The following is a 72,089-nucleotide window of genomic DNA, read 5'->3' on the forward strand; positions in this document are numbered from 1 at the left end:
GCATTGTTTTTTCAGGTTCAAATATCTCTGATTTACTTTTACCCATTTATGATATGGACATTCTTTCTAGCCCTACTGCTACTTTCTGCCAGTACCAACCGACACTCTCCGGGCTCTCGCTCGCAAACGAATTCGGCAAAACTCAAGAGCGTTCATTGAATTGGCAGCGTTTGTCTAGGGTGAGGTAGACTATCTTATGGTTGGATAACATCTCCCTCGCATTATCAATGTACTCCAGTACACCGTTTCTTCTTTCTTTCGGAGAACGAGTTTCCTCATTTCAGTCTATCCATATCAATACCCCCTTTTGAGAAATTCCTTGCGCCGCGTCTATACCCTCCTTTTCAACTAATGAGGAAGGAAACGACGCTTGCTATTCTTACAGCGTTTAATATAGAATAGTTGATACATCTTATGCCCCATTTATCCGTTTTCTATCTACCTACCTATCTAAGTTTAATAATTATCTCTCATCGTCTATTATCTCTCATTTCTCAGACTCGTTCATAACTCTATTAACTTCAGAAAATATCCAACATTGTCACGAATAGTACATGCACAGGGTTCCTTTAGGTTCTACATAACGGTAAGTAGTACTAGCTTCCTTTAAACATTTAAAAATTCTAATTTAGAAGCAAATTTCTTTCCTTTGTGTTTATGATTGATTTTTTTAAAAACTTAAATCCATTAGGACTAAAATTAGAATATACTGTACGCATTTAAAAAGTAACATAATCAATAGATAGCAACACTTTATTATTTCTTTCACTTATTCAGATCTTGTCGCTTGATTTCCCAGGCAATCAGTTCATTGTTTCTTAAAGTCATCTGCAGGGAAATAGACCCGTTGACTTAAATCTTCCTGTTCTTCACATGCTAGGCAGAATTACAATAAATTCAAATTAATTTGAAAGAAGGTTATCCTAGACAAACCTAATAATAACTTTATTCCATTCGCTTCTTGTTGTATATATGTACATCTTCTGCACTTCTGTTCATCAAAATAATAGAATCGTAGTTTGACCCTGCAGAGATGTGAACTCATGTCTCCAAGGAGGACCTAATTCTGCCATTGAGACCAAAGGATAGAAGCAATGTAGAGACAACGAGGTTGTATAAAAGGATATGTTAAAATATGGTAGAAAATTTAAAACGTAATTAATATCATTACTTGACCTGACTTAGATTGTGTTAGAAGAAAATGCTAGTTTTATGTACGAATGTGTAAATTGCCATGATTAAAGATGGATCTAATTTCTGTTTCTAGGATCATGTACTTTGAAGTTTTAACAGAAGAGACTAAATCATTTCTTCTAAAAGAACACGGTGAAGATCCAGATAGGATGAAGGAGGATGTTGAACACATAAAAGAATGGTTGAAGAAACAACCCCATATGCCGAAAAATATTGGTATGCACTTTAAGTTTCAATTATTTGTAATTTGCTAGGTAAAATATTGCTGAATATTGATCGGTTTATTACAGTTCTTAGATTGTTAGAAATTAAATGTATATTGGTGTTACTATTGTGCAATTCTGACATTATCATGAACAGATCTCTCGTGAACGGACTATACTATTTTCTTCATATTTCGCCAACATTTTATTAAAATTCTGCAACACTGTTAAGTACATTTTTTTTGTCAAAGTCATGTAAAAATGAAGTCGTCTAGAGGTTTGCAGTGACATATTTTGTACAATTTTCGAATATCAATATAGAAATTTATAATTTACCATATAACACGTTCTATTTTTCCACAAAAATCAGAGACGATACATTTAAAAATAACTGCTTTATATACAGTTGCACTGTTTTGAATAGATCATAAATAACTAATAATAACAGACATTGTTGCTATTCAATAAATATATATATTTTTCTTAATGTACTTCTTTTGAGGAAAAAGCACGCCACTGTCCTGTTCTTGGAATTTAGTTTCCTTGCTTGTAAGTTTTCAAAGTTATCGCTAAGAATTTCAAGCTATCGCATGCCGAAAGCGTAGGTGAACCAGCGATGTGCAACTAGCAACATCCCGCCAAAAATGATCGGTTTTGCAGCCACGATCTGTTTTGGCCCCACTTTCGTCTTGATACTTACATCACCTGCGACGAAATGCTAATGAACCTCAAAATATGTTAAATCGTCTATATCCGTGGTTTCTTTATACCTAGGCATTAAGGTGAGCTTAAAAATACCCGAGGGTAGGCGGGAACCATCATCCTTATGATTACCAGACGCGTGTTCTTTCGACTTCACCACGGAGGCGATGAACGAAACTTCGCATGTAGAGGAATAAATCGTTGAATCTTTTTAGGCAACAGAGAAAACGCGCAAATCGGCCTTCAACATTGGGGCGACGGGTAAGTCCGTTCCCATATATATAAAGCTATGTTCAAAATATTTATGAAGTTGAAAAACAATGCTGTGGAGGATGAGGGAAGCAGAGTTGTCTTCAACATTGGGAGGCGGGCAGATTTGAGGCTTATTCTGGGAGAACATGAATTTCATCTTAGCTTTTCTTGTGGCACTCATACACAAATTATCACATTTCTCCAATTGAAAACACATTTCAAATCGGATTTTTGTTGGGACACTCCCCTAGTTCCATTGGAGGGAACATGTCCTCATCTTTGCCCCGTATTTGCGTCAGTGAAACAGAGTGCTCATTTAACCGTGTATATTGGCTGATAACAGATTGGGATAAGATAAAACGCATTCGCAATGAAATTTTATCATAAAATTACGCGCATCTATATACTTTATTTCATAGTACTCCCATATTCAGTTTCCAATGATCGGCGACAGTAACCATTCAAATTCATAAAATTATACGCACTCATTTCAAGATTTTTTTATTTCATGATATAAAGACAGGGGTTACTGTTGACCTCCGGAGCTCACTTTACAAACAAATCATCTGGAAAAAATAATATATAATAATAACCGGATGAACATGACTGGCGATAGTTTGAGCTTGTCTTTTGGATATTCATAGTAATGACTCGATTTTGTGCGGCCAAAATGAAGTCCTAGCTGGAGGGGCGAACTGGCCCGGGCGGGGGGCTGGGATTAAAGCCTGGAAACTTTGAACCAATAATAATAATAATAATAATAATAATAATAATAATAATAATAATAATAATAATAATAATAATAATAATGATATTTTTTGATTTTTTAACATATATTTATGAGAGAGTACCCTTGGGTACGGCCTGGGCCACATGTGCCCTTATAATTTGTTTTATAGTATGTATGGCTATGCTATTCTAAAAAGAAGTTCATCAAGGCAGGACTTAAATATGATAGAAGTTCAATGACCTATTTTTAAAGGCTAAATCCGAAAGGGAAGGACTGTTATAACGTCAGGTATATTCAATATTTATTAGGTATATTGAATGGAACCGTACGAAGTTGCTCAATACCTAATTACGAGGCCCTGAAGAGTAACTGGAGCCCTTTCCAAATTTCCTAAGGTAGAAGTCCCTAGAGACTATATCAATTAAGGATATTATTTGCCTGTTTTTCCTGTGTCTCTTCAGATTTTGTCACACCAGCTAATTATTTTGAGCTATCTTGACAGGAAACTAATTACAGGAATTTGAAAGGAAAGGAAAGAAAAGGGGACTAAAGGTACCACACATCCGCGTGGTTTCAACGAACAGAGCCTGTGGTCGGGGGTCTAATCCCAAACAAATGTCGGATTTACTAGAGTATCGAACATTTGGCAAGAATGTTCTTTAAACCTCAGTCTTCATGCTAGGGACACATGAGACAGAATTCTGGGGTAGGTCCTCTGAATCCTTACCCTTTATGATCCGTACTTGGAGCAATGTAATTTTGCACTTGAATTGGACTTCTCTGTTCGCATGTATTGCGTACTAATTAAAATTGAACGCTTCTCTGAGGTTTTGTGAATTATTTCAATGTCAAACTATCTGAATACTAATGCAGTATGTGTCGTTATGTCAAGGCCGATACGTTAAACCAAATAATACACTAACAAGTCAAGAGAAATCAAAGAATTTACATTTTTATCCGAGTTACTTATTTCTCTTACATTGTATGTAGTTATATTATTGTTTTGTATTTCAATAATTATGAAATTGCATACGTAGTATATCGTACACCATATTTTCGGCATTTACGATATTTAGAGTGTATACGACATTAAGCGTATACTAAATTTTATTGCTTCAAATTAGTATTGTTTATTGCGTATTTTAAACCCCTTTGAATCACAGTCTCAAACATCCCAAATCCCATATTTATATAGGTTCGGATTCAGGGTTTCATGAGGGAGGTTCAAACATACATTTGAATTAAAGTTGATTTTTTACTGACTTTTTTAGGCATCTGTTGTGTGAATGAGGAAATGACAACGGAGCAGCAGCGCCACTGCCTCACAGGGAACCCTAAATTGGCGGGACGACATCAATTCTGTACCAGTTTCCAGGTGACCCTCCTATTGTTTGCCCGGAACATTAGGAGTAACCTAACCCTAGACCTCTAGTCTGCTACGGGACTACGCCTATCCTATCTCCTGACTTAGCCTGCTATGGGGCTGTTTGGGAATCCTAACCACAGTCCCTTAGCCTGCTACGGGGCTCTGTTGGCTTCTTAACCCTCCTCTGCTACGGAGCATTGGGTCCCTATCTCCCCTCTGCTTAGCCTGTTGCGGGGCTCTGTAGAGTTAGTGTCTGCGACCTTACAGTCAAAGACTACGTATAACTAAATTTCTGTAGTAGACAGATTATTTTAACAGTATTTTGTAAAAATACTTTTATTGTGAAACTTTTATAATAAAAGTCGGTATTGTGAGTCGATTCGGGACACTTTTTTTATTAACGCTTTACCTATACATATATGAGACAAAGTTTGACATGGTCGAGGCTTTGAGCGGTTCGGTTCTGATCTGAATACTTCCCTACCGAACAGTATTTTTTTTAACTGGAAGTGAACTCTTTACTCATAGGTATGTGATTTTGTTATTTGTGAAATTACTGACTCGGATTTGACTATTTTAGTGCATGGGCCATACTAGATCAGGAAAGAACACTTTTCCGGAGGACAGTACAAATATGAATCAGAATTCACGCCCTTCTTTCAATATGCCACACCTCACTAAATATTCGGGACACCTTACGGAGGACTCCAATAGATTTTATATGATCTTTGATCATCTTGCGTTATTGCATTCTTGGAATGCAGAGGAAAAGAAAACTATTACCCATTTATTTTCAGGATATGGCTCTCGATTTAGTATTAAAGTTAAAAGCCCAAACCCAGTTGGATTTACTTAATTACGAACAATTAAAAGCTAAATTAGTTGACTTGAGTAGATCAAAATTACCTGTCTATAGGACTGAGTTTGAAATGTTTCAAGTCCAACAGGGCGAAAATGAGCCAATTGATACATATTTTCTAAGCAGATTGAGTGTTATAGGACAAGTTCCCAGTCAGGCCATCGAGAAACAGAAAAAATATTTATCATTAGCATTAACAACTTTTACAAAAGATCGCGTTAAAAACGTTCACATTTCAAGGATTACAAACACAGTTACCTAACTTGGAAAATTCGCATGACCTAATGAACAAACGTAATTAGGTAGAGTTACAACAGGTAATATATTCGCTTTGCGATCAAAATTCACCAGTCAGCAGTTTAAAATCATGGGCAGTTGCTGTTGCTTCTTTCCCTACATCATCAACTAACTTATCCATTATGTCATCCAAAACCTAATTGGAATCACTACCAACAACCACCCCAGTATTTCCTGTTCCTTCAGTACTGCAGCTGCAAGGTGCATCACAAAACCAATTACCACCAAATCCTCCCCCCAAGTTGGTAATCCGAATCTCCCTCCATAACTCCCACGCATAGCATATCTGGTACTTCTAGCGCGAATAGACATCACTAAATTAGCCAATCAAATGACCGAACTATCTCTTCTAGTAGCTTAATGTGCTATTAGGAATTCACAATTTAGACACGGCGATCGTAATAATTACAGGTCGAGAAATACAAATAATGGCATTCAAAACCATCATAAAAATGGAAAGAAATTTTAAAAAATAATAATAGTAATCCTAGACCAGAAACAGTCACAGTTTGCGTTACGTGCTATAGAAAAGACCATTCTTCCAAAAGACAAATCTTCTCAAGATCATGTTCTGAGAACCGAAAGTCAGGAAGTAAATGAGCAAATAAAGACGCAAGAACTAGCAGTAAACAATGGTTAACGACATCGTTTTATAGTGTGGCTCCAGTATCCGATAGAAAAGAAAACATTAAGTTGTTAAATCAAGAACATAAATTGATTATTAATATAACAATTAAGAAAGAAAAATATCCTGTAATCATTGACACTGTTAGCTCTTCGAACCTACGGCCGAAAAATTGGCTTCCTCCAAAAACAAAATTGATTACTTTTAGCACCAATCCATCGTAATCCATCGTAAATTTGCATTATATAGCTTTAATTAAATTAAGGATTGGTTCAACAACTTTTTCTCACTGTTTTCGAATTTTAGAGCACGGAGACTTTTTGCCTTTATTTGGAGAGACATTCAATATCGTTTCAAGGCCAAAATTGATTTGCAAAATAATACATTATCAGTTACAAGAAACCTCGAACACCGCCTATCCAATTGAAGTTGACGCTCCAGAAATATTATTTGCAAGCGCAATTCATATAATAAAACAGCACAAATCGGCTGATGTATTTACTACTCGAAAGATTACTATACCACACAGGTCGCACTTCTTTTTGCCCATTAATGTCAAGAATCGGAAAAAATGGATTCTGAGTATTTTATTATCTCTCCATTGGAGAATTTACTGGAGAAGCACGGGTTACAGACTTTGCCAACTATAGTACCTAAGAATAATTTCACGCTATTAATATCAAATCCAACTAATAGGCCATTACCACTAGTAAAAACACACCAATAGCATTGGTTGAAGATAACATTCAAGAAATAGATATACAGGGTGATTACCAATCAGACGAACAAAATGATGACACATTCTATAAAACTGAACAGGAACTTTAGGATAGGCTGGACAAGACCGAATCACGTTTTGATATTAAGTTATTCGACATAAACGCGTATTTAACGAATGAACAAAAAAGCTGTACATGATCTACTTTTTAAATACAAGGATGTATTTTCATATATACCAACAGGCATGGGCTAGTTTCGTGGATATGTACATAAAATAAGGATATATAAAGGAGCCTCTTTCCATCAGAAGTCACCTCACATTCCTTTGGCAGTGAGACCTCAAATTGATTTCCCAATTAAACAACTTTTAGTAATCTAATATTATTAGACGAGTGACAGTTCCTTCTCCTCACCACTTCTCATAGTTAGGAAACCAAACACCTCAGAATTCTTCCTAGTTTTGAATATACAAGCGTGCAATAAGTTTACAAAGTATTTGAGCATTCCTTTCCAGTCCACAGAAGACATTTTGCATGTACTCAGAGGCAAATCTTGAATCTCGACTATCGATATAAAGTCCTATTTTGAGCTATTATTGCATGCTGAAGTTAAAAAAGCATACTTTCGAACTTAATCATAGTAGGAAGGCGTATAAATTTCAACGCTGTGTCATGGGGAATACCACCTTAGTGGTCGCCTTAACTATTGCAGTACGCATACTTTTAGAGAGTTTGCCACCTCGTATAACTGCCTTTGCGGATGACCTCGTGATAGGAAGTTGCAAACAGTAACTATCGGACTTGGAATTGTTCTTCAAAAGACTACGAAAACACGATTCCACAGCAAGCCCGAACAACACTCACCTATTATACTCAGAACTGAATGTCTTAGGAATCACAGTTAGTGGCAAGGAGAGCGAACTTTCACCCAAAATTGCCAATAAAATACGAAATTTTAAGAAACAAAACTCTAAAAGGACCTTCAAGAGTTTTCTATGACTGTGTTCTTATTTGAGAGTACATATAAAAAAATCACGGAAAAAGTGAAACCATTTAAAATTCTTTTGGACAAGAATACAAAATTTAAATGGACAACATAGAATGACGAGCTATTTGAGAAACTTAAGATGGATATTATTCCGGCCCCATCTTTGTTTTATTTCGATCTATCATTGGAAATTCGTTCGTAATCTGACGCATCCTCAACCTCGGCAGGTGGAATTTAGAACTATGTTACAACCCTAAAGCTAGTCAGGAACGTGTTGTTTCCTTCTGTGTCGTCGTTTTACCAAAAGCAAATCTAAGGCCTCGACATGGCAGAAAGAACTATACGCATTGATATATGTCCTTCAAAAGTTTTGATATTTCCTACTGAATAGAAAATTTAAGGTATTTATAGACTCTAAATGCTTGGCTTCACTCAACACTCAACCTGACGAAGTCGGAAAATTTATTCGCTACAAGATATTCTTAGCGGATTATAATTTTGAAATTCACCACATTAAAAGGCAACAGCATCAAGCAGATATTTTTGGTCGCCTAGAAAACAAGCAAGACATACGGCGGGACAAAAGTCAAGATGTTGATAACTTCTTGGACACAGAGGACGCTAAAGTCTTTGCTTCTCACTCACTGGAGCACACCTTCCAAATTGATAAATTTCATGACGGTGCCCAATTTGTCGGAGGAACTAAGGAAGGACACTTCATTTTCATACATCACTGTTTTGGAAAGTAAGCAACGTATTAAATTGTCTAAATTCCGTGTGGCGAAATATTTTTCTCTTAAAAACGGACTGTTATATAGAACTCAGAAGCATCCTCAATTAGGATTGCTATATTTACTTAGTACCAAAATCTTTGCAAGGCAAATTGTTTGATGCTATCCATAACAACCTAATGGCAAAACATTTCGGATATACTAAGACTTACTAGCCAGCACTCAGCTATCTTAGCATGAAAGCTTACATAGGAAACAGAATAAGGACATACAATTTGTGTCAAAAACTCAAGAAATTGCCAGCCAATCCGGCGGGAATTGCTCCATCATCCACCTAGGCCTATTGCAACTGCCTGGCAATACGATTCAATTGAAACAATACCAGTCGGACAAGGGAATTTCAAATTCATACGAGTCGCAATTGAAATGGCCACTTGATTTTGTGTGACCAAGATTGTAGATAACATTACAGTCGAAGAAACTGAACAATTTCCTATATATGAAATTATTCCTTAATACGGAACGTTTTCGTACATGTATTTGGATAGACACCCTGTATATAATGCTAAGAAGCTGCAGAACCTAGCAAAGTTCTAAAACTTTGAATTTAAATTTTTTCCAGCATATGATCACAAAACTCTAAATGTAGTGGAAACATTCCTTAGAATCATACAGAACGCTCTTAAATTTTTATACAGTAAAATCGAAATCATTGGCCAAAACTAATCCCATATATAACATTTACTAATCCCATTGATACATTCGTACAGACTGGAACTAAATATTCAAGTTTTTCCCTTATTTATCTTATTTTATTTTATTTATTGAACAAATTCCCAGATACAGCATAACTTTGCCATTTTACACAGGGACATGCTAACAAAAGAAAGAAAAAAACAAGACAACAATAACAACAATATAGAAAAAAGAGTGTAAAAGTAAACCTTTTTCATCAAAGCTCGTTTAATTGCTCTTTCAAACACTGGGTAGCTCGAAAAAATGTCCACATCAGTTGTTACTTGATTATAACAGTTTGGTATTCTATAAAAAAGAGACCTCTGTATAACTGCCAACCTAGGACGGAGAAGATGGAATAGGTGGGTATTCCGGGTAATGCGGAAAGGGACACGTAAGGATAGTTCCGGAAGTAATATTTCCGATCTTAAGCTTCCATTAACTATTTTATGTAGATATTTCAGGTCAGAGATAATTCTGCGTACTTCAGGAGTCTGAATATTAAGATGTCGCAAGAGCTCCTTCTTAGATAATATTCGAAGTACAGGAACACGAAAACGGACTATAGCGATGAAGAAATTGAGAACAGAATCAAGTCTGGAGAGATGTGTAGGTGCTGCCATGGCCCATATGGGAGAGCAGTATTCGATCTTGGGCTCTATTAAAGTTTATAAAAAGTTGCTGAATACGAACCTAAGACCATTTCTGATACTGCGATAGCATTCACTCCGACGTTACGCGTCGACAAAGAACAGTTCAATAAAATACGTGCAATTGTTCAGGAAAATCTAACTGCCAGTTATAACAAACAGAATAAATATTATGACCTTAAACATAAACAGACTAATTTTGATGAGGGCCGGAAAGTACTTGTATTTTCTACCCAATCGTTAGATTGGAATACCAGAAAGTTTCTCGACTAGATTCGTCGGAACTTTACAAATTATCCAAATAGTAAATCCAAATATTTATAGGGTTAGATTTCCCGACTCATATCGTCAACCCATACAGCATATTTCTGTAGACAGAATTAAACCGTATTAGGAATATATAGACGACACTCAGCACGAGGATAAATAGCTGTTTTCCTACACGAGCAAAGATATCTATTTAAAAAATGTATATAGTAACCAAGGCAGAGCGCAAGATATAAAATAGGATCTGGAATATTTCATCTTTTAAATATTCCTCTTCTTTCAATTGGCAGTATGAAAAGAATAAGGAGAGAACATAAACGCATCTAAATTAATTCATTCCATTATCAAACACATTGAATAAAATAAAAGCATTTTAATCATTCTCACTTCTTAAATGAAAAAGGTAAAAGTACTCACTTTGAAAGAGGAAACACGAAGACAAACATTCAAACAGATAAAAACACTTTTCATTCGATAGAAACATTTCTTCTCTCTTTTACAAAAAGTTGACTCATTATTCTGCAACTGAACAAAAGAATGTTGAAATTGCATTTCCGCATTTAAAAGGCAACTGATCTTTACAAGGACAATTTACCTATAATTCTACTACTCCTCGATATTTTTTTCTTTTTCCACTGTGAACTAATATTGTCACCGACCTTATGCAACATAAACATTATACAGGATGTTCCAAAAGTCATGATCACTGTTCATTATACAGAATGTCCAGGAATTCAGGACCATCATTATCATCATCATTGGCATTTAAAATTGGATTATTTTATTGAAATACATGTTTATTTCAAATATATTAGAACTTTTACACCTTATACAGAGTGACCAAGAAATCACGCCCTTTGCATTAGAACTTTCCAATATAAATGATCTTTATATTTCTGGGACAATCGCAACGTTTTAATATTCGTAACTCTTATTGTTTTATTCATACTATATCTCCGCCTTCCTCGGTACCAAAAGCATCTAAAACACCACGTTTAGATATAACTCCTTCAATTCCCTGGAGACATTTAACATCATTCACACGACTAAAGAGAGTCCGATTTTAAAGACTCCAACACTTCTCACTATAAATGAACTAATATACGTATATTAACGCCAAAGATAAAAACAGCCGTACCTCGACGGAAATGAAGTGACATAAAATGCACCGATCCTGCCTGTGATTAGGGAATAACTGGAACCGCTTTCTTCCACTACCTTAATTGTGCTCCGAAAAGTGAAAATGTTCAGCATTGGCAGTGTTATTAATGCTTTTAGTGATATTTGTATAATCCCTCAGTGCTACCAACCCTCACAAGTTGAAAAATAACCCATCGGCTTATTTTTTAAATAAACTAGGAGTTGTAATGTCCCACGTGATGTAGTGAATAAACAATTCCACACGCCAGTGTTTACAGACACCACCACTTGGTTTGGCAAGAGGATTCCACACCAGACGGATGTATAATCACTTGCAGACGACGGGCTTCTGGCCCGTCCTACGGAACAGAAGACGACAACGGAGCAGCAGCGCCACCGCCACCCACGGAACCCTATAAATTGGCTGGTCGGCGTCAATTCTGTACCAGTTTTCTGACCATCCTACTGTTTGCCACGGAACATTAGGAGTAACCTAACCCCAGGCCCCTAGTCTACTACGGGACTAAGCCTATCCTATCTACTGGCTTAGCCTGCTACGGGGCTAGTTTGGGAATCCTAACCACAGGTGTTTAGCCTGCTACGGCGTCCTGTTGGACACTTAACCCTCCTCTGCTTGCTACAGAGCATTGGCCCCTATTTCCCCTCTGCTTAGCCTGCTACGGGGCTCTGTAGAGATCCTGCCTGCGACCTTAGGGTCAAAGACTACATATAACTAACCTTCTATAGTAGAGAGATTATTTTAACAGTAGTTTGTGAAAATACTTTTATAGTGAATCTTTTATAATAAAAGCCGTTAATGGGAGTCGATTCCGGAAACTTTTTATTGACGCTTTACCTATACCTATATGGGACAAAGTTTTACAATACGATTAATTTATTCTTTAGATCAGAAATTTCTCTAATCATTGAGTTTAAATGTTGATGATAGGAATTTGAAACTTACTCCTTTCGAATTTATATGGAAAGTGACAAATTAGAAAATGTCGTTCTCTTAACATTTTCCTAGAATGAATATCATTAGTACAAATGTTATTAAATCAAAACTATTTTAGTTTTCCTTGGGTTTTAAGAGCAAATATCTGTGTTTCCGGTTGTTTACAGTAAGGAACTGTGACCAAATTAAAAGACCTCAATGTTTTCCCGTCAAAATGCGACGTTTCTTTCGCCTCCTCCCTGGCGAAATCAGAAGAACACCAACCTAGTCATTATAACATTTGTAACTCGCTTTCACCCCGGGGTACTTCTTTTAGTATTTTTAACTCACTTTAATATAAACAAATAACACATTCAGGCATATTTTGGGGGACTAATCTTGTGGTTAATTTCCTTTCGTTTCGTCTCGTCTCAACCGCTGATGGTATAAGTTTCAAAGCGGAGCCGAAGTGGGGCCACGGCGGATCGTAGCTACGAAGACTCCAATTTATGTGCCAGCAGCCTATTGCTGGTCCATCGACGATTTCGGCTTGGGGTAGCATGGGTTTCAGGTAGTATACATTATAAGTTCTGTTTTTCTACATTTCACAAAAGCAAAACTTCCATACTAAATAACGTAATAAACATAAAATATGTTTAAAAAGTTCATTTGAGTGAGCGGAGCACACATTGCGTCTTCGCGGGACAACGGTTAGAGATTTTGATTTCCCCAATATCGAGTACACTGGATAAAATATTGCCCTCGACAATCTGCAATACATAGTGATTGCTCGTGAAAGAATAGAATAATACAGAAATACCCAAAGATATATATTTAAACTACAGTTGCACATAACAATTTACCCTCGATGATCAAGCAGGGCGTTAAACTTCCTGGTATCTAAATGCTGCAACAACATACACTAATTCATTTTCAACAATTTACTTTGACAATTTAAATTTAAATGCTCTTGGCTATTCGTTCTACTTAATATTTTCCATTCTTTTATGACCGAAGAGTTTTGCAACTTTGGAACCGTAAAAGTATGCAATTTGCTGAAATCATTTCACATCAAGTTTTCCTTCCTTTCACATCCTGGTGGTTTTGGGTTTGATTATAGGATTGGATAATTAAAGAAAACTTTACTAATCGTAATATTGATACTTCCAAAGTAACATAACATGGAAAATATTCAATTCCTGTTTAATTTAGTATTGAGAAAACTTTCTTTAGAGAACTCGCAATAGAAAAGTGTACTACGAAAATGACGTCAGCCGTATCAACCTTGATTCGTACCGTCTGTGACTGTAATGTGTTTTGCGAAGAACTGATGCATAGGTTCGCCATTTCGTTAGTATGGGTCAAACATACGAATGATCAAACCAAACGTTTCCTATCAATAGCTTATAAGTTTATACTACGAGTACTTCTTCTGCTGCTAAAAATGTTAATGTTTAAAGCAATTCACCACCGCAATATTGAGAATAATATATGGTGCTCATTGGACAACACGATCCGAACCATAGAGAGTCATCTTAGAATGAAGAGCTGCTTCCTTAGTCACCTACTTTAGAACTTTATGCATAAGCAAGTTGCCCAGGACTACCAACAGCTGTAAGTGCTGAGCGAAGTTATAGTAAGTTGAGTTGCATCTGTCCAGGTGTTCTGACAACTGCATATTATCTGGATCTCTAGTAATGGTATTACTGTATTTAAGGAGGAGATATTTTTGCTGATGGCTGTACAAGAGTGTTCAATAATTATTGCCCGCGGCATAGAAAGTAATATATTTCTCCAAAATATCAATCATTAACGAAGATTTGCTCTTTCACCTATGGAAAAGATGTTACACCTTATAAGAAAACTTCTTCAATTTCATTTTCTTCTTTATGCAATACCCTTCTGCAACGCTGTTTTTTTATACGTAATTTATTATCTAGCTTCCAAAATTATGTTTCAGATTTTCCTAGTTGTCCTTGTTAAATATTCCTTCAGATGTTAATTCGTTCTTAGCTATGTTCATATCACAATCTTCTAAAATAATTATGTAGGCTGATAAAGGCACACTTTCCTCAGCTTGAAACGCTTTTCATCCAAATGCGCATTTGTTCAGAATCCGTATTATTTCAAAAGTTAAGACCTATGTTTATTTTAGTTTTCATTAGAAAATAGTGAAAATGTCAAATACTTCTCTTACAATAAAGTATCTTTCTTGATCGAAGTTCAAACATATAGAAAAGAAAAAGTAAATTAAATTCACCGTTTACTATTTAATATTCTTTAATAACTACGTTATTAATATCTTTTAAGATATTACAACTGCAACCGATTCCTAAATTCTGCATTTCAAATTATCTTGAATGATTACAATAATGGTAAAAGTGGTCCTTCCAAATAAAAACTTTAATGCTCGTTCTTCTACAGATTTCCTCTCTGTCTCTTTTACAAACACACACACACACACATTGATTTAAACAAATAATCCTACTTAGGGAATAATAAACACTCTAAGTTGGCTTTATTACTTTTCTATTTGAAAGTATTATCTTGGTTTGAAATTGCTTCATGATTCATTGTGAAAGTCTGTTGGTGACACTACTTACCGAATATAAAGTTCTGCATTTCATAAGTGTTTTTTGGCTGAGAATGTTGATAGTGATATTAATTCAGTTCCTTTTCCCTTATTTTCAATTTTCGTAGGTGAAAGGTATTGCAGTTACGGTATCATTGTCTACTGTAGTTTTTGTATCATAGTGGTAGTCTAAGAAAAAGCAAAGCTAAATGGCGGATTCGAAGATTTACCGTCACAAAATTAGGTACCGATCTCGAAAATTTACTGATATCATTGCAACACAAAGTAAGTAATTGCTTACTAATTTAATCTAGAGTTCAACTATGTAATCAAAATACTTTTATTTTTCTTTAAATATTGAGACAAATTCATTATCATTTAAGGTTTTGAATTTCACATGTCTTGGTAATTTTATGAATCCGTGTATCTAACCTTTTAAAGGAACTCATTTTCATGTAATATGTTTTCTTTACGACAGATGTTGTTATAATCCAGTGTTTCTTGAGGCAGTGCAAGTATAGCTTGCAGAAGACAAAAGACAAACTGGATGGTAACTTTATGTATCGAACACTCCTTCCCGATTTTTATCAAGAAAGAGATCCACTATCAAAAGCAATTACTTTAGCAAGTGAATATCAGTAAGTATTTTCATATGTAAAATGTGTCAAAATACTAACTAACTAACTCTATGGCCTATGGAACCCGGAGGTTCAATGCCGCGTTCACATAAGCTCTCCACTGACTTCTATCCTTATCTAATGGGATCAATTTCTACTTTGTATTCCTATCCCTGCGAGATCCATCTTAATATTGTCCTCCAATCTGCGTCTAGGTCTTCCTAATGGTCGTTTTCCGATGGGTCTCCAGTCAAGACTTTGAAAGCGTCTCTACTTTCGTCCATTCTAGCTACATGGCCTGCTCACCTAAGCCTCCTACACTTGACGACCCTAAAAATGTTGGGTAAACCGTATAAATTATGTAGTTCCTCGTTATGAAGTTTCCGCCATTCCCCATTCCCGTTCCTCTTGGGTCCGAATATTCGTCTCAGGATCTTGTTCTCAAACACTTTCAGTCTATGTTCTTCCCTCAGAGTAAGCGACCATGTTTCGCAACCATACAGAACAATAGACATTATTATCATTTTATATATGTTAAGCTTAAAATTCTTCGACAGAATTCGCGAGAACAAGAGATTTTGAACCGAATAGTAACACGCATTCCGTGCTTTTAGTCAACATATAATTTCTTCGTGAATGTGAGTTTCTTCTGTTAATATTGATCCTAAATATTTGAAAGTATCTACTTTATCAAAAGTATTATTTAATATTTTAACGCATCCATCCGTATTTGCACCTCCATGTAATTAGTTTTCTCTGCATTTACTTCTAAACCCATGCCCTGCAAGTGTTTAATAAGATCTCTGCATTCCGTTTTATTGTTCTCCTATCACCACCTATTAAATTTACGTCATCAGCATATGCCATAACCTGGTGAATACCGTTCAACTCTAGGCCCTTGTTTGCTATCTTTAATTTTCCTTATAGCGTATGCCAGCGCAAAGTTAAATAATAATGGCGACAACGCATCTCCTTGTTTCAGGCCATTCTCGACGTGAAAGCTCGTGGACAAAAATTTTCCTACCCGGACATTACTCTGGGATTCATTTAAACATATCTTAATTAATCTAATTAGCTTTCTCGGTATTCTAAGTTATATAAGAGCGTTGTATAATGTTTCTCTCCTAACCGAGTCGTACGCCTTTCTAAAATCAATAAATAATTGGTGTACCGGGGTATTGTATTCCCACTTTTTTTCGAGTATTTGGCGAATGGTAAATATTTGGTCGATAGTTGATCGATTTCGTCTAAATCCGCACTGATAATCTCCAATAATTTCATCTGCGTATGGGGTGAATCTTGCTAATAGAATATTTGAAAGGATTTTATAGGATGGTGACAGAAGAGAAATGCCTCGATAATTATTACAGTCAGTTTTGTCGCCTTTCTTGTGAATTGGAACAATGATTGATTCTTTCCACTTGATTCTTCCTTGTTCCGTATAAGGAGTATGAGTTTGTGTATCTTGTTCCACAATTTTTCGCCTCCAGCTAAAATTGCCTCAGCCGGAATTTCATCTACATCCGGAGATCGGAGATTTGTGTTTCTTTAACTTCTTTATAGCGGTTTCCATTTCTATTCGGTTGGGTTCTGGAATATACAGTTCTGCGGTGTGTATCTCCTTTTATCCACGCACATTAGTTTTTGGCTGCGTGTTAAGCAAATCGTCAAAGAAATCTTTCCATCTATGTAAGAGGCTATCCGTACCAGTGAGAACTGTTCCGTAAGTTTTCTTTGATATATAAGCACGAGGTTGATAGCCTTTCTTAAACTCGCTGATCAACTTATACATGTCCCGAATATTTTTATTTTTACTATTATCTTCGAGTTGCTTAATTTTGGCTTTCAAAAAATCGCGTTTCTTTGTTCTAAAACGTTTGGAAGTTTCCCGCCTGATATCTGCGAAATTTTGTGTAGTTATTTCATTCGGGTTTTGTAGCCAGCGTAATTTTGTCTGTTTTCTCTTCTCTGCTAGATTAATGCATTCCTGGTCGAACCACGGTTTGTTCTTACGTATTTCCGCAAGTCCTAATTTTTCTATTGCTGAAATTTTAATGCTGTCTCTAATTTCAATCAATGTATCCTCAACACTTGTGCACTCCGTGTCTTCTAAAACCGAGGATCTATTCTAAACTTCAATCTGATTTTCCTCTCTTACCTGGCTCTCTTCTAATTTCTTTAAATTAAATCTCTGGGTTTTCGGAAATTGAATATTACCTTTATTGAACGACAATCTCTCTCGTATTATCGCTACTACCAGGTATCTGTATCACAATGAGCCCCTCTAAACGACCGGACATCAATTATGCTAGATTGCCTTCTTCTATGTACTACAACGCGATCAATTTGATTATGTGTTATTCCGTCTGGTGATGTCCAAGTGTATTTATGAACGTCGCAATGTGGGGATTTTGTACTCTTCACGATTAGGTTTTTGGATGTTGCAAAGTTCACGAGTCTAACACCGTTGTCATTACTTTTCTTATGCAGACTTTCATCCTTTTATATCGTCACCCTTATCTTCAGTTGGAGCATGTACATTTAGAACAATAATATCACACCACCGTCCCTTAAGAGTAATAAAAGAAAGTCTGTCAGTAACAAATTCAACCCTTTTTATTGCTGGTAATATAGATTTATGAACGAAAAACCGTGTTCCTAACTGGTGACTTTTGTTTCCTTCCCCGTAAAAGAACGTAAATTTTCCGGAATACGCAGATCCATTTCCTTTCCACCTAACTTCCTGAATTCCTACTTGTCCATTCTGTACTTCTCTAACTCACTCGTTACGGATTTTAACGCGCCTGCCCTATAAATACTTCTAATATTCCATGTTCCAAATCTCATGTCATTTTCTTTTTCTGAGGTCATGCTAAGATACCAGTCCTTGTCCGAGGCTTTTGTGAATGTTTCTGAACAAGTGCCTTTTCTTTATAGGATGAGGTTGTTAGCCTTACCCAGACCCCCAAACTGGAGAACCACTCCTAGTCGTCTGTCCGCGACTATTTATTCAGTATATTCGCAGCTAACCTCTATATCTAGAGGCCTTCTCCTCGATCCCCAACCTGAGGACGCGCCATTAATAAATGTTACTAGAAAGTTATCTAGATGATTAGTCCATATTTAATGGTGAAAAAATAGCGAAAAGTGTCCACAACGAACAATGTACTCTGAAACGTAGGTACATATTCTATATTATATATCACGTATCTAATAGAAAGACATACATAAAGAATTACGATGCCAATTTTTCCATTAATTACAATGTTGGATTCTAAAAGACATACAATTTGGGTGTTTGTATAGGTCACACTGTTCATTGCACGTTTAAAAATATGTAATTTTCCATTCTGTCTTTAAACAACAGTTTCTGAAAACAAAAAATAATTAGTTTTCACCTTCAAGTTCTATAATTTGTAAGACGATGACTTTATTCTGAGTGCGAGTTGTTTTCTGTCACAGCAATATCTTCACGAAAATGTTTCTAAGCCAATGTTCTTGGTCCATGCTCTTTTTCTAGCGCAGAGTCAGGGACAGATATGTATTATTTTCTACTTCACGATATTTCCCTTCTTTTTCTGATATGACTTTTGACACAATTAATGTCATGAAACCTTGTTTTATAACTGGAAAGTAATAAAAAATATTAACTATTTTATTTACTTATGGAGGAATATATAATTTTAGATTTCTGCAAAGAAAACATAGTATGTATATTATTGCTGCAAACAGCCTTTCCATTTTGTTCTAGATTACTACATCTGTGGCGGTGGTTTCTCTCTTATTGACATAGTCCAATCTCTAGCTTTAACTTCGATCACTTCTTAACTGTTTCTTTGCATATTCGTGTTCTTATTTACTATTTACAGAGTACTGTTTCCGAGTTCTGAATTTGTTTCATGGATTTCGTGTGCTCTGCGGAATATTTTCTTTTCCGATTATTCCATAGTATAATTCGACTTGTGGTAGATTATAGTTTGATTCCTTATTCATTAGCTCGTTATTCCCTTTTAAAACAACTTCCTTCTGTTCATCGGTGGAGATAACGTAGCTACGGTAACTTCCCGTTCAAGCTATGTCACTTTCTTTCATGTACAAATGCAACAACCACATTTAGCCTTTCCTGTTGAGAATTCTGAGAAAGTTTACGGCAAACTAATAATATTAGTCACGATTTGGAAAATAACACGATTGTTAATTTAGTTATCTACTTTTACTTTAACTAGGTAGATTAGTTTCTAAAGTTTAGTGGTACATTTGTTGTAACGAATATTTATATTGCTTCATTATTATTACTCTCTTTAAGTATTATATAATTTTTATATGTTGTTCTGAATTTTTCTTGATATTTGTTTACGTATTTTTACGATTTGTTGTTTTATTCTATTTTACTTCTAGCTTCTATGTATTTGACTTTTTGAGAAATTTAATTATTCACATTATTTTATTTATTTTACGAGAGGCAAGTTTTGGCCATAGTGATTTCCTGAAGATGACATACTCTTTATATTAAAGACCCATATTAAACAGCTTAATCAATTAAGCAATCAATGATTTTTAAGAATTTATCAATTCATTACGTCTATAGTATATTATTTAGTTCGAATATCATCTTGTAAATGCTGCTTACTGAATATATACAGTAAAAAAATGGCTATGTTAACTCAAGACAATGTCTCTGTATCATCTGAATTGTATTAAATTTTGACACATGTTTGGTAATACTTTAACTTTACCGCACTTTGGTTAAAATGGTAGTTGGTAAACAAACTACTTGATATGATAAATGAGGGGTTCGGGCGTAAAACATGGTAACCCACCGACCGAGTGAAATTGAGTTCTGAACTGTAATTACCTTGTCTTGGGTGAACGCGTAAGACTGTAATTTCAAATGATTGAAAATTTCGTCGGTAGATGTTGTAGGTGACTAAATAAAGCATGGGAAACCACAACGTGTTTCAAGTAAAACATGGTAAGCCACAATCAATATGGTGGAAATAGAGGACAATATGCCGGCATCCACATAATATGGAAGTCGATTTGGTGATGTCTAGTGTTGTTGACGATAGCGATGAAGACCCTGATTACATTTCCGAAAATTCTACAAGTTGTAGCAAGAAGAACAGGAAATATCATGATCATAAGGTACGAAAACGCTACCCTATGTGCAAGCAGTTACACATTGATGGGATATCAAGTTTTACGTCAAAATGGGCTTTGCTTCTGTTAAATAATTAAATTACACTTGTTATCATCAGTCTGATTTCCGTGTTGATATATTCTAAGTATATAGAATGTTTCTAGTGAAAGGAAAATACATCGTTATTTTTTTTATCGAGCTGTATTTCTCTTGTAGTGGGATTGTGCTTTACCATGTTTCATATGCAATGAATATGTAATGACTTAAAATGCACTTTGTAGTTTTGTACATACAAAGTTATAGATTTCAGTCTGTGTCGCAAATTTTCCCAGTCGTCGGCCACAAAATATGGCTAGCGATAGAGATTTTGCATGTATAGAAAACTGTTCAAACGTCACTACCAAAATGTGTATAGCCTAAGCAATGGTTGAGTTGAATTGATTTTGAGTTTAACGCCCCTTTCAGCAGCGAGGCTATATGAGATGGGACCTATTGATTAACATGGAATCCGAACCACATGATCTCACGAAGCCAGGTCTCTTCCCAACCATTGAATTGAACTGATCAAGAAACTCATTTATTGTCACTGAAATGACAACGAAACACTTCTTTCAAACATCTCACCTAAAACAAGCCATATAAAAGAAGAGCCACACGGACAGAGGTAAATGTCTCCAAAGGTTCACGTTTTGTCATTCGGAACCGTACGTACTCTTCGTTAGTTACTTGTGCAATCCCGATGTTGGGGAAAGACTAAATCTACGGAAGAAAGAAAGAAACTGGTGGATTTACAGGAACTTCTCCCCAACAAAAATACATCACACGGAGACCTATTGGAACACAAAGTTACATACCATATAGGATTACTTCCAGTGTACAGTGATTTCTACAAACATCTAAAATTATCACAAATAATTAATACTTGTTATATTGATGCCTCGAAGTGATTTTGTACCTTAACGGACTTCCTCAACTGTAAGTAGTAATATTATTCAAGTAGTATACTTGTGTGGTACACGTTTGTTCATTTCTGTAAAACCTGATAAGCCACGTTTTACACTCACATTAAAGGCAAGAAGGGATTTACATTTTTTTCATTGTAAATAATATTAAGTTTAAATGTCATAACTTGAAAGGAGATATACTCAATGTTGTTTCATGTTTGTATTATTTTATTTTTATGTTTACTTTTCAATACAGATTTTTACAAAAATTAAAATGCGATTTTCTCGAAATCTCACTTTTGTGGGTTATCAAGTTTTACGCCCGAACCCCTCAAATAATAATTTTAGTAAGACATATTAGACCTTATGCAGAGTCGTTTTCACGTAAGGTTAGTACCATACTAAGGGTTTGACTATGGCATGATTATCAGAAGTATATTTAAAATCTCTGACTAGAACGTAGTAGTTGACTCGGTGAATAACATGCGACTAATTAATTTAGCGCAAAAAGGACAATGGTTTAATCACAATAAACTTATATTATCTGCATGGAAAGGGAATTAATTACTTGTCTTTCTTACTTTCATTTCATAGGCTAAATTAAATATGAAGCAGTTACTAAACTGAGTTCTCTACAATAGAAGAATTGTTTCTGTTATTAAATTTGTCAAAGATGAATAGAAAAAATCCAGTTTTCTCAGCAGCAAATTATCTTCACTTACAATTACAACATATTCGTTCTATTGTCGCTAATATTAATTGACTTCTCCATATTACGCCATAAACATATCCCTCAGAAACACTCTTGGGACGTAACGTAACGCAAGTAATGCGTTACTTTTTAAGTAACGTTTCCTAGTAACGCGTTACTTTTTTCAAAGTAACTGTAACGGTAACAAGTTACAAATTTTTAAGGAACGTACCTTGTTTACGTTAGTTTTTTCGTGTTACATTTCGAATGTATATATATTTTTTCGGAAACAAATGTTTCTTTTCTGTAAGTGAATTTCTCAGAATGGAACATGAAATACGTATGTCTGTGACCGACATTCAGTCACCGACATACAAAGAAACATAAGATCATAGTGCCACTTGCTGTTTTTGGAAGATGAGCCTCAGGAAAATAACATGTACTGGTTGCAAGCACCTGGAAGATTTTGTCGTAGATTTTGACAGCTTCAAATCAATACATTCAGTGAGTGAACTACGAATGGTACCGGTAGTCTCTTTTACTTTGATTGGTGTTGTTATTATAAAGATGGAGAACGAAAATACTTTTGGTTCGATCATTTGAAAGAATACTTTTTCTTAAAAGCTGAAGAAGATGGTGGATAGAATTTAAAATTAAAGTGGTGTCCCGGCGGGAAATATTTATCAACAACTAGGATGCCATAATTAAAGACATATAGTAAGGAGTTAGTATGAATAAACTGTGTTCTGATGAGCAGGCCTGCTTCATTGATGTAATGTTGATGGTGTGTATATTAGAGTTGTATATTAGAGTTCTTTTAGATCAGTTTGCGTATCCTAAAGTCCCGTTGATTATAGAGTTTGGAACAACTAGCTTTTAAAAGCGATTGATTTTAGAGTTACTGGCAAGTTTTGATTCACCCCCAGTTAATGTGTCCTCATTTTATTAATTGTAGTGCAATGCTCCTTATGTTCTGTATTTTTAATTTTATAACAACATTGTAGTAATAATTAATTTAGCAGAATAATAATAAGCAACCATTTTTCTAACGCATAGGGATGAGCATGAGTCAAGATAAAACTCGACTCGAATTCAAGTCGAGTTTCGAGTAGAGTCAAAGGTAATATTCTCGAGTCGAGTTCCGAGCCGATTCAGCTTTTGGCGCCGAGTTTCGAATCGAGTCGAGTTTGATAAATGGCTCGCTCGTTTTAACTCGTTTTGAAATCATAACCTGATTACACTGGAAAAAGAAACCCATGAGAAATGTAAGCTAAGTAGTAATATGGAATACTTTTAGTGTTTCTCACGAGAGGGGACATTGCTCGCACTTCGTCTCGTCTAGATAGCGAGATCACAGGAGATTTTTTATAAAAAGCTCAGCTCGTTTCGACTCAACTGAGCCGATGGCTCGAGCCGGCTTTCTTGGCGTGAACTATCGGCTCGAGTTAGCTTGGTTGGAACGAGCTATCTGCTCCGTTCGGCTCAACTGAACCGAGGGCTCTAGCCGACTCGGTTGAGTGAACTGTTGGCTCGACTCACTTCTCAGTTTGGGTCGATAGTGAATGAGCTGTGAGCCGAGCTGCTCGAGTCGTTGAGAATTCTAAACCCGAGCCGAGCAGTTTTGAAGATATTTGGCCAGTGCCTTATAACTTTTAACAATGTTTAGCTCAAGCCCGAATACTCAACCTAGACTCTCAACCCAAATTCAGAAGCTCGTGACCGATGTCCTTGCCTCCTGAAGATTTCTTGACGACCGAGATCGACAGTCAACTAGTTTTTCAGTATCCAAATACAAACCGCCTGTCTTTCATGTTTATACACTGTGTTGTTATAATAATAATAATAATAATAATAATAATAATAATAATAATAATAATAATAATAATAATAATAATAATAATAAAAGGTTGTAGTAGTAGTAGTGTCATTGATAATAATTATATTGTCTATGTAATATACTTGAAGAGAGTACTCGAAACTACACAACGGATTTCGACCCGAATCGAAACTCGACCCGAATTCGAGTCGAGTTGTAGGAAATTTTTCGAGCCAAGTTCTCGGGTCGAGTTCTGTTTTTAGTCGAATCAAGTTTCAAAGAAAACTTGCTCGAACTCGCTCGTGCCCATTCCTAAGAGTAACGCAGTATGGCATTTTAGTCAATGATATATGAAAATGTTCATATAGCTGTCAAGTAAAAATTTGTCCTTGCATTTTGATAAAGTGATTAAGTGAATAATAATAATAATAATAATAATAATAATAATAATAATAATAATAATAATAATAATAATAGCGGTAGTAATAGTAATACTGAAAATTGAAGTAGTAAGATTTTTTCACATATTCAAATTTCGGATTTAAAAGTAACGCGTTACTTTCTAAGTAAAGTAACAGTTACCTTTTTGGAGCAAGTAACGTTAGTAACGCGTTACATTTTAAGAGAAAGTAAAGTAACTTGTAACGCGTTACATTTCTACAAGTAACTTACCCAACTCTGCTCAGAAATGAATGAGTTAATTATAATTAGATTTCGTAACTCTTTATAAGATGTTGTGATGTGAAATAACAAAGAAAACATTTTGAAATTCATATTTCATATTTTTGTTTAATACATATGCACCTCTAGGCTTCTATAGTTGCCAGCAAATGTATTAAGGTTACATTAGTAAATTATATCCAAATCAACTTATTAGCTGAACTCCAAGCAGATTTTGAATACCAAAAAAGTGTATCATCCTTAGCAAACAGCTAATACGACATTAACTAATCGCGTGAATAAAAGTTTATTAGCAAATCTCTATGAATACCGTTCGATGATTCTTATCGAAGATCATAATATATTAGACAAAGAAAGGGAACATAGTAAAAATAAGGAAAAAGTAAATGTAGAATTGTTAAGAATTCAGACGCTCACCAAACCATTTTCATGAATGATTAAAGGTTACACAGTACAATACAGTACAGTACTTGGTATTAACTGTCAAAAATGTCGCAATTAAACATTGCTCATAGAAGAAAATGGAGCCTATTAGAAATTCTGAGTTTGTATTACTAGACATTTATGATACTTTTGGAAGGCAATATGCAGGCTTAAAATTACAGTATAGTTGTATTTAATTGATACACAAGATTTTGAAGTGGATGTGTTCAATTACCAAGTTCTTAGTAAAGGCAAATTTTCGCTGTTCACTAACGAAGACTACACAGTGAAAATGGTTGTGTTAATTCAACTTATTTAACACAGGGCAGTGGTTCCAGCGTGACTACTACTATGCGGTGTTAATTCAACACAGACCCAACGGTGTTGACAATTAACACAGGGGATGTGTCACATTTTAAACACAAAATCGGTGTTGAGCGGTGTTAAATTCGGATCTGTGTTAGTATTTTCGGTGTTGATTCGACACCATGTCAGAGTTGGTAGTGTGGGGAAAAGTGTTGAGTGTTACATGTGGCGGTGTTACACAAACACGAAGAAAGTAACAGAATATGTAGTGTGCTAAATATTTTGTGTTAATATTACATCATGTCAAGTATCAATATAACACAGTTCTTGTGTTATTTCAACATCATTTTCGTATTATTTCAACACACAATCTGTATCATAATTCAAGGTCAAAGTCGTATAAGTAACACCGTTTTGGTGTTAATTCAAGACTCCTTGTGTTAAAATTCAAGGTCGGACCACCAGATTAACACCGTTTTTGGTGTTTGCTCGACTTCACTTCTGTGTTACTATGACACCTATTTCGGTGTTGAAATAACTCCGTGTGCGGTGTTGATGTAACAATTTTTCTTGTTCGAAAAGCTTGTAGTGTGCATGTTATGATTAGTGAAGATTCTAATTTTAAAATAATAGAGTAAACCACAGAATATTTCATTTAGAAAAGATTCATAACCTTTTCTGTCGTCCTCTCAAACATTTATTGTCAAGTATTTCTTAATGGTGCGAAACTCAACCCTCACCAATATCTTGTTCAAGAATGATAGAAACGCTTATTTATATCCTTATAGTGTGTTTGTCTCTCAATCGTGTTTCTGCTTCTTTTTTGCCATTTTTGAAATACAGTCCCTGCTGTTGACTTGTGAGCTCTACTGCAGTGTAAAAGTGACACAATAATACGGTGTTGTTTCTCGCTGTTGACATATTTCTTCAGAAACATTATGTAAAACAATTGAAAACACACGCAGGCTTTACACGTTGAAATTTTGCTAATACCTGGATTTGCTTAAGTATTTCTTTCTACTGTGTTTGTCTGTCGCTTCAATACATAAACCTTTATAATTAGATGCCTAATATATTTGGGAATCAGGCAGAAATACACACCGAGGATTCTACGCTTGTGTTAATTTAACACACAGGCTGTGTGTCATTTCATCTACCAGCATTTGACACACAACTCCAAATGGAGATTGAGTTGTTCTAACTATCTGTTTGTGTTATATTTTACAATCGAAATAACACAACAATTTTTTACAGTGTACAGTATTAATGTTAATGGCTTGCGTTCATCGCAGTAGAAGCAAAATGTTGGAATTGAATGAAATCATAACAATATTTTCTTTTTGCCAAGAACATTGTCCGCATCATCCTTATAATTAATGTCTTTTTTTTACTGTTGATCTGAGCAGATATACTACGCAGTGTTGAATCATCGCCAGATCATTTTTCGTCAGTGTTGAAGGTGACAAGTTACGTCTGAATTCAAGCAGAATCTAACCCGAAAATGACATCTGAATTTTTCGCTGGTTTCCCTATTTTTTCTTTAATGTTATTGAATTTATTATTTTTCTTTGTGGATTATCCATACAATTATACATAATTCAGTTGAATATAACTTACAAATCATAATGGTATATACTAATATTCTTTCAGGGAAACAACTTAATATTAAACCCAAGAAAATTAATTACTTGTTTTTTTCAGTAAAACGGAATTAATATTATAATATTCTATATTTGATTCACTGTATTTTGTTTCTTCAAACAGATGTTTCTTCCTTCTTCCTAAACTGACACCAGATGGTTACCGTGTGGTGTTAATGAACTTCGCAATCGATCCTACAATATTTGATGAGAGCATAATGGTGAAAAGAATAACGACAGCCTACGATTATGTCTACAAAGAAGATACTTTAAGAAAGGGACTATATTTTGTTCTGGATGCAGCGGAACTTTCTTTTGGTCACTACATGAAAATGCCAATCACAAGAATTATTAAATATGCGGAATGTGCTTTGGTATGTATAATTTGTATCTTTCTTATTATACTAATAAATAAGAACTACTGTACGTAGATTTCATTAATACTACTTACGAACGAAGTCAGTGTATATATATATATATATATATATATATATATATATATATATATATATATATATATATATATATATATACTTGCAAACTAACAAATTGCAGTTTAGAACTAAATTCGGATTTTAATATTTTCATTCATTACTAAAATTAGCACATAACTTACGATTCTGGCCATAGATTTTAAAATACAATTGGCTCCTATATAAAACACAATTCTACTGATCGAAATGCGACATGTGTAAATCAGTTGATTGTGGATCGCAGTATTAAGTTCGAAATTCCAGTATTGCACTGATGGATAACTTTTCTTGAGTTTTAATGTATAGTATGATATCGAAAGCAAAATGGTCGTTTATCAGAATTGCAGTTTAAATATATCGTGAACAAGTAGTATCCCGTTGGTAATGAGCACGATGGAAACCGAAACTTGGATATCTGTGTTTCAGCAATCCACCAAGAAGCCCCTTTGCAGAAGGAATTTGAGTCAGCCCTTAGTGATAGGACGATGAAGGCGTTACAGTGAGAATTCAATTACGTACTACATGACTCTTCTAGTAGTAAATGACAGTTGATCAGAGTTAGGTACAAGATTTTCCGTATCTCTTACCCGACTTCGCCTTCCAGTTGTTCTTGTGACACAATATTTCCAGTTTTATCGCGCTTCACTGTAGTTTCTTTTTTCAATCGAAGGAGAATTATAATAGTACAGTGTGTTTCAAATCAGACCAAACACGTTTGGGAGGTGATTTCTGATGCTAAGATAAGACAGAAAGTGTAGATCAATTTCAGTGTAGAAATACTTTCTTTTGGAGCTATGGTCGTCCAAAACATTGCCAAAAACTGTAGAAACAGTCACAACTAGAGACGAAATGTCGGATCAAAATCACATAAGACAGTTATTATTTTCAGTCTTAGATTTCATTGCTCCACAAATGGATATTGTTCACTGGGGGCGCTAGTGTGATTCCCAAAGAAACCGGAGAATTCCTAAGGTCATATCTCAAGAGTTAAATGAAGAAAAAAAGCAACAACAAGCACCATAGTTTTACGAATAAGTATTTTAGAAAGTGGCTTAGATTAGAAAACACTGTTAGAATAAGGAAAGAGCACAGTATAAACTATTAGGAAAAGAACAGAAAGAGGACGAAGTATTTAATGTTAGGCTACTGGAGATTGATAACATTTGAAAGAATTATTGTAAGAAGAGAGTGGGATGGAACGAATAAAACGTCACAAACCCTACTAGGTTTGGAACTGAAACAGATTTTCCTTGCATCAGATTTCAACGATTTATCACTGCGTTAAATTTATCTAATTTTGGAGGAAATACTATGACTTCGATAGATATATCATAGGAGTTATCAATGTATGTGATAAATTGATGTTGAACTAATACCGAATGCATATGGAATTCGTGGAGTGTTTTCGCCCAGAAGCAACTAGCATGTTCTTCTATTACAATTGTTCTAAACTACTGGGTTGTTACTCTCCAGTTAATGCAAAGGGAGTATGGATAAGTTACAGTGAAGAGAGATTTTAGTAATGTTATTAGTATTATGTTATGGTTATAATGATATATATAATAACCGTATACATCAAATGCAAAATCAAATACTATCAAATCAGATACGTAAGCAAGATCTGAAATTATTTTGTCGGGTAATTTCCATTTGCCAATTGATTTTTCTGTATGATGTGGGAATTTTAAATGTTCAGTATTAGGTTCATAATATTCAAACATTTTGCTTTCATGAAGATGAAGAATTTTCAAATTTAAAGTTTGAACCAAAAGTTTTCCAAAGAAAGAATTTAAAACTATAAATAGTATTTAAACCAAAATTTGAAACTAAATTTGTAAACAAATGAAATCAAACAAGAATTTCCAAAAAATTCAAACAAAAATTTCTAAAACAAAATATTCAAATTAAGATTTTCAAACAAGAACTTTCTGGACCAAAATGATTAACCTCACAATTTACAAACCAAATTTTTCAAATTAACAATTCAAAAGAAAAACGGAAAGAAAAATTTCCAAACCAAAATTTTAAATTTTTTAAATTTTGAAACAATGTTTTTAAACAAAAATATTTGAAACAAAGTTCAGAACCTTTTGAGAATAAAGAACAAAATTAAGAACAAGGTCAATATATATATATATATATATATATATATATATATATATATATATATATATATTGATACCAAGAACCTTTAACTCCATTGACTATTTATTACCTCTCGATAAGCTATCATATGTTGAATTGTCATTATCATATATTAAATCGTTTGAAAGTTATTTTATTATTTAAAAGTTTTAAAGTAAAAATTAACAATGAAACATGTAATAAAAATGTTTCAGGTTGAGAGGAAATCTGACATTTTTACGGACAAATTAGTAAAATGGTTAACAGCGAATAGATTAATTATAAATCATGATAAATCGATTCTCTTACATTTTCATTTTCCAGGAAAACCTCGTGTATCACCTAGAATAAAAATATCTTCTAACTTTCACTAATATTTAGGTGTAATCATAAGTGACGATCTTTCATGGTCTGCTCATATCTCAACTTTAAACAAGAAACTAAGTATCGTGTGTTTTGCCTTATACAAACTTGAAGGTATTGTGTCGCGAGAAGCACTCCTTAACTTTTACTACGCCAAGTTTAATTTATTAATTAACTTCGGCATAGTACATGAGGATCTGTTAAAAATAGTTTAAACACTTTCAGATTGCTAAAAGAAAGCGACTAGAATAATTTTTGGATTACCCACAAAATCGACATGTAAAAAGGTTTTTATAGAAGCGAAAATTTTTACACTCTCCGGCTTATACATCTATAAATCTATTCTTTTTACTGTGAAAAACAAGCGTCTTTTTTATCTTTAACAAAAATGTTCCCAAGCCATAATACAAAGCAAGGTAGTGACATAGTTGTAATGCATCAAAATATGCTAATATAAACAAAATCGTGTACATGAATTGTGTTAGATTGTATGATGAACTTGCTCTGTACTTGAGAAATATGACCAACGTTTCCATTCTTGGTAAGGCGTTATATAAGCTACTCAATGAAAAGTGCTATTACACCACTAAAGAATATTTAAATGATTCATTAAGTGAAGAGTTGGTAACAGATACTAGTGCGTACATGCCTGGTGTGGTACAAACAGTTATCTAATTACGTTGTAAATTGTAATGTTTTTATAATTAATATATCCTATTATGTGATTTTGTATTTTAGAAAGATGCATGATGTACACCTCTGGTACTTAAAAATATAGTGTTTTTTTTTCTGAAAACAGTAATGCTTGCATGAGAATTTCTCATGCTTTGTAAGCTAATGAAGCAGGCAAGTAAGTGAAATGAAATGAAACGATAGCTGTTAAAATCTTCATCCTCATCTCAATATTCATTAATGATCTGCACAAAAAATCAACCATTCAAAAAAATTACTGTATGAGGATTCCATAATAAACTAACGGATATAATTTTTAGGAAAATGTACAACAATAACTGAAGAAACTATAACTTATTACAAATCAATTGCTAAGAAACTAAATTTATGACATTTACTGACCGAACTCAATACTCCCTGTGTTATGAGCATTTGTAGAGTAGATAAGGTAAAAATAATAATAAAAAACAAATTCAATATCTAGGTATTGTATATCACAGATAACTGAAATTCGGTAGCAATTTATATGATAGAGTAAAACAGACAAAAAATCATAGGGTTTATATTCAATGAATTATCTGAGTTTTTAAAATTGTGCTTCATATTTAACACTCCTTGGATTTAAGTAGAATTTGGTTCAGTTATATACGATAATATCTGTAGCACATTATTAGACTGAATATAAGCGGAACAGAAATGTCCTGTTAGACTCATATGTTAAAAAATGAATAAACGAAACATTTCTACAGATATAATTGTCATTATTGTCTAGGCTATTGAGGTTTGGAATTCTATTTTTTTAAAAAATCATTAATAGTTTGTATTTTCGAATCTTATTAGACAGGTAGTACTGTAGCGATTATTGCATTATTTTTGATGCAATTTAACTGGCTGATCTTGGGAAATTCTTGTTCTTAATTTTAAGAAGGCTTCAGAAGTTTTCTTAATCATATAATTCTGAATTTCGTTTAATTCTTGTTTGAAAATTTTGTTTCAAAATTTGAAATTTAAAAATTTTGGTTTGGAAATTTTTAGTTCCATTTTGTCTTTTGAATCGTTAATTTGAAAATTTTGATTTGAAAAGTAGTAGATTAAACATTTTGGTCCGAAAAGTTCTTGTTTGAAAATTTTAATTTTAATATTTATTTTGAGATTTCTTTATTTTTTTAGAAAGTCTTGTTTGAAGTTTCTTTTTTAAAATATTATCTTCAAATTTTGGTTTCAATATTATTTCTAAAAGGTAGTTGAAAAACTTTTGGTTGAAACTTTAAATTTGAAAATTCTTCTTGTCAATGAAAACAAAATATTTGAATATAATGAACATAATAGTTCAACATTTGAAATGTCAAGTGTCATGTGTCATGTCACGTGTTGCTTACGTATCTGATTTGACTTTTTTTTTACCAATGGAATCAAATAAGATGGAGTAACTACATTTTCAAGTTGTATGTATTTGTGTCCTAGAGAACTTACGAACTTTTTCATAATACCATATTTTAAAAAAATATGATGATATGTACTTCTCCTGAAATTTGAAAGAGTGAACCGGCGCCTTGTGCCTAAATTGACACATGTATTCATATTAGTAAAGTATTATCGGAGTGGATAAATTAGTTCAACAACCTGCCATATAGTACGACGTATTTCTTATGTTTATATATACAGACTGTTCCATAATTCGTGTTATTTTCTACAGCACTGGGACAAGATGAAGTTTTCACATTATTAATGTAAAATTTGGCACTCTTATTGAGAAATATCTGAATTTTTCGAATATCTAAAGGAAATAGGAGAAAATTGCTGTTTAGCTCCCCTTTTGGAGGTGTAAACACAAAAGTTCATTTTCCTTATGGGAAATTCAATGTTAAATTTTGGAAGCAGTTTTCTCCAATAATTATTCGTAAAGATTTTGGGGTAAATGAATTGTGTTTCTTACAAAATGCAAAAACACTCATTCACAAAACTAGTAAAGCCGTCTCAAACATTATTTTGGGAAAGCCCCCCTTTTGGGGGCAAGGGGCGTAAAAAGGTGGTGGGTGATGTTACCAAAATCCCAAAATTTATTTTCTGAGTGCCAGTAGCCGTTAGGTTAATCACGAATGTTACAGAATTAATGTTCCTATGCTCCTTACATGTAAGAGCGACTGATAATGGGGCTACAGCCCCCTTTCAAAAATAAGAAAATCACCATAAATATCCTTAGTAGGGACATACGAGAAGAAGGTATTTTTTGTTAATTAATGTGAAATTTGGCGTCATTGTAGCACAAGAGTATGCGTTTTCGAAATCTGGAATGCTATTTTGGTAACGCACCGCGTTAGGGGGACACAGGGGGCGAAGCATTAGATGATTGATCTTTATAAAAATTCAAAATTTTGTTCCGGAAATGCCAGTGAGCGTCAGATTTTTCACAAATGTAACAGAATTAATACTCTAATGCTCCTTGCATGGCCAGTGACTTATGTGGGGCTTTATCCCCCTTTCAAAAATAAAAATCAACATTAATATCCCTAGTAGGGACATACGAAAAAAGATATTTCTTGTCAATTAATGTGAAATTTGGCGTCGTAGCAGAAAAAAGTATGCCTTTTTCATATCTGAAATGTTATTTTGGTAACCATCGCCTTAGGGGGGCACAGGGGGCGAAGCATCAGATGATTCACCTATATAAAAATTCAAAATTTTGTTCCGGAAATGCCCGTGAGCGTCAGATTATTCACAAATGTCCCAGAATTAATATTCTAATGCTCCTTGTATGGTGACTTACGTAGGGCTATAGCCCCCTTTCAAAAATTAAAAAAATCACCATAAATATCCTTAGTATTGACATAGGGGAAGGATGATTTTTTCTCAATTAACGTGAAACTCGGCGTTGGGTTAGCAAAAAGTTATGTGTTTACCAAATCTGGAATATTATTTTGGTAATGTACCGCCTTAGGGGGCCACAGGGGGTGAAGCATAAGTTATTGGATCTTTATAAAAATTTCAAATTTTATTTTGGAAAATCCAGTGTGTGTCAGATTGATCCTAAATAATGCAAAATTAAAATCCGATGCTCCTTGCATGTGCCAGTGTCTGATATTAAGCTACAGCTCCCTTTCAACAATTACATCAAACATTTATAATAAATATCCTTAGCAGGGACATACGGAAGAAGCTATATTTGGTCAATTAATGTGAAAGTAGGCGTTGTGCTAGTAAAAATCTGGAATGTTATTTTGGCAATAGGAGGCACAGGGCACGGAGGGTAATTTGGTATCTTTGGGGTCATAGGGGGAGGACTGATAGAAATTCCAAATTTTATTTTGGGAGTGCTCATGAGTTAAATTAGTTGCAAGATGCACAGAATTAATACTCCATACTGCTTTTATGTACCAATGACTAATATGTTACTACAGCTATCTTTGAAAAGCATCATAAATTCAATATGATTATTCTTACGGAGAGGCCTACTGGCAGAAACATTTTTTTTTTTTTTTTTACAATGTGAAATTTAGAAAATAATGTTTGTGACAATTAGATATTACCCATATGTGGATTTCTTTTAGGGGCGTGGACTCAGAATTTCTTTTGCCTAATGGGAGTGTCACATGGGTAGATTTGCATTTTTAGTTAGAAAATACAATAACGCTCTTTCGCTTGTACCTATGATGGTGCATGCGTCTGGAATTTTATTACGGCCATTCCTCCTTATTGGGCAACATAAAACAAAGAATTGTTCAGAGCGTAGTCATCCAGATATATTGGAGAAGGTGTTCACAGTGGCTCTAGTAAATCGCATTATTTCATTCATGTCTTGCTCGTTCAGGAGGGCAGGCTGAATAAAAGTAAGTTCATTTTATCTGTCTTACACTTAGATTAATGAAATCTTTAAACAATTTAGTTAATGACAACTGAGCCAAAAGAAAAGTTTTCTTTTTTTTTTTTTTATTTAGAAAGGGATAATATGCTTTCTTGGGTTTATGGTACAGCCTGACTCAACCTGATCCTTATTCCTCGCGAGACATTTGTTTTTACTACAACCATGTGTCCATAGTATACGATTTCCTGACGTGCTTACATGTGCAGTGTACGAGTAAGCTACTGCATGGAAAGTGGGATCATACGCTATTGTGGAAGAAGTAGGGAAAAGATACTCTTTTTCTATGAATAAAGAAAACAATATTTTAATTTTTAAAATATTACTTCTCATTAAGATCTTTTCGTTCGTGGTACCTGCGGCATTTTCCATTTTGTCATTTTGTGTTCTATTTCGAGCTGGTTTGCTTAAGTTTGCAGAAAATATGCTGGTGACTTTATGTGTGATTTTATGCTATAAGAAGAGTCCAATTTGGTTTTTAAAAACGCAAAATTCTTTGATTATATTCCAGTGATAAAAAAAAAAGCGAAGCTATAACCTCTATCTGTTACACTGACAGACGATATTCATTTACACTAGATTCGATTTTTTTTAAAAAATAAAAACATTCTTCTACAATAATGACAAATTGCACATTAATTGTAAAGCATATTTACCTCCTTCCCATACGTCCCTGCTAAGGATATTTACCGTAAATTATGTGATTTTTGGAAAGGTGGCTGTAGCCCAATATCATCACTAGCACATGCAAGGAGCATCGGAATATTAATTTTGTATTATTTGTGATTAATCTAACGCTCACTGGAATTTCCAACATAAAATTTGAAATTTTTATAAAGATCCAATAACTTATGCTTCACCCCCTGTGCCCCCCTAAGGCGGTACATTACCAAAATAATATTCCAGATTTGGTAAACACGTAACTTTTTGCTAACCCAACGCCGAGTTTCACATTAATTGAGAAAAAATCATTCTTCCCGTATGTCAATACTAAGGATATTTATGGTGATTTTTTTTAATTTTTGAAAGGGAGCTATAGCCCCACATAAGTCACTGGCCACGCAAGGAGTATTGGAATATTAATTCTGTGACATTTGTGAATAATCTGTCGCTCACTGGCATTTCCGGAACAAAATTTTGAATTTTCATAAAAATCCATCATCAGATGCTTCGCCTCCTGTGCCCCCCTAAGGCGGTGGTTAAAAAAACATTCTAGATATGAAAAACGCATACTTTTTTGCTACAGCGTCGCAAAATTTCAAATTAATTGAGAAAAAATCATCCTTCCCCTATGTCAATACTAAGGATATTTATGGTGATTTTTTAATTTTTGAAAGGGAACCATAGCCCCACATAAGTCACTGGCCATACAAGGAGCATTATAATATTAATTCTGGGACATTTGTGAATAATCTGACGCTCACGGGCATTTCCGGAACAAAATTTTGAATTTTTATATAGGTGAATCATCTGATGCTTCGCCCCCTGTGCCCCCCTAAGGCGATGGTTACCAAAATAACATTCCAGATATGAAAAACGCATACTTTTTTTGCTACAGCGTCGCAAAATTTCAAATTAATTGAGAAAAAATCATTCTTCCCCTATGCCAATACTAAGGATATTTATGGTAATTTTTTTAATTTTTTAAAGGAGGCTATAGCCCCACATAAGTCACTGGCCATGCAAGAAGCATTAGAATATTAATTCTGTTACATTTGTGAAAAATCTGACGCTCACTGGCATTTCCAGAACAAAATTTTGAATTGTTATAAAGATCAATCATCTAATGCTTCGCCCCCTGTGTCCCCCTAACGCGGTGCGTTATCAAAATAGCATTCCAGATTTCAAAAACGCATACTCTTGTGCTACAATGACGCCAAATTTCACATTAATTAACAAAAAATACCTTCTTCTCGTATGTCCCTACTAAGGATATTTATGGTGATTTTCTTATTTTTGAAAGGGGGCTGTAGCCCCATTATCAGTCGCTCTTACATGTAAGGAGCATAGGAACATTAATTCTGTAACATTCGTGATTAACCTAACGGCTACTGGCACTCAGAAAATAAATTTTGGGATTTTGGTAACATCACCCACCACCTTTTTACGCCCCTTGCCCCCCAAAAGGGGGCTTTCCCAAAATAATGTTTGAGACGGCTTTACTAGTTTTGTGAATGAGTGTTTTTGCATTTTGTAAGAAAAACAATTCATTTACCCCAAAATCTTTACGAATAATTATTGGAGAAAACTGCTTCCAAAATTTAACATTGAATCTCCCATAAGGAAAATGAACTTTTGTGTTTACACCTCCAAAAGGGGGGCTAAACAGCAATTTTCTCCTATTTCCTTTAGATATTCGAAAAATTCAGATATTTCTCAATAAGAGTGCCAAATTTTACATTAATAGTGTGAAAACTTCATCTTGTCCCAGTGCTGTAGAAAATAACACGAATTATGGAACAGTCTGTATATATATATATATATATATATATATATATATATATATATATATATATATATTGCAATTTTTAACTATAAAAGGAAAAAGCAAAAACAAAAATTACAGTGGTATATATTTAGGTTTTAGAGAACATTTACTAATTTTTGTTTCTGGACAATTTCCAAATCTAAATGATTTTCGAATGTAACAAGAAGTGAGAAAATATTATTTTCAGTTTCCAAAGTGATACAACAACGGTAAAGAGATAATAAAAGACCTATATTCTTTTTAATAGGTTTCATAATATCATTTCCTATAGGACACTAGCAGTACTGAAGTCATTTGGTTGTAGTTTTTTCTCATTGACTGAGGCACGTCACATCAACTGATCACGTATTATCATGCCATAGAGACCAACGCCTCTTCATTTTGGCTGGATGCTTTGGCCCATCCCTAAATTTTCGAAGGGATAAATAGGATCTACCTCTTAATGTCGGATTGCCTTAAACATAAATGTCGGAGATTTGTAACTTACTTTATACTCTTTCATGAGGTTATATTACCCTATATAGTTGTGTGATTCTCTTTCTTAAAATATGTATATATTCATAAAATACATCTTAAATTTTGGAAGGGTCACAGAGGACCTCTCTTAATGTTGGGAATTACAATCAAGAAAAAGTGGCTAATCTTTCTCTAGAAAAGTATATACGACTGTGGATTCATATAGTTCATCTTTTCCCTTTTATGAGTATAAAATCGTCCAAAACTCAACCTTTGTTGCATTTTCATCTACGTTATCCACTTTGATGAGGGTTTATCATGTAATGTGGTTACATAGTTGAGTATAGGAGTTCATTCTCTTTTACAAGACATGGATATATTAAGGTACTCCTATAAACATAGTTATAAAGGTGGATTTTTTTCATTTGATTCAAAACGAAAGCCATTTACATATGTCTTTTTGTTCATGTTCTATGAAGATTAATATTTAAATCTTAAGTGGTCGTAAATATTAATAATTTCTGGTTTTAGTAAAGGGAGAAAAATCAGGAGATTTGATTCAATAATCAACTTGTCGCTGTCGATTACTGTTTTCGCTCTACGGCAACCAACGTTCAGACCAGAAACAGTTGATTTCTAATATTTCCGGTTCAATAGTGCATTTAAGAGGATACAAAATCCGTTATTGAGTTCCTGAATCGGTTCCAGTAAACCTCTTCTATATTTCAGTTATTTTCATTTGATTCAATGCTAAAACCTGAATTACTAATACAGTTTTAGTACTTTCGGTTTTACTAAAGTATTGTGAATAGAGGTGGTGCATTTCAGTAAAACGCTGATACAACTGAAAGAAAAACTGCCACTATCCTTTTCGGCTTATATTCTATTGCAATCAATATTGAAACAAGGGAGGACATACTTCTAACATTTTCGGTATTAATAAACAATTCATGATGTAGTAGGTATTTATTTCTGAGACTCTGAATCGATATCATAAAATGGATGGTCGCTTTCTCCAACCATTTTCGCTTTATCGAAATCTATACTAAAAGTAGTATTAAATTTTTGAAACATGTAATACAGTATTGCGTATATGAATGGCTCATTTTGGGAGACGCACAATCGATATCTGAAAACCACTTTTCACTATTTGTTAATGTTATTGTTCTATAGCAGTCTACGTTAAAACCGGAAATACTGGTAAACTGTCACCACTTACGATTTAAGTAGAATGATACGAGTGTCGAAATTATGTTTTCTTGAGGTTCTGCATGATTTCAAAATTATGTTTTTGATATTTACTAACGTTTTTATCCTATGACTATCTACTTTGATATCGGAAGTACTAGTAAATTTCCATCCGTCCTGATTTTCATAAAATGTTATAAATGAAGATGTCATTTTTAATATATTTTTTTTTTAAATAAAAAAGCACATTTCACTATCTACTACCGTTTGTGCTCTATGACAAAGAATGTCGAAACAAAAATATTGGTAAATATTTACTTGTCGTCAAGTTTTAGTGGAGTAAAATACGTGGAAGTTCTGTATTTTCTCCACACGTTGATTTTTAAATAAAACATTTGTATCCTTGTATTGTCAACTGTGTTCTATGATGGTGAACGTCAGAACACTAATCGGTAGATTGCCGCCACTTTCCACTTAAGTAACCTATTAAATGAGATGATAGGACACATTCTTGCTATCCTTAATCAAATCTGGGAAAGGGAAACAAGACTTGTTACTATCTGTTATTGTTTCTTCTGAAAGACACTCAACATTGCAACCGGAAATTTTAAGAATTCTACATTATCTCTTACCGGAATCTCTTACATTAGGTTTTACCAGTATATTGCTGGTTTGAACTTAATAGAGGGTTAACAAATGGAATAGGATCAAATTCTTAGAAGCTAACTCGATTCAGGAAAGAAAGGTTTCCCATATCTTCAACATCGTATCTATAAGGAGACCAATAGTAACACAAGATCCACTTCCGGTTTTGGTAGATTATTGTCGATGGGTATTTATTATTTTGATATACAATATCAATTATTGAAAAAGCACATATCGCTGTTTATACTGTTTTGGTTCTTTTGCGGCCGATGTTGAAACTGAAAATTATTGATTACTACTACTTCCCATTATAATAAAGGATTGGTGGAGGATGTAGAACAAATTCTTTCAATGTTGACTCGATTTTGGAAAACGTTTTTCGGCATATTTTACTTTCTTTGCTTTAGTTCTTCTTGACAGACTAACGGACGGCTTACCCTTCTATGAGACTTCCGATAGTTAAGTAGATCATAATTTAGAAGTCTACAAACTGACACTCTTCATCATCTAAAAGCACAATAATATGTTTCTGCACTATCTGTGGTACTAAATTTTATGCAGAAGCAAACATGCCGTGACTGGCAAATTGTCGGTAGTGACTTCACGGAAGCTATACAACATATGCTATGTTTTCCTATGTCTTGACCCTCTGTGGATATAAATACAACATAATTTGTTTTTTCTATGTCTTGACCCTCCCTGTATATACTGTCTCCATTGTAACAAGATATATGATCAACATACAGCACGTTCTAGCACTACATGTCCACGGTGCAGTCTTGTTCAGAAAAACACCCTTCACAATTTTCATTTTAAAAGACTATATTCTTGCAACTGTAGGAAACCAGAATGGTTTGGTTTGAAGGAAAGGTTCGATTGTCGAAAGAAGATACATGATTAATGAGTGTAATTCTATTTATGAAAAAGAATAAAAAAAGTTTTCTCATAGAGATAGGTGACCAGGTGTTCTTCTAAGAGGCAGTACTTTTTTGCTAATATCATTCTCGTCAAGCAAGGCCAATACTACAATTCATTTTGTAATTGTTATTCTCTAAGGAATTGTATGAAGTTTTGTGTTCTATTTGTCAAGACAAAGTGTTTCTGTGGCGTTTACATATCAAACATTGTGATTCCTAACATTCCAAGCTTGTGTATGACAACAGTCATCCATATTTTGAAGACTGTGTTGTTCCACTGGCAGCGGTTATTCCGTACATTATTGTAGAATATCCCTTACACTTAGATTTCTGTAAATGTCTAGAATTGTTTAACAATATTTGTTAAAATTTTAATAATGCCCCGTTCTTAGTGACTGTATTCTTCCTTTCATTCAAGCAATTTAAATACTTTATAATCTTATAGGATTTCATATTTTGCCTCTTAGGTTTCACTGATAATATTTTTTAATCATTTTTAATATTATGTGATTTTGAATTTAATTATTTTTAAAGGAATTTCATATCCCCTGTTTTAATTTTTGTTGATTGTCAATTGACATAATTTTTCAGCGGAAGTTAATTTTAATTGGTTCATTTTAGTCTGATTTAGTTTATTTAATAAGAGATATGTGTCTCTTATTCGGCTTACCGTGAATAGGACATATAGGATCGTATAATTGTCAATGCATTATTCAATCATTTAATTTGTTAAAAAGACGTAAATATTACAGGGTATTCCTTGGCACGAAACATTTTCACTTTAAAAGTACATCAGCCAAGTTAATCACATAACTCTTAAGGGGTGGGTTTTCTTGCTATGTATATAACAAACCATTTATTTTATCAATCCCCTACATTATGAGTAAATATATGTTGTGACAATTATTTGAGCCTTCGATTTCTTATAATTGAGAGCCGTGGTCGAAATAGTTGATAAATCACAAAAAACAAATTGGTTAATAGGACTATTAAAGTTTTATATTACTGTGTAAAATTGCGTACTGAGACACTCTGATCGAATTTTCTCGTTTAATTTGACTTCATTCATCAATTTTAATCTCAGTAAGTAACACAAAGTTTGAATTATTTGAATGACGCATTTTATGTATGTACAAGACTGTAGTGAGAGTTGTGAAATTTTTTACTACGCATGTCAATTTTTTAAGGTTCTCTATTTAATCTAAATTCAATAAGATTTGTCAGTATATAACTTGTAGTATTTTAGTATTTCATATAATCTAATGATTTCCTTATAATTTTCGTTAGATTGGATATCCAGAAAGGTTCAAACATTTCATTATCTTCAACACCAATCCTTATGCGTTGAAAGTGATCAAAATGTTTCTGATGTTCTTTCCTGAAGAACATAAAGATAAGGTAAGTCCAACTGAAATGTTCATGATAATTTTCTGTTCAATTTTATTATAGTTGCCATACATCATAGTTTTGTATAACTATGAATAGCTAATTATAATTATGTCAACATATATCTCATACAGATAAAGGAATATTCGAATCAATATAAAGAATAATGTTGCCTGGAATGTTTTAGTTTTCTTTCAAGTGGTAATATTAAAAAGTAATATAACAATTAAAATTTTGTGGTGTCTGTTCTTGAACAGTTAGAGGCAATCAAAACACCTTCTATTGTTCTATAAAATATTTAGCAAATAAAGGAAATTAGAAGAAACGTGATTTGTTTTAGTTGTTTAAAATAGTTTTGGGAACTATGCTTTACATTTATTTATTTCAAAAACATAATTTGTACCTGTAAATTGCTGTAAATTATTCATAGGATCATATATATATATAGCAGAGTGTCCCAGGAGGAAGGGGCAATGTTTTGGGAAATAGTAGTAAGGGTGATTCTAAGCAAAAAAAAAAAAAAACATGAACATTGGTCCTGATCTCAACGGTTTGTGAGCTTCAGGTTGTGAACCATTTTGGACTTTATGCTGCCTATTGTTCACCCTGTTGTTTTGTATAGACTTGAAATATAGCGGATTTGAAAGACCATGGAATAGCCTTTCCAACGGTGAGCACCATATGGCAGTGTTATCTTTGGAAGGGAAACTACTGGGAGAAATTTGGGAAAGTTAATGTTATTTAAAGAATGTGAATGGCAACACTGATTTCAAAATATCCCTTAATAACTTCTCTTCTGCAGACAGCACTGCCAGATGTTGAATACCATTGGAAAGGCCATTCCATCACCTTTCAAGTGCGTTATGTCCCACCTCTGTAGAATAACTACATGGTGAGCAATATGCAACATAAAATTAAAATCGATTCACAACCTGTGAGTCTCAAGCCGTTGAGATTAATACCCAAGTTCATATGAACTTTTTTTTTTACTTAGAATTACCCATATTACCATTTTCCGAACTATTGCTCCTTCCTCTGGGATACCCTGATGATAGTATGATTAACTTTGAGCAATATACATATGGGTTAAGGTGGTTGAATTCGGGTAACAATTTGGTAGGATAAAAAAAAAAAAAAACATGCTGAAATTGGTGCTTCGTGGCGTCCTACTAGTAAGAAATAAGAGAATTGTGCATTTAAGTACTGTCTAGAGAGAACAACGTTATTTGAAAAGCAGGATTTTATGTCAATTACCGCCTCATATGGAGTACATATTGTATACGCATTCTCAACTGTTACCTGTAGTAGTATAGTGATACAGATTGGAAACAACGTCAGATCGGAGCTCTATCCAATTACAAACTAAAATGTATTAAAACTAATTCATTCTAGATTCGTTTGTAGATTACAAAGTTAGCTTGTGTTTTCAATTACTACTACAGTGTAGAATAAGGAGTAAATATTCTCAAATTCTTACATGCTAAAGCAACTGGCAGCATGAACTCTCATACCAAATTAGACTTCATGTGTACAGAAAGTATTTCTGTTCGAGACTGTTTGGTTTGTAGTAATGCTCTTTGTCGAGAATAATGACCAAAGATCCTAGAACAAAAAACAGATACATCTTTGACATTGCATTCAACATGACACAAATGCTTTGGTAGAATAATTTGTTGATTAAGAACCAGAATATCATCGCGTTTGTCATCAAAAATGAAATATATAAGTTTTCCGTCCCACGTTTATGCCGATTAGGCTAAAGGAGACGGTAATAATGAGAGATGAGTGAAATGGTGGAATGAAAAAAGTGGGAGGAAACGGGAGGACCCCGAGAAAACCCACGAGCACGGTGTTTGTCCACCACAAAGTCCACACTGTGCGAGCAGGGATCAAACCAGGGACCCCAAGCACCAGAGGTGAATGCTCTACCAATGAGCCACCGCGCCCCCCACCGTTTGTCATTAAGCAAAGCTGGAGCGATGATGGGAGTACCCTCCCAGTCTATTAGTAACATGTAAGTAGTAGCATTGAGTTTGATTTTTACATACATTTTATCAAAGGAGCGGACTTGAACATTGCTGGTAGTCTTTATTTCATGAACAATATGTCGACATGAAAATGTTCTTATGTTTACCTGTTTATCAACAACATCAGCGAGCAACATGTTTTCAGGGTGGCAGAAAGTAGAGTTATTTAAGAGGACGGAGACAGTTATGATGTGGTTCTCAGGAAGAAGCTTTTATGCAATGCCACTATGAAGTCATAATTCTTTACACGATCTTGACAGTATGAATATGTTATAGAACGATATAGTAGGAGAGAGGTTTAGTACGAATCGTATCAAACATTCTACTTCCTGTAATGGAGATTTGTCTGAAATCTACTACCGAAGTAGTCGGTTAGCTTTAAATAGCCATCGTACATGGCTTAATGCACTTCGATCTACAGTTTTTAAGTATTACAGAATAGTAGAATCTCAATTTTGCGCCCTTTCCAACATTAATGTTCATCGCCTTGGTAAATACAGATGATCAGAACTTAATGGTTCGGGATCATCAATTACAGAGCCTGAAATAGGTTGAAGCAATAATGGGCTTGGTTTGAGGATCAAATACCAGCAGTTTGGTAAAGGGTCTTTCATATGCGACTGGACCAGTTGTTCTCTCATCAAACACACAAATTGTTCGACCGAACTATCCGTGTCCTTTGGGGTCGATGTTCAACGCAATGTCAAAAATGTATCCGCTGTTTGTACTAGGATCTTTAGTAATTCTTCTGCACATAGTGCAACACTACAAACCAAACATTCTTCAACAGAAATACCTTCTGTACAGACAAAGTCTAACTTTGTATATGATTTTGTTGAGCCAAATGCTTTGGCATGTAAGAATTTCAGAATATTTACTCTTCACTCTACACTGTGGTTGCAATTGAAAACATAACTAAAGCAAGGTAACGTTGTGATCTACAAACGAATCTGGAATGAATTGCTTTTAACACATTTTAGTTTGTAACCGGATAGAGCTCCGATATGACGTTGTCTGCAATTTGTACTACTATACTACTGCAGGGAGAAGTTCAGAATGTGTGTACAATATGTACCCCATATCTGGATATAGTTGACGTAAAATCAGCCTGATCAAAGTAAAGCTGTTCCTTCTAGAGAGTACTTAAATGCACAATTCTTTTATTTCTCACTATCGGGACAACACGGAGCACGAATTTCACCATGTTTGGTTACCCCACCAAAAGGCTACCCTAATTCAACCCTCCCTTATACATATATATCTGTTGCAATTTCACCCTCTCCACATCCTGTCCCTAAGAATTGCAGCGAGTTAATGACTCAACCAGCTTTTAACGTCTTCGGAGGGTATAGAAAGTCATGAGTCCTCCTCAACACTTCACAGCTAGTTCACACTCTCTGGCAGGGGCTTTCAACTTTGTACAGTATTTTCCAATCACCTCACAAGTGTTGCATTGTGTTCAAATCTGGACTTCGGTCGGGATTATATTAATCGGAGATCAGTAGAATATTCTTGAATAACCAACCGGTTGTCGGAGATCTATGCGCTAGAGAGTTGTCTCGCTATAAATGTCTATCGCGTTGGCATGACTTATTGCCATGCATTATTGTAAAGCAAGTAGGAAATTTTGTAAACAGCATTCTGTGTTGGCTGTGACTTTATTCAAGATTAGTAAATTGTAGTCCCATTAGCTTCTCTTACTGCTCTTAGTGCAAAGTGAACTAAGCTCGGGACAGTTCCTGTGCCACTTCTTCCCATACATTAAGAATTATCTCACAAGTTCGTTAGCTTTCCTCAGTGGTTGTCAGATCAATTTTTTAGTAGATTTCCAATAACTTCTGGCAATTAATTTTCTCTTGGATTCAGGTTTGATGTTCTGGGAGCCTTGTCGACTAATTTAGGAAAATAGTGTTTTCAAACTATTCCATGAGAAAGATCAACTAGATGATCTTTCTTAGACTTTCGTGTGTAAGAAACTTTGAATAGTTTCATTCTCATGTATACTTAAGCTGAAAAGCACATTCTTCCAAAAAAAGGAAGATCTATATGTAGTATTTGTAATCAATATTTTAATCCCATCTCTACCTTAGAATAAGCATTTCAATCACAGTATAAAATCCCAGAATCCCAGGTGGACGCAGTGAATACAAAATGGAAAATGAACATAAAGACATAGATATTATCCATTTCATCTTTAGAAGTGAAAGTTTCGAAAACATTGGAACACGTGTTAGCTTACTTATAATAACAAATCTATATTCGTAGTTTCATTTCCCAATTTCAAGGGACTAGTAATATGGTCTATTTTTCACATATATTTTGAACTTTTCACTTCCAAACGAAAATTACTTGAGGAGAAGGGACATTGTAAAACAGCTTGAGAAAATGTTATGTTCATAAAGTTAATTTTAAGTTAAGTAGCCGTCTTCTCATGATAATACAGACAATGCTGCTTTGAATGTATAGAATGAAATGAAAATTACGTCTTCTTCCATGTAAATGAGGAATTGCTAGGGAAGTTATGATACGCGTTCCTTTGTTTTTAAATAATAAGCTTATGAAATGAGTTTCATTTCCCTGATTCTAAAGGTTGCAATGGGTTTTTATTTTTTCATAATTTTGGAGCCGTTCTTTCCCTTGGATACATATTTTACTAAAGTGACGTAACAGAAATCCAATTGACTACCTCAATTAAAAAAAATTCAAGCACGACCAGTTTCCAAATAATTATGATGTAGATATAATTAATGTATTTTTATTTATTTTTTAAAATCCGATAATACCCTTCTTCTTTATCTTAGAAGTGGAATTTCCGATGCGTCAGATATTGGAATCTAATAAGAAGTTTATACAGCAAATTTCATCTCCCTCACACGAGGAACTCGTAAGATACTATTCTTATGGCACACATTGAAACCTCTACTCTAAGGACAGACAGTCTAATAAATATAACAAAAAACTTAGTTCAGGTTAGGTATATTCTGTCAGAATAAGATTTTTTCTGTTTACCGGATGATATATTTTGCATTTGTTGTAATGGAAGCCATGGAAAAATCAGTGCAATAACCATCTTCATCTTTCTATAACTTTTAAAGCTGTGAATCTTCAAAAATATACATATTTCATCAGGTTTAACAGAAAATTGTAATAGGTTAAGTTCACACAATAGAAATAGGAGAAGTACTTTAATGTTCAAGTTTAATTCAGATTTGACACATTCAAATATCATGTATGAATATCGTTCCTACACAAAAGTCTGCTTGTTCATGTTCGAATCTTGACTTCTGTTATACTGTTCAGTTCAGATACACTTACAGTTATAAAACGTAGTATTGCAGTTTCAGACCCAGTTTCATCTCATATTTTATAATACCTTTTGCTAAAGTAATAAGATAAGGCGGCAAGCGTACTTGTAGATAAAAAATAAAGGTGTTTTAGATTTTTATTCTATTAATAAACTATAGAAATAAGCTTACAACCGAAAGTAAATATTGATGTAATTGAAACGAGCATTACAGATTTCTAGAATTTGACTCAACCGTCATTTGTGTCTCATGTGCTTTCATGCAATCTTTCAAAAGAACATAACTGCTTGATATTGCAAAGATTTGCCATAAATAAGGGAGTAAAAGAAAATAAAATATTCCCTAACGTTGAAAATTTTCCCATTTCCTAGTAGAAACTAGTAACCCTTATTTGGTATTAAACAACTCTGAGCTAGCAAAACTGTCGCTAATGGTTGTGCTTGAATCTATTCACAGATAAGTTGATAAAAACATGTTAATTAACCAAAATTTCTAATTTTCATTGTTGAAATAATATAATAAGAAAATAATTTTATTTGATAACTTTTACAAAACTGATTTAATTTTGATGTAATATGGCATTTCCTTAGTTTGAGGCTTCTCAATTTATCCCTCTGCATGAGGTAAAGTCTATCAAGAACTTACGGCTGAATTCCAATGAAATAATATTTTCCAACTATACTTTTTTGTCAAATATATATTTCTTCCTTAGCAACGTAGCGCATACATTTTTAAGGTTTTCAATTATTCTCACTATATTCAGTTCAAGCCCATAGAGAATAATGTGTGGTTTTATTTTACCGATCAAAAAATGTTCCGCGATAATTTTTGTAAGCAAGTATTTAATTTTTTTGTGGAATATCGATTATATTTTATCTGAAGATTTCCAACCAACACTAACGCTTGGATATAGAATTATTCCGGGATGAGGGATTTTAACTTCATCCCTGCGATTTAAAAATATATTTTATAATAGCTTTAGTAAAAATAATTACATTTTCAAAGTATACCTGGACTGGACATGAACGCCTGATAACTTAACGAGAGTGATGGAGTCCAGTATCCTTAATGCTTTGTCTGGACATACTAATTCAGCTCCTTTGTATTTGAAGGCAGATTGATGACGCGTAGCATAGTTTCATTCTTCAAGTAGAACTAAAACTTCTGATGTTGCCTTCCACTCCTGGGTTTTGACTTATTCCATTCTATGGTCTTCCTACTCTGCATGACAATTCAACCACTTCCTCACGTTTCTAGGATCGCAACAAAAATCTCGAGTAATATGAAATAATTTCTTACCATTACAAAAACTATCAATAATTACGTCTTTCTGAGTAGCACTCAAATCTAAGAACCTAAAGTATTCGATGTATTTTCAGATTACCAAAGGAGGCATTTAATCATCCCGTTTGTAAGGGAAGATCAACAAAGTGTCCCGTTAATGTTATTCAAAATATAAAAGATATGAACAAGTTCTAGGTTCTTTGGCTAAAATTACTTTTATACCGACACTTATTGAATATTTTTAGGATATGTACTTCACCCTTGTGTTCTAGTTTATAGAGCATTAGGTTTGGTGTTCGTGGTGCCGGATTCGATTCCTGCAAAGATCAGAAAAGTTTGTTTTATAATCATTCACTTTCTTTGTTCTCCCTTCACCTTAATCTTCTCTTTTAGCCTAGGGGAAATTAAACTAAATAGTTATATTTGATGTCGTTATCACTTGTTTAGTGAGTCAACACTGAACGGCATAAGAGGAGAGAGCAAAATAATATTACCTCAGTCATTCTATGAAATGCATATCTTACTTCTGGTTTTAACTGCGAAGTGAAGATTTGTAGTAAGAGGTCATTTGATTCAAGATTACATCTTATGGTAGATCAACTTTTCATTCACTCTCGGTGCCGAAGGGACGCCAATATCAACTTACCAACCCACCAATCTTAGACTTAATAAGATTCAAGGAATATATCAAGGTTTGCTCCGTAGGTTGTTGTAATTAATTAAAAAAATCATGCATGGAGTAATTTCCACGTAAACTTAAAAGTAGATCAAAGTAACAAATCTGGGTAAACGCGGTGGTCTCTCACTCAACTATTGTGACCATAAGTTAACTTCGAATTTTTAGTTTCAAAACATTTTACAACTACATATATGTGTAGTCTGTCAGGAAAGTAAATGTACACCTATTTTTCGAGTCTGGCATTCCTGCGCTCCATCCATGGAGAGTATGAGAATTAAATCAATCAAATGTTTACTGAGGGTCAAGAAGAAAAGTCTAATCTGAATAAGACATTGCAGAGGGGCACAAGCTGTGAATACGAATAATGCATAGAGTAAATAAAGGACAACAAAGAAAGAGAAAGCCCGAAACAGCTGCTAAACGGAGAAGAGAGAGCAAAAATTGTCGAAGTGGGAACATAAAACACAAATAGAACAAATACACACCGACAACTACACGTTCACCAAGCCATTGTCTTGGTGTAGTGGTTAAGGTGCTGGCTTACCAATGCATAGGATGCCAGTTCGAATCCCCGGCAAGGACATTTTTAATTTTTTGTAAATAATACATACAGCTCATGAGAGATGGTAAAAGAGGTCATATTTGGTATTTCGTAGCAATTATTATTGGTAATGTTTAGTATTGATAATACGTTTTGTATTTGCGTATTGCTTTTATTCTTGATTCATTTCGAAAGAGAAAACTATCCGAACAAATGCCACCAAAATTCCTATTATTTTGAATGTAATTTGCAATTTGCAATTAGTAAAGAATAAAAAATTGAACGTTCCGACGTAGCTGCAAAAAGTAAAAAGAAAAACATGGAAGTGGAGTGTTCGACTTCATACTCATGGTTATTAAAAATACAATCACTACAAGCTTTAAGCCTTTCAACCACTTTTCTACATTACCTATTAAAGCCTTGTGTTTTGGTTAGGCTGGTCAATACGTTTTGCAAAGAGGACAGGTTTAGCTCTGACGCAACAGAGGTGCGAGAAGGGTGTAAGACACTTTTTCTCTCTCCCTCTGTGTGTTTATCTATCTATCTGTCTGTATATATCTAAAGCTATTTATGAATGCCATAACCACCGTAATTTTCAGCGGATTGAGACGAAACTTGACACAAACATTAATTGCTGAAATATCTTGAGTGCGTTCGTTAACCAGAAGAATCAGATGAAAATGTTCAAAATGGCGGCCCTTCAAACTCTTAAACAGTTCCAAGGGAACCAAATTTCACCCATAAATTGATATTCACAAAGTTAGAGAAACTTTTCCTCTTTTACTGAAATATTTGTGCAGGTACTTATCCTCTTTTATTGAAATATTGGACCCGATTAATCACCTAAAGAAGATTCACGCCCTTTCGTTACGGTTAGGCATTTTCTTTTGCATGGAGGGGTAGTTTCCTCCCATAACAAGATGATTGTTAGTGAGAATATGAAGTTAATATTGAAATTGAAGTAACTTGTGAAACGTGTTATTTGAAAGAATAATATAATAAATGTGCTTTTCCCTAACACAGGGAATTGCAAATTATGTATTTCGAATTCGTGAGCGTGAATGGCGAGGAGTGTTATTTGATTTGCTTTTTAGTAACACATTGCATTGCAAATAGTTGTAGGCAACATTAGTGGTAAGTAAAACAATAATAATAATAATAACAATAATAGGTGTCTTTTTGGCAATGCAATATCTTCCTCAATTCTTCTTCAAACGTAATTATTGTAACGCCTTATCTCCCTTACAATCAAAAACATTTGCATTTTATATCGACACAACAGGAAATGGTAGAGTGATGGAAGCAACGCTGGACAGTATGCACTCATAGTACTAAAAAAAATAAGCGATTTCAATGCAAAAAGAACGAAGAGTCATTGTCATGGGGAGTCATGGGGCCATGGCAGAGCCTTCTTTAGGCAAAATGTCCATAACTTATACCGAGAGAACAGGAAGTAATAGTGGGATGGGACCAACGTTGGACACCGTGGACCCATAAGGGGCATCGAAAAGTTAGGGGTGTGCTCCAGTCAATCTTACTTATTTCCACATGATAATATAAAATTATAATCTGCGAAATACACACACGAGTTAGCTAGTAGTATTTCATATTATTATTATTATTATTATTATTATTATCTTTATTATTATGATTATTATTACTATTATTATTATTATTATTATTATTATTATTATTATTATTATTATCAACAGCGTCTTTTCATTACGTGTGCATGTTTGACATGAAACCAAACAGAAGATCCATCATTCGTAGAAAGAATAAGAATAGCCAATTACTTTAACGGTGAAGGACGGCGAAAAATATGCAAAAGAATGACTACCTGTAATGAAAAGAAACAATACTTTCTCTCAAATGGATAAAAAATCAAGCGAAGATAGATTCGAACTGCATGGATGGGGCGAAAAAACAGTGCTTTGTCCACTTTTCGTTTTTTAATTCACTCACCGAACGTGTTTCACCGCACGCACCGAACTTACTTATTACTAATTTTACTTGCTTCACTCGTTTAACTTGCTTTTTTTAATAACTTATAACGAAGGGAACACGAACGCAGAAACATCGAGGACAGTTAAAAGTCATTTAAGGCTATCCTGCCAGGAATCGAACCCAGAACATCGTACACCAAAGGAGCACGTGCTAGCCACTAGACCAGTTGGAACGGCACCACTCGCCCACGGTGTCGTTAGGGATTAATAGCACTGTATACCAGCTACCACTTCTGTGAGTTGTATAGTATGATCACATGCTCCTTCTTTACTGGAAAAGTTAAACCTACATTCTATGTAATACATTAGGTATTTAGACCTACATGCTCTTCATATAATGTAATAAAAGGGTCATGCTGGGAATAAGAAAAAGAACATTCCTTGGACAAAATGGATATTATTGGCATCAGAAATATTTACTTGCGAGTCATGCGCAGTAATAAAATTCAGAATAGTTACTGTTTAGTTCAGTAAACGAAGAAAGGGTATAGAAAGTAAACATGTCGCGTCAACGAGATCGACCAGAGTTGACAGAAAAGGAATCAGATGTGTAGTAATACAACAACTTGGTTAAATTGATAATTTGTTCTGATCCTGTAGTAGATCGTATCACAACTTTACGGGAGAGCTGAGAAGGACTTACTAACCCTATCATATGGAAAGCTTTACTAACCCGATCATATAGACACAAATGGATGTAACTGTGAATACTACAACTTGGATTTAACGAAAGCCGTTTAGATATTCAGTGGTTTGCAGGGTTGTATAAGACACAAAAAGATAAGACACAATACAATTCTTCATACAGCTTCCAGTAGCTAGATACATGGAATTTCTGGTTAGATACTGAAACTGCTGGATGGATTTTAATACATGACGTATTGCAGGATACGAAATGCTTTGCATTACTTGTTTGTTTGTAGGCAACTACTAGTTTAGTGTTGTGAAATGTTGTGTGTAAACTAGGGATGGCCAATTCCGGAATTTTTACTTTCCGAACTCCCGAAAGTAAAACCGGACAATTCCAGAATTCGCAAAATACCGAAATTCGAAAAAATGCCATTTTGAAAAAAAAATCCGGAATTCGGAAAAATTCGGAATTTAGAAATTTCTAACTTTGTAAACATCCCGAAATTCGGAAAATCTGTGTTAGGGGAAAGCACATTTATTATATTATTCTTTCAAATAACACGTATCACAAGTTACTTCAGTTTCAATTGAACTTTCATATCCTCACTAACAATCGTCTTGTTCCGATAGGAAAATATCAGCCCTACTTTAAAACAAAAAGCCTGACCGTAGTGAAAGGGACAATCGGGTCCAATATTTCAATAAAAGAGAATAAGTCCCTAACACAAATATTTCAGTAAAAGAGGTAAAGCCACTCAAACATTGTGAATACCCATTTATGGGCGAAGTTTATGTTCTATTTGTGTTTTATGTTCCCACTTCGACAATTTTTACTCTTTTTTCTCCGTTTAGCAGCTGTTTCTGGCTTTCTCTTTTGGTGTCGTTTTTTATTTACACTATGCACTATTCGTGTTCACAGCTTGTGCCCCTCTGCAATGTCTTATACAGATTAGACTTTTCTTCTTGCCATTCAGTAAACATTTGATTGATTTAATTCTCGTACTGTCCATGGATGGAGCGGAGGAATGCCAGACTCAAAAGACAGGTGTACATTTACTTTCCTGACAGACAGTACCTAATATCCTTCAATATCCTTCATTCTTTTCTAAAAATCATGAAATAGAATAAACAGTTTCGTTTAAAACATTGACTGCTTAAAACTGTTCAAGTCAGATAGAAACTAGTTGAAATTCTCGCTTTTTCCATTTAGTGGTCACTTTAAATCCATTTAGTGGTCACTTTAATATAATCGAACTGCTTAAAACTGTTAAAGTCAGACAAAAATTAGTTGAAATTCTAGCTTTTCACGAAAGAAAAACAAACTTTTACAATGGTACTTACGAAATATTTAAATCCAGTTAGTGCTTACTTTAACATAGTCGAATTGATTAAAGCTTTAGTCAATCCAAGTGCTGTGTTCAAGATGCATTTTAAAAAGTTAAAATGTTTTCTCGTTTTGGCCATTTTTAGATCACAAAATTTGAAATTAAAGTATTGTACCCTTTTTCTCACCCAGAGGACTGATTTTTAAATGCGTGCTCCATTTATCACCCATTGTTAAAGCTAATTTATATGTCGAGTTTCATCTTATTATGATGAAAGGTTCGTGAAATACTCTAATGTTTGGAGCACATTTATAATCCTCCCATAACATCCATTGTATTGAAAATAATATGATAAATATCCGGCACGAGATAGCTAAGAAATGATTAGCTGAAGCCCGTTGAGAAATTTCTACACTGTTTATACAATGCGCAACTATGACTAAAGACAAAATGTCTGGTGAAAGTACATAAGAGGGAAAATTATGAGGTTTCAAATGAAGCTTAGCAGTAAATGTTTTTTTTATTTTAAACTATTCGATTTCAGTTATTCAAATTTAGTGTTCCAAACAGAAGAAATTTTGACTTTAATTCACCGAAGATTGATGGATAAAAGTCATGAGAATACTTTCTCATATAAAAAAGTGCTTCATTTAACTTTCTGCTTGGTTTTTCATGAAATGATCATTACTATACTTTACTATGTGGTGGGATGCTCTAATCATTTTCTAAATTTTACATCTTTCTTTTTATTAGGTGAAAGTCTTCGAAGAAGACCACACGGTACTGTACTCGTTTATGCCCAAGGATATGCTACCGGATGAATATGGTGGCAAGGCTGGTTCCATGAAATTACTCAACAGTAAGTTATACGTTCATAATGATTCAATCATATGCAATCTTTTTCAATACTCAAAAAAAGAATTATTACACCTTTTCGTTCCTATTATTTACACGAACATGCGTATGCATTTTCTCCATTGTATTACTGTAATCGCATCTACCAGTATTACTCAGAAGATAGAATTCCAAAAGCAAACTTTTCTGTTCGTCGACATTATTTACTGGTAGTATTTGTGGCTAACCTTTATGTATCTAATATCTAATCCACCATTTGTTTTATCCATGTATCCATATGGAATTCAAGATGATTTTTTCAAGAAAACCTCTGCTAACTGTAATTTATAGTATTTATTAATTCTTCATCGTAGTTCATGAGGTGCAGGAATCATTTAGTGTAGTCTAGGAGAAGCTGGTGAAGGTAGTGAATTTGTGTTAATGTAAATTGAGTGGGTTGCTAATGCATCACTAATTTAAACGTACTATCATATTAAAGTCTTTGAGACTTATTAACCATAGGTATTGACGTAAAAAGAATCATGAAGGCACGATCATCAACATAAAATAAAATATGACCAAAAAACATAAAACATATTCCTTTAACTTTCCTACTGCACTCTCACAGAAATGTATTAGTTGAAGTAAACTGGGGCAACATATTTTTTCTAACCCCAGGCCTACAGATGGGTTAATCCAGCCCTGCCGTCTCATGTAGCATCGCTGTTGGAGCGGATGTTAAACTGCAAATCAAATCAAATTTCTTCACATATCATAGAGCTTTTGCTATATCTGTCAATAGATAAGATTGTAGAATGGACGGATATCCCATTCATAAGACGTACCATCTTTAGACATACGGTAGCTAAATTAGAAAGCTTAGAAATGCAGAAAATGAACTGATTCTTTACAGAGTATATTGAATATACATTAATTCGAATGAATTTGATACTATAAGAAAGACAGCGATTACTGTTTAACATACACCAAGCATGTATTGTATTATAAGAAAGTGAATGTCGATATTCATGTTAATACTCTCTCTTGTTTTTAATATTTAGTAAAATTTCGCTGTAGTATATACACATAGTCCAAATTATCATTATAATTTATTCATGATGGATACACACGGAAAAAGGTATTTGGCAGTTGACAAATTTTCTTTTGCAATAACTCGGGAACAAATTAATTAAGTTGAATTTTTTGTTATTCATAGGATAGTTACAATTTGATAACTTGCCAAAATCAGTACTGTAATAAGTTAATTTATTGTTGAGTTATTAAGAAAAGAATTTTGTCAACTGAAGAATACTTTTTTTCGTGACTGTACGAGATTCACACCTATATCATTGGTCCCACAATTAAGTTTACCCCACCCTCGAGAGTAGACAAGGTAGGACTTTAAATAGACATGATCAAGCTACTGCGGGCAACAAACCGAGCAGTTATCGAATACCTCTACAAGAAGGAATTTCCTCAAGGACTCTACCTTGATATGTATTAATCGATGAGGAATATTACTGACAGTAATTGAGTTGCAGATTTGTAATAGAGCCAGACGTTCATTGTTTATGAAACTCGATCCGCTGTACTTCGAACGGAGCTGACTCAGAAAGCATTGATTATATTCATTACACGGTATTGCAAAATCTAAAATCTCTATGTTATTATAAACACTATTGGTATTTCTTATAATAAAATACAATAACGGTTGAGAAAATGCTGGACAAAGTCGACAGAAAATGCAGTGTCTTTTCCTCCCAAGAAAATGCTGTTTGATCCATTGTATATTTTGTTTATCAAACCTACATGTTTTTCAAATCTACAAATCTGTTTTTCAACCCCATGCACATCAGGGTGCCTCCGAACTTTGTACTCTTTTCCTCTTGGCTCCACATCCATAAATTCAGCCATTTCGATCCACTTTCACACATTGTGAGACAAGTGTATCAGGTACTGAGGTAGTTAAAAAATATAGATTAATCGCAGCTAGTTGAGATTATAGTCAACTTTATGCATGCGAAAAGTGAGAAATCTCAGTGTGATTAATAAGTACCGAGTATTTATTCTGGTACCTGGGATTAAACTCAAATAACATCACGTTGTCTCGCTTTTTATGCATACAATCTTGTGATTAATCTCAAAATCTTGAGCAAAGAGTAAGATTTCACTTTTATGCATATCACCTAATAATAATAATAATAATAATAATAATAATAATAATGATAATAATAAAGTATCTTGCATGGATCAATTTAACAAGTAACTTGCATTAAGCAGCATTTACATTGGGAAATACCTAGTCTAGCCATAAATTCTGTCACACACTTTTTTGTGAATAAATTAAATACGGTTTGAGATTTGTCAATCTGCTTTTAATATGTTATAACCACATATATTCTTTACAATTGGCACCTATCAAACTTCAAAATGTCCACCACTGGCACGCACACAGGCTTTGAGTCTCTTGGGCCAGTCATCTATTGCAGTACGGAGAGTATCAATCGGAAAATCCGCCACTGCTGCCACCAAGGAACGCTTCAAACTTTTAAGTGAAGGGTCTTTTCTTGCAGACCATGTCTTCTAACACTGCCCACAGTTTGTAGTCCAGAGGGTTTAAATCAGGGCTATCAGAAGGCCACTCAGCACTGTAGATGAAATCTGATACATTGGCCTCCAACCACTGTTGTGTCATCCTTGCCTTATGAGCTGGCGCAGAATCCTGCTGGAAGGTCCAGTGATTATTGTTAAACATGGTGTCACTCAAGTCCTTCACAATAGGCTCCAGAACAGTTTCCAAATATACCCTGGCACTTGTTTTTACACCTTGCTCACAAAAGTGAAGTCTGGTGTGGCCTTCATAGCTCATCCCCCACCAAACCATGACTGAGGAGGGGTGATGACCTCTCTGAACCTTAGGAACTCTCCCACGAGCTTCTCGAGAGCTTGCTGCATATATCCTATCATTTTGGCTGTTAAAGCTCTCTTCAATGGTAAAGATTTTCTTGTCGGCAAAGAGGATTTGCCGATGTCCATTGTTGGCGTACCGCTGTAAGAGCTGTCTTGCTTCAGTTTCCTCTGCTGCTTCAGCTGTGGTGTCAAGAAATGCTCCGTGCTCCGCCAATAAGCTCTGACCTTCAGGTCTTCAAAAAGTAACCTGGATATTGATCTTGGGGCCATGTTGAGCTCCCGTGCCATGATCTTCTGCTTCCGGAGTGGATTTCGCCGCACACGAACAGCCACTGCTTTAACAGATGCCAATGTTCTCACACTGCGAGGACGACCATCCCTTCGCCGGCCACGTATACTGCCGGTCTCAGTAAACCGCTGGATTGTGCGCTAAACAAATCTTTTGCTGATTTTCAGAAATTTCAGCAGTTTGAAAATCTCACTTGGTGAATTTCCACCCTTATGCAAGGCAAACACTGAAACTCTATTTTTGTAATCACTCCATTCCATGCTTAAGCGAAGCAGATCCACCCGTTCTCTTTCCTTGTTCGACACACACTGGCCAGGGCTGACCTTGAGCTAAATTGTACCTTGCCACCTGCACAACAGGTTCTACAGCCAAAGCCAAAAGTTTGTGACAATATTTATGGCTAGACTAGGTATACGAAAAGTTTCACGTCTGTGCAACTTCTTATTTTCGGTTAGGTTAGAAAGTTTCCAATCACCAACGTGAAATATATATATATATATATATATATATATATATATATATATATATATATATAATAGAAGACTGTATTTCAAGAGTAGCAGAAAATTAGATAATAACAAAATCATCCAATTAGATTCGAACCAAGTTTAGAAAGATCGAGTCTCTGCTAAAAAATAAAAATTTTAAATGCATACCTACCAAAATAATTATAGGGCATTTCTTATGTTATAATCATTGAAAACCAAGTCTTTAACAACCTTCATTTTTGTACTTACTATATTTGGTCGAAGCACGTGTATGTTTTCTTGAACTATAACTGTTCTTCATTTACCAACGCACTATTTTCTTCTCTAAATATCATTATGTTAAGAATAAACGATGAGCTGAGTATTTCAAAGAGTAAATTTTGAACTGTGTTCAGAAGTTTCGTTATTTTTTATTACTTCCCCTCATATAACTCTGAATACGTTGTTGCCAAATTGACAATTTGACAGACTTGAAACATTCACACTCAATTATGTTTCGAACAAGTGTACAAATAATTTTATAGGCATTTCTGAAGAATGATATTGTATCTGCTTTTACGAAAATAGATCCTTTATACTGCCATACTGGTTTGTTTTAAATTATGAATAAAGTATTTGGTTTGTGACCGTATTTACACGTTGTCAATTTCAATAATAAATACATTGTATTATCATGTGATATCCCCAACGCTTTCTTCTAATAAGGTATGGTAAGTTCTTAGCATTGCCTAGCTACTATTGGATATTCCAGAGCGCTCCATTATGACCAAGGTAAATCTAAATGTAGTTCCGTTTAGGTCAATATGCATTATGACGTGTTTTGTTATGCGAATTGTTGTATAATTTATATTTATTACATTATACGTGTAGATTAAAATTGTTTTATGGATAAACTATGTGTAAAATTGTGTGATATTTACATTTGATACTGCCGTTTCGATAAGTATTGATGTGTTGACTCTCACAATCTAAGTGCCACAAAAATATGTTTTCTATATGTATTTGCTTCACTCATTGCTTGTTTCTACGTAGGCTTTATGCAATCTGCCGTATGTATTATTTTCTTTTCTTTAAGAATTAGATATGTATGTATTCGGAATGTTTTTTAAGACTATCTTCTTTTTTCGTTTTCTGAATACATTATATATATATATATATATATATATATATATATATATATATATATATATATATATGACATGTGTCATATATAAGAATATATGACATATGTTTTGATATTTACTGTCATATATATATATATATATATATATATATATATATACATATATATATATATATATATATATATATATATATATATATATATATATATACATATATATATATATATATATATATATATATATATATATATATACAGGGTGTTTAATAAGTAATGGTCATAAATTAAACCGTAGATAGTACATGCCAAAACTAACAAAAAAGTCTTAGTAAACATGTGTCCGCAAACGCTTCGTAACGGAGATAGGGGCTGTCAAAAGTTTGGGAAAATGAAGTTTAGAAACGAATATCTTAAAAAGTATGAATCGGACAGAGGGCGGTCCAATGAATGACTATCGAAGTCAGACATGCGCTATGCAGAAATGCATGGTTGATAACTCTGCAATGCGCGCGCAAGGGATTCGCCATAGAAACGGAAGGAATCCCGGAAAATTGTCTAAGGAAAGGGGGCTCGAGATGAACATCGAGGGCGAGTCTATCCACCAGTAATTCATACGTCGTGGTACCAGGTCGAAAGCTCGAAAGATACAAAATGGCGGACAATGTTTACGTGCCGTGTGTGGTTGCATAACCAGCAGGAAATGACAGAGGTAATCGAAGTGTTGTGATGTACGTTCAAAATTGCTCCAGGAAGAATTCCGACAACTAATGCATACGTACAAGTGTAGCAGCAGTTAGGTAAATCAAAGGGTATGCAAGGCACTGATGAAGCATTATGTGCTAAGCAGTTAACGTAACGAATATCCGCAAACTGGATTGCAATGGGAAAAGCATGACAACATTCGAGTATGTGGGAGGCGAATCTGAAACATTCCGCACGTTGAACGCGTAAATGTATTACAACAAGCAAAAAATGATGGACATGTAGTGTTTCTCCATATCAACAAACAGAAATCGTCATGTTGGTAATGTGTACAGCATTAATCATAAGGTAAACAGTAAATACCCAGATGTGTAACCACAGAAGAGATGCATGAGAAATTAACGTACCTCTATCATTAAAGTAAATGTTGGAAGTGTCGTCCATTCATGCGAATGCATGCTCGTACTCGTTTTCGCAAAGATCCACGTACTCGTGATAACATGTCGGCATCCTGTTGAATATGTCTGCACCATTGTTCCACCCTTTCTCGAAAATCTGAGATCAGAACCACTGCATTCAGTGGGCACTTCAGCGGATTTGAACCCGCAACATCATGCAACCAAGGTGAGCTCGTCTGTTGCAACCCCGATTCAGTATTTCCAGCTGGCTTGCATGTTCTACCAGTGTTCCTTTCGGCCATTCCATTCATTTTCGCGCATCGTTTGTTTTACCTTGGTATTGGTACAGTAAATGACTACTCTGTACATGTGCATTCATCTTAGGAATGTGCTCTGAAGTAGTTTAGAACATGCACCACCACCTTTCTTTGATTGCCTCTCTGATTTCCTGTTGGTTATGCAACCACACACGACACGTAAACATTGTCCGCCATTTTGTATCTTTTCGAGCTTTCGAACTGGTACCACGACGTATGAATTACTGGTGGATAGACTCGCTCTCGATGTTCATCTCGAGCCCCCTTTCCTTAGACAATTTTCCGGGAATCCCTCCGTTTCTTTGGAGAATCCCTTGCGCGCGCATTGCAGAGTTATCAACCATGCATTTCTGCATAGCGCATGTCTGACTTCGATAGTCATTCATTGGACCGCCCTCTGTCCGATTCATACTTTTTAAGATATTCGTCTCTAAACTTCATTTTCCTACACTTTCGACAGCCCCTATCTCCGTTACGAAGCGTTTGCGGACACGTGTTTACTAAGACTTTTTTGTTAGTTTTGGCATGTACTATCTACGGTTTAATTTATGACATTACTTATTAAACACCCTATATATGACAGTAAATATCAAAACATATGTCATATATTCTTTTCCCTTATGTGTGTATATTTCACTTCATTATAAGCTTTAACTACCGTCCAACAGCACCATTATCTACTCTTACAACTAGTCATAACGTCATTGGAGAAGCTGTAATTCTTATTCTCCATATTACCAATTATTCTTCATTTAATCGCCTGTTTGTTAAATCAATTAATAAGGATAGTTTTGATAAGTGGGGACACGTTTTTTAACGTTCAACTTTCAACTACTGTACCAATAACAGTTTTTGGATTATCGAACTGAAAGTATGGTCACATTAACTTTGGTTTGTGCACTTGATAACCACAGGGTCCATTTAGAAGCAATGTAAATACTTGTTCCATAATAAAATGTTTATTAAAAATCAGCTACTGCAGTTCCATATTAGTTTCATATTTCTGCTGCAGTTTTAGCCAGACATACAACATTTTGAAAATGGTACTGTGGCAAGTGTAGAAGAAAAAAACAAGTAATGTCAATATTTCAAAAATGTTTTACTTTGTTCAGAAAACTCTGATATTACAAATATTTGCTGGGCATCATTTACTTATCCCAGAAACATTGAAATAATGAAAAATATGTTATTACAGTTTGCGCTGAGGCTTGATATTTTGTACGGGAAAGTGGAGACAAACAAAATAAGCTTTAGTCTAATACATAAAAAATAGCTTCTGATGATGTCTCTATAATAATAATCAAATACTGATTACTAACAAATCTACTGGTGGCTAACAGTTCTAAAAATGGACAAATAAAAATACATGTAGATTACACTCTGAAGCCTACGTAGATTCATATGTCATTGCCTTTAAAAGTAATGACTATTACTGAGCATTGTAAGGCATCTAATACAAATTTACTTATAGTTTGTATTATACGAATAAGGTCTACACAAAATATTGACCTCATGAACTAGATTTGTAGTGTACAGTTTTGTTTAAATAAACGATAGTGTTTATTAATATCAGCTACAACAGAAGAATTAATTACGAAAGGCATCACGCTGTCCAACTTAACCGGGCCATAGAAAATAGCCCTTTTGTGTACAATATCTACATATTCTCGAAGTGGAAAACGAAATTGCATGCCAATTCGTTCATTTAACTTCATTTCATACACATTTTTGCTAACTGACTTTACAACGCTGCCAATATAACAATTAATTATTATTCACGTAATCAGCTGCATAATACTAATTTTGTTCCACGTACTTTAAGCCAGGCCACAGTCTTTATCATCTTCGATGTACTATCGGAAATACCTGCATCTGTACAAAAGTGTGGGGTAAGTGGGGACACTTCAATTGTACACTTATCTAATTTATAAATGCGCAATAAAATTTTCTAAGTCCCTTAAAATTGTAAGTTTGGCAACAACACATTATGAGTGAGAGGAGGGAAATAAATAAAAAAGAAGCAATACTTATGAACACAGCTCACAGTTTGCTGTTTGAAATCCTTAGTTCTTCTTTTGTTACTTCTAATAACGACACTTCTAGTACAAAACAGTGCCTTAGCATTAACGCAGCAAACTTTTTTCTTTCTTTCAAGAAAACACACACACTTCTCGACGAGAAAACAAAGAACGTCATAAAAACAAGGGTAGTTAAGGAGTTCGTTATTTATCCAACTGAAGTAGCAACCGAAGGAGCGTTCTCTAATTGTTCCGAACACCATGCCTGTTAAGGAGTATATTTTTTGGTTGGTAGAATACGTTTTATCTGGTTCGAATCCCACTTGATACATTTATTTTTTAATTTTGTATTCTTTTAATCGTCCTTGCCGTACATTTTTATAGTATATGTATTACACGGAAATGATGGACAACTTTCTAATTTATCCAAAACTAAGGTTTTCAGGCGTCGAACCTTTCCTATATATCCCAATGTGAGTCTCCCTTAGTGCAAATAACTTCTTGCATCGATCCCTAAAATTTTCGCAAATTTGTAAATAAATCCGGAGATTTAGTCTTCAGGAAATTAGTATCAGATCTAATACCTTCTTCATCACTACCAGAACGCAATTCATATTATTTTTATTATTATTATTATTATTGTTATTGTAAGTAGGGAATGGAAAAAAGATTTTAGGGTACTAAATTTGGAGAGATTTTATTTCTTCGCAGTATGGATTTTATTGTTGTCTTGGTGTATTAGAACCATTTTAAATACGTTTTCACGACGATCTCAAATTCTTTTCACTTAAAAGCCTTAATAGTTCTCAATAGTGTCACCCCTTATTAAAATCTACCGTATCTCACAAGAATGCACTGTTTCACAAGACATTGGCCATCACCTTACCCCGAACACTCCCACTTAGTATTTTACGAGAGGAGATGAGGTGTGTTCTCTATTGTTTTCAAATCGGTTTTGTCTCTGGTTCAAATAGTGGATGTAAGCCATACATTGAATTAAAATATTTTTTAAGCCTGATTGTATCCTCTTCTTAAAGATGAATAATGTGTTGAAAAGTGAGATCTCTTTCACATTTTCCTATAGAAAAGCTTGTCTGAAGAGAAACCAAAATGAGCTGAGGCCATAGTGGGACACTATATAGTATATCTTAGATCCTGCGCAGGGCGATGTTTCAACTTTGAAACGTACACCTAGAAAAAACACTGAACTCACCGCCGACTGTGTTCAGCATTCAGATTTGAAAATCTGTCTCGTCAATATTTTCCTCATGCTCTGCCAAACATTTGTATCCTCAAGACTTCATCAGAGAATGTTGTAACTTCTGATACAGAATACCGATAATTTTTATAGCACACCAAAGGTTTTGGTTTTGCAATACTGCCATGGATAACATCAATGTTTCCTGGGTCAGTATTATTGAAAGTGCACTGCAGCAAAGTTCATTAACAATGAATCTTTGACCTTTAAGAAATCTGCAGCTCAAATTCTCACAGTAGCATTAGAACTTGCACGGTTCCTCAACAATTCACACATATCTAGATGGATTTTTGAGGTTATACCCATTTAGTAAAGGTAAGCAATAAAAGCTAGATAATGCGCACCACAGAGACGGTTAGGTTGCGATGAGCTATCCATTCTGTTCGACTCGGCTCAGATGAACCATCTTCTCGAGTCGGCTCGGCTGAGGTGCGCCATCGGCTTGGTATACTTGATATATGAGCGGTCTTTCTAACTCGGCTCTGTGGTGAACAAGCCACGAGCCGACCAATTTAAACCAATTGTACAATTAGAGTCGACACGTTTCATTCAACGCATTCAAATGGACTGAGTTTGGTCTTAGAGGTTAGATCAGTGGTCCCTTTTATGGAAGTAATTCTATGTCCGGCTTCGTGAGTCTTCTTGTATCTCATCTCTCCTTAAAGAAATCCTTGGTTCGGCTGCGAAGGGAATTGTTACAAAGCAAAGTTCTTGTAAAGTCAGGTCTAAATTTCCAACTCGTTAAATTTCTTGTATAGCTATCTTGAAGAATTAATGGATTTACGCAGTGTTCAGTAGCTTTCACCGGTTCAGGTGAGTAGGGCCATGGTTTTTATTGGACATTTAAGAAACAAGAACTAAAAAGAACGATGTATTTTATTATTGAAAATAAAACTTCACAGGTAATGTTTACTACACCATGTTTCGTATTCATACAGTACCTTAGGATTTTCATTGGAAAAAACATATTCAAGTGATAATTAACTCACGTTTTCTTTACTGCTAATGCACTCTGCTGTTCTGTCGGAGATATCACTAAAAGTGTTTAATGAGTAGCAATCTGGACAACAACAACACGCTGATGTACTCTCATGCTTCACAGTTTAAGCGTGAACATTCATGAATTATCGAAAATGAATATTCTGAAAAGTAGTCCAAAGTTTTGAATATATATATATATATATATATATATATAGGGTAATTTTGAATAGGCCTAATACAGGCACTTAAAAGCAAAATGATGATGTAAAAATATAATGTATCAGAAACGTAAACTATCTTGTCTAGAGCTCAATCTGTTGGTTGTTACTTTTAAAATGTATCGCGTTACTTTGACATCAACTTTTCATTTCATACAGTATATGACACAAGTTATACTAGATGACATTTGTTACTAATATAACTCATAGTCGGTTCGAAAGTAGCGCGCTATTTGTAGCGAAGCTACAATAGCTAGTTACAAATTTTGTAGCTCTAGCTGTAGCAAATTTTACACTAAAGCTACAAATAAATCCTTTCATGACGCAAAAATATTTTGTAACTCGAATATTTCCTCACAATTTTTAGTAAATTTTTATATGATGATAAGGAGAAAATATGTCTTTTCTGATTTCTGTCTTCAATTATTTTGCAATAATATTACAAGAAAATTTTCTGAAGTAAATTGAGTCAAAACTATAGTAATGACTCTTAAAATGGAACTACATGCCATTCTAGCAGCGAAAGCATATACATTTTTGGGGGGACAGGCGGTAATATATATATATATATACTTTAGAAAGAACAGACAAAATGAATACTTTTCTGTGAAATGCAAGTTGACACACAAAGCTTTTATATAATATGTTAACCAAACTTTTAAGTTCAGTGACGCATGTAGAAGCCATGACATATATTATAATGCATGATGTCAAGTAAACTGTATTTGTGACAAGAGCTTAAGTAGCGAATAAGTTTCTGGAAAATTAGCTAATAGTTGTAGCGACCTACAATTTTTATCATGTAGTTCTAGATTAGTTATTTCTGAAAAGTAGGTTTCTGATTACTGCTCATACTAAAGTAATGTTGGCAAATGGTGAATATGCTATATACTTGCCTTCCACTTATGACTCTCGAATCTATTCTAGGCGATCTTGTTTTTTCTGGATTTCAAGAAGCGATAGAAGGAAATTAAATACCTTTCTCAGTTTGTTTTCTGTATGCTCAGAACTCTCTTAAAGTTAAGGATATGATTTAGAGTACTCTGGTCATAACCAAAGAAGGGGCAAGAAAACCATGGCCCTACACACTTGAAACGACCAAAACTGCTAAACACTGCTTAAATTGATTAATTCTTCACGATAGCTTTGCAAAAACTTTATCGAGTTGGAAATAGTGACGTCAACCGGCTCAGCTTGAACTCCGGCTTGGTTCAACTGAGCCAACAGCTCGAGTCGGGTTGATTGGAATGAGCCATTGGCTCGGTTCGACTCAGCTGAGGTGAGTCATTGGCTAGAACCGGGTCGGTTGGAATGAACCATATCGGCTCGAGCCGGTTGAATGAGATGTTGGCTTGGCTCACTTCTTAGTTCGGCTCGGTGATGACTGAGTCGGGAGCCGAGCAGCTCTAGCCGTTGACAACACTACTACTTGAAACCTGAAAAGCACCGATTTGAAAGCAGTAGAGAACACACCTCATCTCTATTCTCAAAATACTCATGAGAGATTGTTCAGAGTAAGATGATGCTTAATGTGTCATAAAATTAAGGGCATTCTTATGAGATTGACTCTAACAAATGGTGATATTATTGAGAGTTATAAAGACGTTTAAGTGAAAAAATGTGAGATCGTCGTGAAAATCTATCTAAAATGGTTCTAATACATCAAGATAAGATACAGTCCATACAGATAACATACATCAAGATATACTTACATACCAGCGCCGTAATTGAGATCTTTTTTAGGAAGGAAAGCATTAATACGCATATTATTGCCCCATAGAAAAGTTGTTTTTCTAATTCTTGGGCCCCCTCTTTCCATCTTTCTCTTACTCTTTATGGATCCCCCGGAGACTGTGATCCCTCCAGCACGGCAAGGTCTGCGGGACCATTAGTTGCGCCTCTGAGCCCGTTTCATAGTGACAAATTAATTACGGCGACAATATTGACAAATCTCGAAGCCTTACTAATACATATTATTTTTAGGGTACTTAATAGTAAACACTTATTGCTGATATGGGCCCTAGACTCATTTTTGTTTTATTTATCTTTCGTGTGCTGTTTTGTCTATGTACTGTAGTGAACCTGTTTGATGCTTCATTTATAATTTCATGTTCGTATTGTATATGGATTAAAAAAGAATTGTCTTAAAATAGGCCCATATTGAACGGCTGGGAGCTTCCCTGGGGAAGTTGCCCGATGCCCCCCCCACAAGTTACGGCCCTGGGTGTAACAACAAACTCGAAGGAAATAAAATGTATCACCAAATTTAGTACCCTCAAACCTTTGTTTTATTCCCTACTTACTACTACTACTACTACTACTACTACTATTACTATTAATAATAATAATAATAATAATAGATAATAATATGAACTACATTCTGATAGTGATGAAGGGGGTATTAGGGTGGATAGTGATCTCCTGCACGCTAGTACTCCGGATTTATTTTCAGGTTTATGAAAATCTTACGGATCGATGCAAGAAGTAATTTGCACTAAGGAGGAATCACACTGGGATATATAGAAAAGGTTTCACATGTGTGCACCTTCTTGTTTTTGGATAAATTAGAAAGTTGTCCATCACCTCCGTGTAATACAAATACTATAAAAGTCTGCGGCAAAAATAAAAAAAAAAATTCAAAGTGAAAATAGAGCATCGAGTGCGATTCGAACCAGGTTCAAAAGTATTAAATTTGAGCAGAAAGCAAGAACTTAGCCCGCATGGCTATCGAAATAACTATGAAATTTCATTCTTATTTTATGGATAGAGAACGAACTTTTTAACAGCTCCCCTCTCTTTTTTGACGAATATTGTGGTCGAAAAGCGTGTGTGCTTTACTTACAACAAAGTTTCCTGCATTTACCAAGTACTATGATGTTCTAAATGTATCATTACATTAAGTTGTAGAAAGAGAACTGAATACGTTAAACAGTAAACTGTGAGCTGTGTTGGAAAGTCTCATTATCTTTTTCCTTTTACTTCCCCTACCATTATGTAGACTGCGCTGCTGCCAAACCTACAATTTTAAGAGAATTAGAAAAATTCCGGCATGCTATTATATTTTGGAGAAATGTACATATACTGACTAACATAACACAGGACATTCAGTTTTTATAAGTATCTTATCATCTCTTCTTAACTGTACAATGTTTTCTCCAGGTGCTTTTGTGACAATTATCTGTGAATAGCCAAATGCATCATGATCTACGATAGTTGATCGCATGTTAGAACATGAACACATTTTTTGTATAGTATTATTCTTTTATATTCTTCATATTTGCTAAAACCACTCTACCAGACTAATGGCACTATATCCACACTCTTCATATCTGGAGGAACTGTTTTCATATTTTTTTTTACCAGATTTTAGAAAACGCGCCTGTCCCCATATCCCCCAACTACCCCTAATTAAAACCACGGGTTGTTCACTTTTATGTTATCTAACCAGTAAATTGTCCACGTTATCCAATTATCTAACTATATATTAGTCTATGATTTTTCTTGTGGGTCACTCAGGCATTTAACAATCTAATTATCTAACTAATAGGTTACTTAAACATTTTCAGCACCTTAAGTTTCGAATGTTTTGAAAAACAAAAGTAATCACAATTCGAAATGACAATATTGACGTTAAAGTAGTTGGTAGGAAACCATATTTAAAATCGTTAATTTTTGTTTTCTATGGTTTTATTCATTGTGATCTGTGTAGATAAAGAAGTAAATAATAAAAATATCACACAGTTAAGCAATGAAACTAAGCTGCTTTTTCATAATTAAAGTAGGATGTCTTTCCATCATTATGTTTCTTATATCGCTTAAGAGTGTTAACCTAAGGCTATATCAAGAATGGAAGCAGTAATGGAAATAAGAGAAAGAAAGATGTCTGATCTCAAATAATGTGAATGCGTGATTGTGTTTTATATTTAATAGAGAGGCTCTTGGACCCGTCATTAAAAAGCCAATTGCGACCATATGCTCTCCTAAATTAAACTTTAAAACGCATAAAAGTAATACATTTAAAGAGTGTAAATGGTACATAAGATTTTCAAAATAGCACATTATAATAGAAGAAACATGAAAATTCAAAACAAATGTCGTATAAAACTAAAAGGAAAAAATGATACATCATACAACGTAAAAATAACTACCTGAATAAATCTTACATGAATGGTAGAAATATGATATATAAAGGCTTAGAGACAAATATCAACACTCTATTTTATCCAGTATGGTGAATAAATACTACAAAATAATAATTAAAAGTTGATTTATGCTAAGAAGCTAATTAATGTTGTTAGAAACTTTCAAACGTTGCCTTTGGTGGATGTTTTCTGAACATTCTATAAGAATTGGTAGAATCCGGAACGTGGAGGACAGATAATGCCATGCACTACGTTGGAATGTATAATACGAGATTATACTATACTTACTCTAAATCATCACGTTGCTTCATATTCAATGGTGTGAAACGTAGTTGAATTGAATTGAATTTTAGTTTGAAAATATGTACAGATTTCGCTTCATTTGTAGGAAGGTTATTCTAGAACTAAATGTGAAATCCAACGTATTTAGCGAAAAAACGAAATGAGATATTTGCATCTATCTGTGACAATTTTCCGACGAATTATGATGTAAAACAATTTTAATCATCTTGTGAGAGTTATTTATAATGCTTCAGTTTACATAATTTTCTACAACATGGTTCAAGTCCATGTTTCGCTTTGAATGTAGGTTAAATATATTGAGCAATATATGAGATAAGTCAAAACCTAATAACACATTTTAGTATAGTTTTTATTCGATTATTCTTACAAAGTATGAATAAACTCATCATTGCTTCCCACAATCTATTTCGACCAATACTGCTTACTTCTTTAAACATATCATTGATACTTCTAGTGACATGAATGTAGTAACTTAACTGAAATTGCATTACAAACCTTATTATATTAACACAAGTCATATGATGTATTTCCTTTATGATGATAAACTTATTTTTCATTTCCAGAAATGTGGTATGATGAAATGGTTCGTCACAGAAAGTATATACTTCAGATAGGTGATACAAAAACAGACGAATCCAAACGACCAGGAAAACCAAGAACTCATGATGAATTCTTTGGAATGGAAGGAAGCTTCCGCAAATTAGCCATAGATTGAAATGATTTTATACAACATATAACTACATGTACACTATACAGAGTATTAAAAGGTTGTTTTTGACATATATTGAACCACAAAGTAACACAGTACTTGTATCTATCAGCAAGCGATTAAATATCGGAAACAGAGAGAGAGAGATCCTTTCACAAATTAATCTTATTATCAAAAAATGAAAAATAATATTCTTTCTATTAAGGTAAATCTTGGTCCATCATCCATTAAAAATCTATGAATATTTGGTGAGTTTAACGCCATCTTTCCACTTGTTTCTAAGCCTTATGACTTAAAATATTTGCTTCAGTAATGAATTATAATCATGGGTTAGATATTCTTAGTGGTTATGTTGGTAGTACTAACATCATAAAGTGTCAATTAGTTTTATGAGGTACTTACAAATAATTAGCTACGAATATACGATCTGAGGCTACTTTTTTGTAATTTTTGTTACAAAAGTAACTTTAATAGAACAATACAGCACCAATAATGTATGAATTGTATTAGAAAAATAAATTGCGGCTGGACACAATCTTCATATTTTCTTTCTGTGTACTCTTTAACAAAATTTAAGAAACTGTAATTCTCGATCTCAGGAGTATGAACAGCGACAGTTCTATTTCAGCTGTTGCTGAAACCTTTCTCGTTGGCCGAAGTATGTAACAGAGTTGGAAGTATTATATTATTTCTTTATTTATTTTAAGAAAAATAAAAGTGTGTAAATACATCTTAATATGAGCCAACGACAACTTGGTTGCATAATACAGAGCGATGGAAAATTATTGGCTGAAATACATCGTCAAGCATCAAGACATCGTAACCCAGGAGCAGATATAGGATTTGTCCAGGGTTATTACAATAAATCTGGCTTTTCATAGCTCCTTATTGGCTCATTAAAATAATTACAAGAATAGAAAAATTAATATGGAAGCGTATTTCCACTTGGGATATAAAGATTATTATGGAAAGATAATGGTTTCAACAAGGAAGAATTGCCACAAGAGTGGAAAGAGTCAATCATTGTTCCAATTCACAAGAAAGGCGACAAAACTGACTGTAATAATTATCGAGGCATTTCTCTTCTGTCAACATCCTATAAAATCCTTTCAAATATTCTGTTAGCAAGATTGACCCCATACGCAGATGAAATTATTGGAGATTATCAGTGCGGATTTAGACGAAATCGATCAACTATCGACCAAATATTTACCATTCGCCAAATACTCGAAAAGAAGTGGGAATAAAATACCCCGGTACATCAACTATTTATTGATTTTAGAAAGGCTTACGACTCGGTTAGGAGAGAAACATTATACAACGTTCTTACAGAGCTTGGAATACCGAGAAAGCTAATTAGATTAATTAAGATATGTTTAAGTGAATCCCAAAGTAAAGTCCGGGTAGGAAAATTTTTGTCCACGAGCTTCCACGTCGAAAATGGCCTGAAACAAGGAGATGCGTTGTCACCATTATTATTTAACTTTGTGCTGGAATACGCCATAAGGAAAATCAAAGATAGCAACCAGGGCCTAAAGTTGAACGGCATTCACCAGGTTATGGCATATGCTGATGCTGTAAATTTAATAGGGGATGATAGGAGAACAGTAGAAATAAATGCAGAGATATTATTAAACGCTTGCAGGGACATGGGTTTAGAAGTAAATGCAGAGAAAACTAAATACATGGAAGTGCGTCGGGACCGTAATACGGCAAATTGTGGAGGCGTTAAAATATTAAATAATACTTTTGATAAAGTGGATACTTTCAAATATTTAGGATCAATATTAACAGACGAAAATCATATTC

The 72,089-nt window shown here is 34.3% G+C and overlaps 1 protein-coding gene across 1 annotated transcript; it reads left to right on the forward strand.

Moving 5' to 3' along the window:
• The first annotated feature begins 20,652 nt into the window (after positions 1 to 20,652).
• LOC145692338 (uncharacterized) lies at positions 20,653 to 55,645 on the forward strand. The gene is made up of 5 exons (XM_081767635.1): positions 20,653 to 20,726; positions 27,347 to 27,596; positions 41,695 to 41,805; positions 54,344 to 54,449; positions 55,641 to 55,645. The coding sequence occupies exons 1-5, from the start codon at positions 20,653 to 20,655 to the stop codon at positions 55,643 to 55,645; spliced, it is 546 nt and encodes a 181-aa protein (XP_081623761.1).
• The last annotated feature ends 16,444 nt before the right edge of the window (positions 55,646 to 72,089 follow it).

This window comes from Thermobia domestica, chromosome 8 (genome assembly GCF_964235325.1).
Source record: "Thermobia domestica chromosome 8, izTheDome1.hap1.1, whole genome shotgun sequence".
NCBI lineage: Eukaryota > Metazoa > Arthropoda > Insecta > Zygentoma > Lepismatidae > Thermobia > Thermobia domestica.

Coding starts and splice junctions, on each gene's coding strand:
- LOC145692338 (XM_081767635.1), top strand. CDS start 20,653: ATGAAGACCCTGATTACATTTCCGAAAATTCTACAAGTTGTAGCAAGA. Junction 27,597..41,694: donor AATATGCGGAATGTGCTTTG/GTATGTATAATT, acceptor AATTTTCGTTAG/ATTGGATATCCAGAAAGGTT. Junction 41,806..54,343: donor CTGAAGAACATAAAGATAAG/GTAAGTCCAACT, acceptor TCTTTTTATTAG/GTGAAAGTCTTCGAAGAAGA.